This window comes from Humulus lupulus, chromosome X (assembly GCF_963169125.1).
Source record: "Humulus lupulus chromosome X, drHumLupu1.1, whole genome shotgun sequence".
In the NCBI taxonomy this organism is placed as follows: domain Eukaryota; kingdom Viridiplantae; phylum Streptophyta; class Magnoliopsida; order Rosales; family Cannabaceae; genus Humulus; species Humulus lupulus.
In genome coordinates, this window is record NC_084802.1 from 23,594,714 (window position 1) to 23,666,802 (window position 72,089).

Sequence of the window (72,089 nt, forward strand, 5' to 3'; positions counted from 1 at the left end):
TTTAGCTTCAATACCTAGGAACACTTAGTGGATAGATTCTGGTGCTACTACTCACATAAGTGTTTCGATGCAAGGTTGTCTAAGCTACCGAAAGCCAAGTGATGGTGAAAGACACATCTTCGTGGGTAATGGAAAATCAGTGGAAGTGGAAGCAATTGGGCATTTTAGGTTGTTGTTGTTAGCAAGTGGTTGTACCGTCTTTTAGATGGAATTTAGTTTATGTTTCTTTGTTGGAAAATTTTGGATATTCTTGTTCTTTTGGAAACAATCAGTTTAGTTTGTCTTTAAATTCAAATGTTGTTGGAATTGGTTACTTGAATGCTTATGACAACCTTTATTTTCTGAAAACAATCGCATCCTATAATGAAACCTTGCATGTGGAATCACGTGGTACTAAACGCAAATTAAATAAGGAAAATTCAGCATCATTATGGCATACGCGCTTAGGTCATATCTCAAAAGGTAGAGTTGAGCGCCTTGTGTCTGATGGCATTTTCGAATCTCTTGACTTCAGAGACTTTGATGTTTGTGTCGATTGTATCAAGGGAAAACAGACCAAAACTAAGAGATTAGGTTCCAACAGATCTTTAAATGTCTTAGAATTGATTCATATAAATATTTGTGGGCCATTCCCTACAGCATCATGGAATGGTCAACAATATTTCATATCATTCATAGACGATTACTCATGTTAAGGGTACCTATATCTCATTTATGAAAAGTCCCAGACTATGGATGTGTTCAAAGCTTATAAAGCTGAAGTTGAGAATCAACTAAACAAAAGGATTAAAAATGCCAAATCTGATCACGGTGGTGAGTACTACAGTAGATATGATGGCTCAGGCGAACAACGTCCAGGACCATTTGCTAAATTCCTAGAGGAATGCGGTATTCTCCCACAGTACACCATGCCAGGATCACCTAGCATGAATGGTGTTGCTGAAAGACGCAATAGGACTCTTAAAAGTATGGTAAGAAGTATGATTGCTCATTTTACCTTAACTGAGTTCCTCTAGGGAGAAGCATTAAAGAAAGCAGCTTACATTCTGAATAGAGTACCAACTAAAGCAGTTGCAAAAACACCTTATGAGCTTTGGACAGGTGGAAAGCCTAGTCTAAAACACTTTTACATTTGGGGATGTCCAGCTGAGGCAAGGCCTTATAAGCCACATGAAAAGAAATTGGACTCCAAAACAGTGAGCAGCTACTTTATTGGTTATCCTGAGCGATCTAGGGGTTATAAATCTTATGATCCCACAATTAAAAATATTTTTTAGACGGGAACTGCAACATTTTTTGAGGATGTTGAGTTTGGGGAGAGAAATAAGGTTAGAGACATTGCTTTTGAGGAGGAATTGGGTTCAAACTCAGTTCCTACTATCATTTTTGACAATGTTCAGGCTTCTACACCTATCTTTGTTCAAGAAATGAATCCAGAACCTCAACAAGACAATGTTGAACAACCCCCAATTCAAGATGAGGTCATTTTTCCAGAAGAACAAACTCAACAACCTCAAGAACCAATGCCATTAAGAAGGTCCATAAGAGAAATAAGAAATGTTATTTCGAATGATTATGTTGTATTTCTTCAAGAACATGAGGATGACAATGGAATGATGGAAGATGATCCAATCAATTTTCATCAAGCCATTAGAACTTCTAACTCTCAAAAGTGGATTGATGCCATGAAAGAATAGTATAAGTCTATGAAAGACAATAAAGTTTGGGAACTTGTTCCATTACCAGACGATGCAAAACCAATTGGTTGTAAATGGATATTTAAAACCAAGAGGGATGCAAATGGTAATGTGGAGAGGTATAAAGCGCATCTTGTAGCTAAAGGCTATACTAAAAAAGAAGGCATTGATTATACAGAGACTTTCTCTCCAGTTTCATCAAAAGACTCTTTAGAATAATAATGGCACTTGTTGCTCACCTTGATCTTGAGCTACATCAGATGGATGTTAAAACTGCATTTCTCAATGAAGACATTGATGAGACTATTTATATGGTGCAACCAAAAAAATTTGTGTCAGGAGACCCAAGGAATATGGTTTGCAAATTGAAAAAAATCCATCTATGGACTCAAGCAAGCTTCTCGTCAATGGTATCACAAATTTCACCAAGTAATTATCTCATTCGGTTTTGAGATGAATGTTGTTGATGATTGTGTATATCACAAGTTCAGTGGGAGTAAGTATATATTCCTGGCTCTATATGTCGATGACATATTACTTGCCACTAATGATATAGGCTTATTGCACGAAACCAAGAGATTTCTATCTAAGCATTTTGAGATGAAAGATCTTGGGGATGCCTCTTTTGTATTAGGAATTCAGATACATCGAGATCATTCTCGAGGTATTCTTGGATTATCACAAAAGAGCTATATCGATAAAGTACTCAAAATATTTGGCATGCAAGATTGTAGACCAGGTGATACCCCCGTTGCTAAAGGAGACAAATTCAGTCTTAGTCAGTGCCCTAAAAGTAACCTTGAAATTTAAAAGATTCCCTATGCATCAGCTGTTGGGAGTCTGATGTATGCTCAAGTTTGTACGCATCTGGATATTGCATACATTGTTGGAATGTTAGGCAGATATTTAAGCAACCCTGGTGTCGACCATTGGATAGTAGCCAAGAGGGTTACGAGGTATCTTCAAACAACAAAAGGTTGCATGCTCACATATAAGAAATCAGATCGTTTGGAGGTCGTAGGGTATTCTGATTCTGATTTCGCTAGGTGCCAAGATAGCAGAAAGTCTACATCAGGCTATATTTACATGTTAGCTAGAGGAGTTATTTCTTGGAAAAGTTCCAGACACGTGTAGCTTCTTCCACTATGGCAGCAGAATTTGTAACATGCTATGAGGCATCGAATCATATGGAATATGGCTATGAAACTTTGTCACTGGGTTGCTCATTTTGGAGAATGTAGAAAGACCACTCAAGTTATTTTTGTGATAATAAGTTAGCAGTATTGTATTTCAACAACAATAGGAGCTCATCCAAGTCAAAGCATATTGACATAAAGTTCCTAGTTGTGAAAGAAAGAGTGCAGAGTGGAAAAATATCCATAGAGCACATTGGAACACACTCCATGATAGCGGATCCGCTCACAAAAGGATTACCACCCAAGGTCTTTCATGAGCGCGTTGCTCATATGGGTGTGGTATTGTTTGAGGATATCGTGATTTAGTGGGAGTTTGTATTTTATTTGCTTTATGTTTATTTTAGACATTTTTGTATTTGGTTATTTTCTGATCAGAAATGAAGTTTTTCAGTTCATTCACTCAGTTTTTGTTATTCTGACCTCACTAAAGTTTAAGGAGGACCAGTTGGAAAAAGACATGTTTGGTTCACATTGCATGTAATTTCCATGTTACGCTTCCATGATCAATCTATGTAATTTGACTGTATTTGTATATGTGTCCATTGATGGGTTTAGTCATGATTAATATGACAAAGATTGATTTGATCCTATATGGATATGGTTGATGGACGAGATTGTTAAAAAAATACCTTTATATGATAGCAAATTTTGAGCTCATAAGGTTGTACATTTGTAAGGAAACATATGTTGTCCAAGTGGGAGATTGTTGGATTAAAATCATATTTTATGGGTACATATGTATAATGTATAATGCTATTATAAAGTGTGGTATAAAATTAAGTGACCAATTATGTTATAAATATCATAGGGTATTAAAGTGTCATGGATTTAATGTGTAGAAACAAGAAAGTGAATTTTTAATTTTATAATGGGAAAAATTGGAAATCACTAATTATAAATTAGGGTTGTGGTCCCCTATATATATGTATCATTCTATTCTGTCTGTCATCCCATTAACAGGAAAGAAAAGAGAGACTCTTAACTCATAGAGATACATATTATATAGGAAGATCTAAACACTCTGTGCAATCTCCAACAATGGCCTCAGGTTAGTGCTTTCGCTCTCATGTTTAACTTCTTCTTTAATTTAGCAAAAGATCTATAGAGTCATGATTTAGGATTTCTCATATGTGCATTTAAAGTGACATGATTTTGGATTATGTGTTGGAGATTATTGTTTGTTCATGTTATTTGAGTGTATTAGAAATTCTAACAGCCACACTAGAGATAAAATGTGATTAGTAAGATTATCAAATGTATAAACAAATCACTTGACCTATGCACAAAAAGACTCACTTTTTATTTGAGTCGCAAGAACTTTGTACCAATCTTCAACTAAAGTTTTCAACAATTATCTTCTAGCTTGAACTCCCTTCAGTTGATGATGATAAGTCTTCTCCCGAATACTCTACTTTCTTTCTCCCAAGTAAAATCTTTACACCCTCTTACCCCGAAGATGAATAACTTCTTCCTCCTAAAGAAGCCTTGAACCAAATAGTGCACAAGACATACAAATAGCTTAAAGCAAAACTAGCCTAAGGTGCTAAACCCATACTCACATAACAAAAATCCCCACGAACTTTTTACACTTTTGAGACACAAAGACGAAAATTAAAGATTCAAAATTATTTTCTCAAAAGTGGTAACCATGAAAAGACATTGGTCCTTTGTTTTATAGCTGATGAAATCTCTTCACAGCTGCAAAGTCATTCTGCAATCAAGGAAAAAATACATTACATTTCTAGAATGATTTGGCCAGCTCGAATTGCCAGGTTGCTATAGCAACATCAGAAGTTGACTCAATAATCAATTCTTAACCTAGTATAGAAAGCCGACCAGGTTCATCATCAACGTGATACCATGATCAAATCTACATTGAATGATGATAACCGGTGCACAGAAGATATCAAATTAGCAAGGTCATGATAAAATATTGCAATCAAATCATGTAATAATAGGAAAGTAATTTTTATAATAAAGAATAAAATTCATTATTTATAAAAGCTTGATAAGATAAAATCTTGTGTAATTGCAATATATAGTTGTCGAATTAAAGCCGAGAAAATCATAAAAAAATCTCTTTTTTATCACTAAAATATTCCAAGTGACATATTTAAGGAAGGGAAAATACTATTTTGGCCCCTGTATTTTTTTCGAATATATGACCGGTCCCTGTGTTTTGTTAAATGATAATTTAGACCATATGTTTTACAAAATGGCTCAAAATTGTAGTAACCGAGGTTACCTTTCTCTTAGACTTATTTATTTGTGTGATTATATGTTGTCTTTATTTTATAGAATAGATTTAACTTGACTTGTGGTGATAGAATAAGGTTTAGTTTTTTAAAATATTTAGTGGTTATAATTATTATAGCATAGTATATATTTATGGTATTAGTAGCCTTGTTTGTGGGAAAATTGGTGATTGAGTAAGAATAAATTAATTATGGTACTATTAAGAATTGTTATGGATCGAGTTGTAATGACCCACGAATCTAGACTTTTGGACCATTAACGAAACTATACATAAACTTACATTTTTGCGGAAATACCATAATTTTATTGAGTAACTTGTAAAAATAAGAGTTACTTACAAAATAAAATACTAAGAAGGATATGGGATCCCATTGTCTTTAAAAACAAAACATGATTTAAAATAAAAGACATTACATAAGAAATGCGGAAAATACATGTAAAAAGACATAAAACAGAAACTACATCCTCGAATCGAATAACGCTCGGCTCCTTGACTCCATTCACCATCGATACACATCCTCTAAGCGTCCACGAATCTTACCGCCTCTTAAAGCTATTTTCCTGCACATAAAACAAAAAGGAATGAGCCTAATGCCCAGTAAGGAAAATCTAACACATAGTCATAAACATAATTTCATAACAAACATAAAGACTTAACATAATACTTATAACATACACTTATTATAATGGCCATTATTACTTGGGGTCCCATAGACTAAACAAGCATATGCCCATGGGATTAGTGGGGTCCTACTAGCTAAGTAGGTCATATGCCCATAACCCATTTGGGGTCTTGTTAGTCATATGGGTCATATGCCCAAGCCTACAAACATACATGCATACATATCATAACACATTTAATAACATAAAACATAAGATAACATAAGCATATAACATATTGATTCTAGCCTATTTTCCTTACCAAAGTTACCGGGATATGTGGACTGAGTTGGGACTTTTTGGAACACTCCTAATAACCATTAGAACAAGAGTGAGTCTAAAGAAGGAAATGAAAGGGATGGAAAGACTAAACCATTGAAAGTCACACTTACCAAAACTTATGTGCTCAAGAATTTAGATTTCCTAACCAAAATAAGAATGAGGTTAGGAAACTGAATAGAAGGCTATGAGAAAGAAAATAACATAAAACAATGAGCTAGAGTTTTGCTTTACCTCAAAGACTTGAAAGACCAATCTACACCACAACCGAAATACTATAGAACCTCACTTCCCAAAGTGTTTGATAAGCTTATGATGTTTAAGCTTATGATTTTTCCCAAACCAGGTGTTTACACTCTCATACTCACTTAACACTAGCAGCTTCTGAACTTAGAGCAAAAGGTGAATAATGGCTGGGTACTAGATCCTATTTATAGAGTTTGGGAATGAAAGTATCTTGATTTTACTTGAATAAAAATAATGGCTTTTTAGGTGAAAATAATTTGAATAATCGTTCAGCAGAGGCTGAAGACTCGTTCAAAAGATGCTGGACTTATGAAGGAGTTTGAATGGCTGAAAGGAAAAGAATTCAAAAATGTTTGAAAACATGCTGGAGGAGGCGATATATCGCCCCCTGTAGGCGATATATCGCCTGGGCCAGTATGCCCGAGGCGACCATGCATCGTCTCGTGTTTTCCGTATCTACGTGCTGCGATATATCGCCCCCTATAGCTGCGATATATCGGCACACGCTGATTAATTAAACACGAAATTACACATTTTTAGCAAGTTTGAATGGAGTAAACAGCCTTGACTAAGCCCTCAACGTATTCAAAGCTGCTGACTGACCCTAATGCATTCAAACTTTACTCTTTATTAAATTTAATCCTCCAAAATACTTAATCTTTAATCACCCATTCATAACATGTGCTTAAAATCCTATTGGTTGATATCTAAACCTTATAGTATAATAAATATTATTCTTAATATCAGCTATATAATCAAACCTTAGGCTAAAATTAATATTCTTAAACTATAGGTTAAACTTAGAAAGTCTATAAGTACTACTATGAGTGTCCAAATAATTCCCGGTCTGAACCAAAAATCCACAGTAACAAAGATAATACTATACATACTATAATACTACTAAATAATTAGCTAAGTAAAGTTCTTGGACTCTACACGAGTCTACATAAAGCCCTAAAACCCAATAAAATTTTGGGCTTAGTAAATTCAAAATCAGGTTAGAGAATTAGAGTTTGTTATTTTATGGTTAGTTGGGATATTTGTGGATTAGGTTGTTATTAACTTTAGGGTCCTGTAACTTTGGACCAGTTTTTGACCCATTTATATTATGATTTTGAAAAAATAGTATTTCAAAAAAGTTGTAGATAATTGAATTAGTTTTCTAAAAATATAAAGATTGTTTAAATCGAACTTCTACAACTTCAGTTATGTTGATTTTACTACAAGTGAGTCCAGAGTTACGAGATTTAGGTAGTTAGAGGTTGAGATATTTTTCCTAGGTAGTTTGATGTTAGATTATTCCTCAATTATTTAATAAAAATTGTTTACCCAAAAACGGCTTCTGATGATGTGGCAAGGATTTCTCACATGTAGTAGAGTCAAGATAAGGATGTGTTGTTCGATTATCAACCAGCTACTCGTTGCTTCGTCAAACCTCACGATTAGATGCGACCAAGCTGGTCGTATGCTTCGGTTTATTTTCTTAAAAGATTGTAATCTTATAATAACTACGCAGATTATTTCCTCTTTATTTCCTTGATACATAGATATTAAGGAGAGTTAAGGCTCATTGGCCCATGCAACCCCCCTTGAGCCTATAAATATGCATGAGAAAGCTCAAGGAGAGGACTTTTTGGACTTTGGAACCTTTTTCTGGATACTGAAAGAAAGAGCATACAGTGCGATTATCTTCCAAATAGTTATATTTCCCCTAAGGCTTGTGAAACTCAAGAACCCTAGTTCTTTGATCACGGCATTGGGATTCAATATTAATAAAATTACTAAGTGGATGTAGGTCATTACCATTTGTTGGGGCAGAACCACTATAAACCATTTGTGTCATTTCTTTGCCATTGGATTCCGTTCTTAATTATCATTTCACTTCTTGTCGTATTTCTGACTCCGCGTCGTTGGCCAAATCAAGGGTCAAAATTCTGGTGCTTTCATTGAGAGTTGAACTCAAGAAGCTGTAAGAAAATCTAATGGCAAAGACATCTAAGAAAGCTGGACCGGCCGCTGCCGCTGCATCATCTCAACCTCCTCCTCCAAATGTGGCGGAGAATGAACCACATTTAGAGTTTGAAGAGGAGGAGTTGGATGCGGAAACACTGAGGGCAACATTGGGGGTGTTGCAGGATGAGTTAGCCAATCTGAGGGCCAATCATGAGAACGCAGTAGAGACAATGGCGCTGCAGCAGAGAGAAATTGAATATTAGCGCTAGGAGCTGAGTGAGCAGCAGGCGAACATGGACCGTCGGTAGAGGATGCCATGGCCGCTCTCGAAGCAGCCATTCAATTGGCTCGAGGATAGGCTACGCCTGCCTCTCAGTCGGATCAGCCACGGAGCGCGCCACCACAGTGGGCTCCCAATCCAAGTCCTCCGCTCCAGCCAGTAAGCCCCCAAAGGCCGGAGCATCCACCTATGGCTCAGGATGATGTCCCAATTCAGGATCCTGAGTAGCAACCTCCATCTCAATCTGGTCAAGGTAATCCCCAACGCTAGAGGCAGAATAGGGTCGGGCAACCACCCCGCAGCCCTAGACGCCCAGGGGATGAAGAGCCAAATCCGTCAAGCAGGGGGCAGCGTCCTTCTGCTAAAGAAGGAACAACGAGTCAGGCTCTGCGGTCAGGGGGGCCCCACGGCATAATAATGCACGGGGACCCAATAACCAGTGCAGGCCTCCCCCTGATGCTCAGGAAATACCAGCCCGAGGAGGAAATAGCATGAACAGTCGATCACGCCGAAGTCGGCCACAGTTTAGGGATGGCCATGACTATAATGAACTCGATTTTGGCAGAGGAAATGCTAGTCGGAGGAATGAGGAAAGAGGTGGAGATAGAAGCCCCTCACCTAGAGAAAGTAGGGCAGCAATCCATAACGCTGGGGGGGAACCCAGGCAGCATAACGTCTTTGATCGGCTAGGAGTTAGCGAGCAGAGATGCAAGGATGATGATTTAAGGGACATACTCAACGACCATCGTGAGAGGCATGATGAGTACGCTCCTCCAGCACCGGTCACCCCAGCGATCCCAGAAGCGGTTCAGGCTCAGATTGATGCTCTGAACTAGGTAGTACAACAGCTGGTCAGGGGTCGAACTTCCCACATAGAGTACGAATAGAGGAGGGGCACCCCATTTGTGCAAAGGATTGTTGTGGCAGAAACCCCCAGTAAATTAAAAATGCCCACACTGCCAAACTTTGATGGGTATGGAGACCTAGTATCTCATGTAAACAAATTTGAGATACAAATGGATATACATAAAGTGTCAGAAGATGCCCACTGCAGGATCTTCCCTGCTACACTTTCTGACACTACCCAGGAGTGGTTCTTTAAGTTCCCTCCTGAAAGTATAGTATCTTGGGAAATGTTCGTGAAGGAATTTTACGGACAATTCTATGCGGGTCACGTACACCCCACAGAGGCCAACCAACTGGTCGAGATACGCCAGAAGGAGGGAGAGCCCTTGAAGGAGTATCTCCAGTGCTTTATACGAGCAGCGGCTAGAGTCAAGACAGTGGGTGAAAAAGGCAATTTGATGGCCCTAACTGATGGCGTTAAGCACCATTCCCCCCTCTGGAGTAGCCTAAGAAAGAATGGGGTAAAAAGTACCCAGGAGTTTTTGGATCGAGCTGATCGATATATCAAGCTCGAGGACGTGATTGCCAATGAGGGGAAATCTCCAATGAAGGACAAGGGGCCAAAGGAAGAACCTGCCAAGGCCGCCAACGGGTCAGAGAAAGTCAATGGCAACGACAAGGGCAAAGGGAACGGAAATGGCAGGAATGGTGGAAAGCGGACGGGCAATGAGCCCTCAGCTTCTAAGAATAAACGCCCCAAAGGCAATTGATATGAGCCGAGATTCACTAACTACACGGCCCTTGTCAAAAGTTGAGCGAAAGTCTACTAGGCGACCAGCTCAAACGTGCCATATAAGCGACCCGCGTCTATAAGGAAGGATATCTCTAAGAGAGATACCACAAAATTATGTCGTTTTCATAACGACTACGGACACGACACTAATGAGTGTAACCAATTGAAGGAGGAAATTGAGTTCCTGATCAGGTAGGGATATCTAAGGAGATATGTGCGAGCCACAAGAGGGTCTCAACGAGAGGCTCAAGGTGGCAACGAGCAGGCGCCTACACGCCAACGCTCACCACCTTTACATCCAGCTCCTGTGGCAGGCACGTTATTCGCCATCTGTGGTGGCTCACACCTTACAGGGGATAGTGGGAAGGCAAGGGAACGATACGCTCGAACCCTATGCCACGACCAGAACATCAAGATGATGAGTGTGGAGGATCGAGCACCAAAGAAGGCTCGAACAGAGGAGGAATTAATAACCTTTTCTGAAGACGATGCCCAGCATGTACGATTCCCACACTCTGATCCGCTGGTCATGGACGTGCAAATTTCCAACATGATGGTGAAGAAAGTGTTAGTTGACACAGGAAGCTCGGTCAACATCCTATACAAGTCCTCATTAGAAAGAATGAAGTTGTCCGTCAAAGACTTGGAGCCATGCAACCAAACCATCTATGGTTTTTCTGGCGAAGGGCTCGCCCCAACTGGGTCGATTAGGCTTCCAGTTACAGCAGGTACTGCACCTGCTAACAGGACATTACTCAATACTTTCATAGTAGTTGACTGTCCTTCGGCATATAATGTTGTAATTGGTAGGCCAATTTTGGTCGACCCGAGCTGTAACCTCGATATGGCACCTGGCCATGAAATTCCCAATTGACGCAGGGATAGGATACGTATTGGGAAATCAGGGGGAAGCAAGGGAATGGTACAATGCCTCGATAACTAAGGCAAAGAAAGGTATATCGAGGGAAGTTTCCGGAAAAGATTTGCAAATGGCGGCTGATGTACAAGCCCACTCAGGTGATGATGTCACCAAATAGGGCATTGCCCAAAGTGAGGACAGAGATTTAGATCCTCGCTTTGGGGATTTTGATGAAGAGATTGGACCTATCGAGGACCTTGGGGAGGTCCAACTCGATGAAGAAAATCGGACCAGGGTTGTGAAAGTCGGTAAAAACTTAGAGACAACGACAAAACAAGAACTGGTGGAATTTTTTAAGGAAAACCAGGAAGTATTTGCCTGGTCGCACAAAGACATGGTCGAAATAGACCCTACAGTCATTACCATGTCCTGAACATAGACAAAAGTTTTCCACCAATGCAACAGAAAAGGAGGCTCCTCGACAAAGATATATCAAAGGCTCTAAAGGAGGAAGTCGAGAAGCTGAAGGAGAATGGATTCCTTAGGGTAGCATTTTATCCATCATGGGTCTCTAATCCCGTACTAGTTCCCAAGTCGAATGGAAAATGGCGAACATACGTGGATTTCACAGGCCTTAATAAATCCTGCCCAAAAGATTGTTTCCCACTCCCTAGGATTGACCAGCTGGTCGATGCCACTGCAAGGCACGAGATTCTCTCATTTATGGATGCATACTCTAGGTATAATCAAATCAGTATGCATCCACCTGATGAGGATCACACTAGCTTTCGGACTGACACAGGGCTTTACTGTTACAAAGTAATGCCCTTCGGTTTGAAAAACACTGGTGCGACTTACCAGCGACTGGTAAACCACATTTTTAAAGAGTTGATCAGCACAAACATGGAGGTATATGTCGATGACGTGCTGGTTAAGTCGAAGAAGGCAGGATATAGAGGATTTGCAAGAATGCTTCAACGTCTTGAACAAACATCAGATGAAGTTGAATCCCCTCAAGTGCTCCTTCGGAGTAGGATCAGGAAAGTTCTTGGGATTCATAGTAAACTCACGAGGAATCGAGGCCAATCCTGAGAAGATCAAGGCCCTGGTCGATATGAAATCGCGCAGTGAAGATCAAGGATGTTCAAAGCTTGACCGACAGAATTGCTGCTCTCAGTAGATTTATTTCCAAATCGACAGACAAATGCGTCCCATTTTTTAATCTACTCAGAGGCAACAAGAAATTTGAATGGACAGAGGAGTGCGAGCAAGCTTTTCAAGCATTGAAGGATCACATGTTGCAACCACCGATCCTATCATAACCGATTGATAAAGAAACTTTGTTCATCTACCTAGCAATCACAGAATATCTTTCCAGTGTTGTTTTAGTAAGGGAAGAAGAGGGTGTGCAGAAGGCTGTTTATTATGTAATCAAGAGGCTAATTGGAGTGGAGCTGCGATATTCACCTATTGAAAAATTAGCCTATTGCTTAATCTTAGCCTCCAGAAAGTTACGGCCATACTTCCAAGCTCACCCAATCACAGTTTTGACCGATCAACCTCTACTGCAAGTTCTGCAGAAGCCGAAAGCCATAGACAGATAATTGAAATGAGCGGTCGAACTTGGGCAATTCGATATCTCTTACTTACCATGAGTAGCAATAAAAGGGCAAGCCCTGGCTGAATTCATTGCAGAGTTCACTGGGCTTCCAGATAGCGAGCAGCCAGAAGCACCTGAAGAACTTGAGTCTCGAAACCAAACTCCTGCATGGAAGTTGTTCACGGACGGCTCCTTCAATGAACATCACGCAGGAGCAGGTGTGATTTTGATAATGCCTGAAGGGCATCGATTTCACTGTGCAATCAGATTTGACTTCACTGCTTCAAACAACGAGGTCGAGTATGAAGCAATGCTCGCTGGATTATGATTGGCTAGAGACATGAACATAAAGGCACTTGACATTTACAGTGACTCGCAGCTGGTAATAAATCAGATCATGGGAGAGTACCAGGCCCGAGGTTTAAAGATGGTCGCTTACTTGAACAAAATGAAGGATCTATTAGCGCAGTTTGATAAGTACACCCTTCAGCAAGTCCCTCGCAACCAGAATTCAAACGTTGATGCTTTGGCCAAATTAGCAAGTGCGAAGGATGTTGATACTCTGAACATAGTGCCAGTTGAATGGCTGTCTGTGCCAAGCATCCAAGCAGAAGAGACTACTTTGGTGATCCAGGTGGCGGATACATGGATGGCACCTTACATAGAGTATCTGACGCAAGGCGTGTTACCGACGGACAGAAGCAAAGCCAGGACCCTTCAGCGCCAGGCTGCTAAGTATATCCTGGTCAATGGAATCTTGTACTGAAGGGGATACTCAATGCCACTCCACAGATGTATTTCGAAAGAGAAGGGCAAAGAATTGATGAAAGAGGTACACGAAGGCTTTTGTGGGGGCCACGCTAGGGGGCAAAGCTTATCAAAAAAGATCCTAAGGCAAGGATACTTCTGGCCAACAATAAATGAAGACTTGATGGAATTTATGCAGAGGTGCAACAAGTGCCAGAGGTTCTCCAAAATTCCATGAGCAGCCCCTAATGAGCTGAAACAGATGCAAATTCTGTGGTCGTTCGTAGTTTGGGGTATAGATTCGGATCTCTGCCCACAGGAAAGGGCAGCGTCAAGTATGTTGTGGTTGCCGTCGATTACTTCACTAAATCGGCCGAAGTCGAGCCACTCGCAACCATAACGAACAAGAAGGTGCTGGATTTTGTGGTAAAAAACATTGTATGTCGCTATGGATTGCCAAGGAAGATTTTCTCAGACAACGGCACATAGTTTGATAGTGATATGTTCACAGATTTTTGTGAACGACATGGAATTATCAAGAGCTTTTCTTCAGTCGCTCATCCTCAAGCAAATGGACAAGTTGAAGCAGTCAAAAAAACGCTAAAGGATACTCTAAAGAAAATACTTGAAGAAGCTAAAGGGGCATGGCCAGAGCAAATGCCTGAGGTACTTTGGTCGTACAGAACTTCTCATCGAACAACAACTGGCCATACTCCATTTTCCTTGGCTTATGGATATGAGGCTATGTTGCTTGTTGAGTTAGATCCGCCGTCACATCGAAGAAAAACATACGATCAAGGCTCTAATAGCCAGCTATTGATGGAGTCCCTGGATTTGATTGATGAAAATCGTGAGCAAGCCCAACTTCGAGTAGCAGCTTACCAGCAAAAATTTGCCCAGTATTTCAATTCTAAAGTGCGTGAAAGGAAATTCAATGTCAGAGATCTAGTACTTCGAAGAGTTTTCCTTAACACCCGCGACCAGGCTGTTGGAGTACTCGGGCCTAATTGGGAAGGACCATACCAGATTGAAGAAGTCCTCCATCCAGGCACCTATAAACTTGCTCGGTTAAATGGAGATCTCATTCCTCGCTATTGGAATGGAGAACATCTGCGCAAGTACTATCAATAAATAATTCTTCTTAAAGAATTGGCTTATATTAATTTTACTTTTTACAAGTTATGAAAAAGGGTTGGTCATTTTACGTGACTGGTCGCTTATAAGTGTAAGATCTTGTTGATCACTCGTACATTCATGTTTTGTCCATTTATTACGAGAAATATAAGGGACTGTGCGCAGCCAGTCATTCTTGCCAATTATTGTGTTTATTGCACGTATTTGCTCATTACATGTAATGTTTTGCTATATTATCGTTTTAAAATTCTTTACTCCGACCAGTAATGTTTGAACAGGTTTTGGTCAAGGCAAGTGACCAAGGACCTAAAGCTCCTCAATCACTTGGGAGGCATATAAGGCATCTAGTAAGCAAAGCATATCGAAAGGTATGTAAACACATGAGCAAAATAAGTGAAAGCATGCTACGATACTTAGAGTATTTTTCAAAAATTTTGTATTTTTTTAAATCAAACCAAAGTACTATGCTAAGTTCAGTCATGCGAACAAATGTTATAATAAAAGGCAAATATTATAATATAAAAAAGAATCCCTTTACACCGCAAGCAGTAACTGCTCGGATGTAATTGTTTGTTAAAAGGAAAAAGTAGTTGCCCGCGCAGCAATAAAAATCATATTGTCTTTACATCATGACCCATAGGTCGTGTATTTAAAAGATAAAAGAATAAAAGAAAAATAACAAACTATGAGGCAGGAGGATCTTGAGGGGTGTCCTGGTCGACAACAGCTGCAGTTTCATTGTCCACCCCTTCAACGCCAGTGGCCAAGGGGATTTCGGGCGAGGCAGGTATCTTTGCTCTCTCTTCTTCCGCCAAGCGAGCAACACATCGAGCTGTCTCAGCATGCCTCATGCGCTCGGGAAGATAGCTAAAGTTGGCCTCCTAGTTGTGTTTCCAGAAGTCATAGAAACACTTAACCGTGGCATTCTTGTATCTCTTCAGATTATTGGCATTGGCTTTTTCAAGTTCCTCGATCTGGCCCTCCAGCGTTGCAGCCTCTTGTCTGCTCATAATCAGGTCCTCCTCGAGCTTTTTAGTCTCACGATAGTTGATGCGGTTAGACTCCTTATACTGGTCCCTTGACTCGATGGCCTTGTCCAGAGCAGTCTGCTTCTCCCTTAACTCCTCAACCAGCTTGTTTTTCTCCTCGAGCAATGCTGCATTTGTCTTCTGAGCCACCTCAAGCTGCTCGGCATGTTTTTCTTCGGCATCCTTGAGGTCCTCAGCGTGTCGTTGCTCGGACGCCTTGGACTGCTCAGTGATAACTCCCGAGCAGAGCCGACCAACAGTAACAGTCAACATTGCCTGCAATTAGCACGAAAATTAAAATTGATTGTAATATATAAAAGGATTGAGTCTCCACAGGAAAAGACAACTTACACTTGCGAGCTCGTTTAGTGCGCGGGTTAAGATCTGGTCGACGTCCATCGACTCTGTCCCAGCCATCGCTTCTTAGCAATGCTCGTGCCTTAGGATCTTTACCATCCTGTCCTTAGGTGATCTTAGGGTGCGGCTCGATATGTCACCCCCTGTGGAAGCAGGAGCAGCATGCTGAGTCTGGTCAACTGGAGCCAGTGGGGAAGGGGTCAACCCGACTAGAGCAGGCGGAGTTTACTGCTCGAGGGGAGAAAGAGGTGGTGTTGCATTTGTTGAAGGTCTGTCTGTCGAAGGGTCTGCAGTACGGGTTTTCTTGGCCGAAGGCACTTTGCTGCTTTCCTCATGATGCCGCCTGCTCGCTTTCTTCTTGCTCGCAAGAGCTTCAGGAGCTTCGGGTGCACTATACATATCAAACATGTTTTTGGATTCCATGTCTGCAAGGAAGCAAGTACACGAACAGTGAGATAGTACAACTAACTGAGTGTGCTATGTCAGAAAAAGAAACAAAGAAAATTGTAAGTAAAATACCCGAGCTATCATTACTGGACGCTACATTATATACTCTACTAGTGTTACACTCACTCTCTGGCATGAAGAAGTCTGAATCTAAATTTGGAGTGTACTTAAAGTTGTCGTCCCCGTCAAACAAGTGACAGGGAATTTGCAAACTATCTAAGAGCGAGAGATCAGTACCGTTCTCATCCAAAGATTCGTTGAGAGGCTCGAGGGGTTCGGTGGCTTTCTTTTTTCCCTTTCCCAGTGGGGCGGGGGGAGCAACAGCTTGCGGGGTGCTGGAGGGTTCCCTGATTGTCACTCCAGTCATCCTCCTCCTTTGAGGTTGTGACACATCTGGGTGTTGCTCGGGAATTTCCTCACCGGTGGCACTCCCCGCTGTTGACTCTCTCACATCCTGGTGAGGTGCCAAAAGCCCGACCAGCCACAGGTTAGCTTCTGTGACCAGCTGTTTGACGCTCTTCTCTACGTCAGTCATGCTAGCCAAGAGTACTGATCAGATTTCCATGTCTGGAGTGGGAGCTGAACGCAGCCATGGACCTGAAATACACTAAATCTCTAAGGGGAATGCAGGGAGAATTAAAGGAAAATAAGCGACTAGGAGAGTGAAGATATTACCTCCTTGAGTGAAGGCCAGGTTGTTGGCGACCATGTCAGTGGTCAGAAAGTACTCTAGATGGTACTTCCCCACATTGGATATAAAGGTGGTATCACTCAGGAAAGTGCGAGACATTTCCTGGTGACACAAATGGAAGAACCCCGTGTTTTCTTGATTGGGGTTGGATTTTAGGTCGAACAAATAGCTGACCTCGTGTGGTGTGGGGACAGGCCATTTTTTATGGCTATAAAGGATATAGAGTGCAGAGAGCATCCTATACCCGTTTGGGGTTATTTGGAAAGAAGCAACCCCAAAGTAGTTGGCCACTTCTTGGAAGAAAGGATGGAGAGGCCTCGATGTGATACCTCAACCAAGCGCTGAAGGCACCTCCAGGTAGATTTTCCTGTTGGTCTCTGGTAGGTTGGATTAGGGTCACCCCAGGGAGCCCATACTTCTTAATGTAATTTTCAATCATCCTAACCGTTACTCGACTAGGAGGGGCAACGTACCATTCAACATCTGGTTGAATGGAATTTCAGAGTTGGGCTTGAGTTTGGATTTCAAGGTCGGGGGTGTTTTCTTCCCGACCACTGGTCGAAGGAATTTCAGCCCGAGGAGCGGGCTGATTTGAAGGGGAAGCGGATGGTTTCTTCTTCTGGGCTTTGGACTTTACTCGACCCATATTTTGAAGTGGGGACGATGAAATGTTTGGGGTGGCTCGAGAAAAAGGGATTTCTGGTATCAACAGCGACGGTTGCTCCTCATCCTCAAGCAATTGGGCCAGCAAGTCGTCGTCGATAGGCCTTTCACCTCCCCACGGATCTTGCATGAAAAGCTATGAACAGAAAAAGGGGAGATGAGAACTTAAAGCCTAAAAACTTGTGTTGAGAGTTGGAATAACATTGGTTGCGTATAAAAGTTAGGCTTTTATATGGCCAGCAACATTCTAGCAAAAACACTAAGTTTTATACGAGCAGTTTGAGAAACAGATTAAAAAGTGGAAGTAAAAAGTTTTTCAGAGAAAACTTTTTCGACTCTGAGAGGGTGAGAAAAACCCAATTTTTCAACTAGCTTAAAAATTGAATTTTTACTTCAATTTTACACCCTAAATCTATAATCTCGACTACCAAACTGACTCCTAACTCCTATGAAACGTTATTTCACTACCCTATCGAACATCGATCAATATGCCCATTTACCCCAAGACAGTTTTAGTCAAGAACATTCAAGAGCTCAGATACGAAACAGATATAAAATGGTTTTGCATGGCAACTCAAACGACTGAAAGGTCCAGAAAACTTACTTGGATGAAAGGAAAAGTATCAACACGAACGTTTTGAACGTTTGAGCAAAAGTTCCTTAGATCAGCGATGAAAGCTTCTGGGTTTTCTGGGCTTTGAAGGTTGGAGTTCTTTAAAGTTCTTGAAGAAGAGAAGGCGAATGAAAAGTAAAAAGTTAAAAATGTGATCTTGGGGTGTTATTTATAGTGATTGTGGCACCATAAAAGAGGTAATCATGGAATTACTTTTTTCAAAGCATTGGGAAGTGCAATAGCCGTCAAACAATTTTTTGGGAAACCGAAAAGGCTTGATTGGACATGATTGGTTACCTTTTTCAAGAAGGCAAGGGCGGCTCTGACAGATTTGGTGGGGTACGCGAAGAGTCGGTTTCTTAAGTTTACTTTATGCTAGTCGTAGTAAAATAAACTTGGGGGGAAAATGTTTATCCAAAAACGGCTACTGATGACGTGGCAAGGATTTCTCACACGTGGTTGACATGTGGCAGAGTCAAGATAAGGAGGTGTTATTCGATTATCGACCAGCTACCTGTTGCTTCGTCAAACCTCACGATTAGATGCGACCAGGCTGGTCGTATGCTTCGGTTTATTTCCTTAAAAGATTGTAATCTTATAATAACTAAGTGAATTATTTCCTCTTTATTGCCTTGATACATGGATATTAAGGAGAGTTAAGTCTCATTGGCCCATGTAACCCCCTTTGAGCCTATAAATATGCATGAGAAAGCTCAAGGAGAGGAATTTTTGGAATTTGGAACCTTTTTTCTGAATACTGAAAGAAAGAGCATACAGTGCGATTATCTTCCAAATAGTTATATTTCCCCTAAGGCTTGTGAAACTCAAGAACCCTATTTCTTTGATCACGGCATTGGGATTCAATATTAATAAAAGTACTAAGTGGACGTAGGTCATTACCATTCATTGGGGCCGAACCACTATAAATCATTTGTGTCATTTCTTTGCCATTGGATTCCGTTCTTAATTATCATTTCACTTCTTGTCGTATTTCTGACTCCGCGTCGTTGGCCAAATCGAGGGTCAAAAAAAATATTAATAAGATAATTTAGAAATATTTTCTATAGAAGTTAGGATTCTATTTTATTTAAATTTCAATTTCAATTTCAATTTGGATTATAGTTAGAATGAAATTAAGATTTTTGAGAGCCTATAAATAGAGCTTATTCCTTCTAATTTTTTTATTCATTCACTCTTGCTCTTCTTGAGACCCTCAAGCACACACTCTCTCTCTCTCCCTATTGTTGTCGTGCACCACCATCAAAACACAAACCCTAAGTCCAAAATCATCATCACCATCATCTCTTCATATCTTTGAAACCCTAGTACCCAAAGAGGCCACACGACCAAGGTTATCTTTCTTATTGTCAAAACCCTACAATCAAGCATTTAAGGATCTAGAGTCTTGAAAGGTTGAGATATAGTTAAGTTTTGATTGTGTTTGAGTTTTAGATCTATTAGTTTATGTTTTAATAATGGTATTATGTTTATGAAATAGGATTTTAAGCAGGATTAGCATATAAAGGACTCAAGTATAGTTTCTGTGCACCACACTCAAGGTAAGGAAAATTAGGTAGTTTAGTTTATGACCTAGTTTATGTTTTGTATGACCTAACATTTCAAGTACAATAAAGGGGTAAGTGTGCCTGGACCTAAGGTGTCCAATGATGTATGACGGACTTATGTCCGGTAGGCTCGGATGCCAAAATTTTATGACGGACCTAAGTTGATGTCCGGTGTATGACGGACTTATGTCCGGGGCTTAATTGCCACCCCTGTATAAGCACTTATCTTTTTCTTATACCTGTCTTATCATTATAACCTATGACTATGACCTATGACTTAGGATATATTTTGATCTTGTACGATTAGTATAAATTAATGTTGTTATGAACTCTTGTATGAATTGATGGTGTGATTGTTATGACTATGTGATTATATGATTTGTTATTTATGATGTGTTTATGAATAATGTTATGATTGTAGGGTATAATTTATGATCTAAGTATATGTGTGATTTTTAGTATGACGCTGATATAGGATAGATTATGACCTTGGTTTCTGTTATGAATATAGTATTGCATGTGAAATTATTCGTTGTGAGTTTATGATTGATTTCTGTAAGAATTGTTAAGTATTTTCCTTATTGGGGCTTAGAAGCACATTCCTTTCTTTTATTTTTGCAGAATAAGTTAACCTTAGATGAACGGTGGCGAGCGGATTCCCAATAGCAAGACTAGTGTGAATATGCGGGGGTTGTATAGTCGTGTGTTATTTTCTTAGGAAATTATGAACTTTATGATTTAATTGTTCCTAATTTTAATTTTATTTTATTGTAAAGACTATTATTTATTTTTCCTAGACCCGGGTTATATTTATTTTAAATTATCAATAAAGAAGACAACACTTTTTATGATTTATTACATTAATTTTTCAACATCTTCATTTTCTACAATTATAGCTAGAATTTAGGGTGTTACAAAAATAGTACGTTATACCTAATTTTGGTCAAAATATTTTCAATTATAAGATCAATTCTTGGGTCGTTAGTGATGCAATGGATTCAAAGAATGAGAGAAAGTAGTCAAGGAGCTGAGAATAAAATATTATATTTGAACTTTTGTTTACCAAAATTGGGTATAATGTACTATTTTGATCCATTTTGTAAAACACAGGGTTCAAATTTTCATTTAACAAAACACAAGGGTCGATCGCGTATTCGAGAAAAACATAAAGGCCAAACTGGTATTTTCCCTTTAAGGAAAGTGAGATATTAGCTTAATTAAATAATAAAATTCTTAATTAAATAAATATATTTCTTTCTGTAAAATCTACAAATAAGAGACATAAAAATAAATAATATGATCACAAAAATGTTAAAAAATAAAACTCAAAATAATGAAAATTGCAAAATTGTGTGTTTGAAGTTGCAGGAGCAACTTCACATCTTGACCAAGCACCACGAAATTCAGAAATATGTCTTTCTAAAAGAATACTAGTTTAGGGTTTTACAATCTCATCCTTTCGCATTTTTTAAAAGAAAAAAAGTACCTAAATGCAAGCATTGTGACCTTTCGTGTACTGCACACGATTTGAGGATCAATAATTGAGAGTATAAAATACTCCCCCACAACAAAGATATCTCAAGATATAAAAGATAAGCATTAATGCAATATGGTTAAGAGAGTCCACTAGCTTATCCTTGAGGCACAAGACTACCTTGATCTTAACCATAAAAGGAAACAAGAATATTTTCGTAATTATAGTTTTTAATCTCAAATTCAAATATGTTGATTCAAAATTCACCTGCAAAACAGTGATAAAGTATCACATTAACATAAAAAATGTGGTTTAAGAAAACTCTCCATTTTATAGAGAAAAAACAAGATTGTGCATATTGCTAATGCACAATCAGGTTAACCTTCAGATGAGGCAATTGAGGAACTTGTCAGAACCTTTTGAGAACTCGAGAACTTTTTTATAAAAGGATGCCAGCTTCAGGATCTTACAATCTCTCCATTTGGCATTTTTTTAAACAAAATAATTGGGTTTATATGAGCTGAAGCCCCCAATTTTTCTTAAATGTAATACTTAAGTTCTCAATCTATATTTTATATCACTTAAATCCTCAAACTTATTAAATGTGTATCATATAAGTTATTTCTGTTGGAAAATAATGTTTAGAAAATAATTTATGACCCAGCAGAGAGTGATTTTTGACTCACTTATTTTGTGATTAACCGGGTCATGAATCGTTTTCCATTATGCATTCTGTAAATCACTTTCCAACATAAAAAATCTATGTGATACACATTTATTAAGTTTGGAGACTTAAGTGATACAAAATAAAATTTGGACGGACTAAATAATAATTTTCAAAAAGATTGAGGATCTCTACTACATAAACCCAAAATAAATTAATACTCAAATTCTCAAAAAAATTTGCATTACAAAAAGGTTAGACCAAAACATTAAGAGATAAACTTAAAGTACTCCGTGCAACATATATCTCTTAAAGACTCAACATTAATTAACAATGCTAAGTAACCAATGTTTGTGAAACTCCCCCTAAGTATCAGATTGAGTTTTCACAACAAACACAATACTTCTCCCCTTTTTTTGTCTAAATAGATGTCAAGGTTTGCCTTTCTTGGATCCAGAAAAAGGGTGAGAGGAAGGCTAGTGATATGCTCAAGAATCTATTACTGAGTGGTCTCAATAGAATCTGGTCTCTCTTAAATTTGTTCTACAATTGCCTAGACAAAGGTCATACTTGTCGGAACAATTGCTAGTTCTGTGGAAGCAACTTTGTTTCATAATCACCTCTTGTTTTCATCATTTTACTTGCAAAAACAAAAATGAGAGGAACAAGGATAAGGATGTGGCTCTATTGGGGTGAAGAGTGTCATCCCTGCTTCTGCCCTGTTTAACATTCAGGGACAAAAAATTGTTCCCATCTCCGCCCCATTAAGAGTAGATTCTCACGATGCCCTGTCCACACAGGAAAAATGTGCTTTGCTAAGCAAAGCACGAGAAAATATGAATGGGCTGAGAAATAAAATTGACGGAAAAGTGGATTGGAGAGTCGAGATGTGGGAAATCAGTTTTGGGTAACTACTTTCACAAGTTAAAGATTGTCTTTTTGTAGAAAAATGAGACTTCCAATTAAAGTACTATATCCGAAAAGGAAACAAATCAAAGAGTTTGTATATTGACTGAAAAAAATAAAAACTTATTTTTCACAAAGATTTCCCCACGTTGTCAGTTTTTTATATATATAAACAAAAAAATAAAATTTAATTACAAAAATATCCTTATATATGTCAAACTTAATTTGTTGGCCTGATCAAAGGGAGAAAGAATATCAATATCATCAAATGAAATATTACACATAAATTAGCATGAATCTTTAACGCAATGAGCCTTTATTTGAAAAATTATTCCCTAAATTAATAAGCTCATAAAAAAAAAGTTGTCTCAGCACTTGTACATGTTGTTTGAGCACTTACACTATGTTTGGTAAGCAGGAAAGAAGGGTGGATGGAGACGGTAGGAGGAAGAGTAGTGGAATGAAAGATTTAAACATTTTGTTTGGCAAGAGGGAGAGAGTAAGGGAGATGAGAGATGGAGGGATAAAAAAAGACAAAATATTATGTAAATGACTTATATGTGCTTTTAAAAAATAATAAATATTTATATTAAAAATATAAAATAGTAATTTTAATAATTAAGTTCATTTCCATTCTTCTAATTTTACCCTTAATACCAAACAACATAAAAGAGTGTAACTATCATCTTCATCTATCATAATCTCCATCATTCATAAACTCTCCATCCATCCTACTCTCATTCATTACTACCAAACATAGCCTTAATCATTCTCAAGCATCAGTGTGTGAGTTTGAAAAGACATTGATCTAGTTGGCAAGTGTGTTAGAGCATCTACAATGGGCAACGTTGCCATTGCTAGACAACGTTGCTAATTTCCTTTTAAAAAAATCTCCTCCACCTCATCCACCTATCACATCACTTACAAACAATTCTCCAAGCAACTCCTATTGAAGTTGCTCTTAAGCCTTTTTTTTTTTTCCTTTTAACATGTGAAATAAAATTTGTTAGGGAAATTTGATAAATCATGCTTATATTAGCTTAATAATTAAAATTTGAACCAAAGTTAACCACCATATGATATCAATGCTCATCTTTCATTTAATACCAAAAATACCCCTCTCATAACACCTTTCCTCTCTATTCTCCCTCTTCCTCTCTACCTCTCTTCACCATACCTCTCTTCACCATACATTCTCTCTCACTCTCTCTTCACCATACGTTTTACACACAAGATTTTTATACTAAAATCTTGCAAGAAAGATACACATTCGGACATTGTGGATTGTTTGAGGAGAAACACCAAGCTTTGTGTTATTTTTGCTCATAGTGAAGAGATTAAATGGGTAAGTGATTTTCTTTGATTCTTGTTGTTGTTGGTTGCTTTTATGATTCATAATGCTGTTTAGATTTTGGATCTGTAGTTTGTTGGTATTTTTGGCTGTTTTTTTGGGTGAAAATCGTGTTATGTGAAAATCTGCATTTTCTTGGGTTCCCTGAGTTTTTTTCTAAATGCCCGATAGTGTCCGATATAGGCCCGATACAGGCACGATAGTTGTTGAGTTTCAAGGTTAGGGATGAAGGTCCGATGGCAACCCGATGGTTGCCCGATAGTTTGGTTACTCGATTGTTATAAAGGTACAATGGCTACCCGATGGTTGCCCGATTATTATTTTAAATCTATACCCCCTTTTGAGTACGATAATGGATCGATAGTAGTCCGATATGTGCCCGATTGTTATTATTAAGTTACTGCGTGCCTAATAGTATGATGGTACGCGATGTTACCCGATACTTGCCCGATATTAGTGTTTTAAGTGATCAAAAACATAAATAAAACATTGCCCGATACCGCCCGATATGGGCCGATACTAGTACGATGCCAAAACATTTGAACTAAATTTCCACATTTTGTTGCCATTTACTGATTTTTTTTTCTTTGTACATGATAGGGTCAACTTTGTTCGCGTACTTAATGTATAATGGTGTTTGGGAGCGTGAAGGTAGAGATTGGGTTTTTAATGGAGCCGAAAATTTAACGTTCGAGTTGGAGAAGGACATAACTTACTCACAACTTGTTGAACTTTTGTACTCAGAGCTGGAGGTTGACAAAGTGCAGTATGACCTGAAATTAGAAGTGAATTATAAGTACATGAAAGGGTTAATGTATCGGCCTGAACTTATAAGGAATGACAAGGGTGTAAGCTTATATTTGTCAATGCTTTTGAAGAAGCCAGATGAATTTGTTCCCCTTTTTGTGACTTTGGTGGAGAAGAATATCATTGTTGATCGTAATCCTCCACCAAGTACTGTTAAGGATACTCGTAGTGAGGTTGGGACTTATGTTCCAGAAACAAATCCGGAGGTGCTGGTAGCCACTGCTGTACCTGAATCAAACCCTTTCATACCGACAGTTGATCATGTAGCACAGATGCCATTTCATGATGATTTTCCTGATTTTCCTGACCCTGAAAATGATTTTGAGGGCAATGACGATTTTCTTGATTATCCTGAACCTAATGCTGATTTTGATTGCAATGAAGATGTAAGAGACAACAAAGAAACAGAGGTCCGTTCTCAAGCTTTGAGCCTGAGTCCACTGTCGTACCAAATACCGAGGCAAACAACATGTAGAAGTAGACCCCGTAGAGAAGATCGCCAAACACCTGGTACTAGTAGTAGTCATCCAGACGGAACAAATGATGCTAGAGAATTTAGTGATCCACTCTCTTCTTCGACATATTATAGTAAATTCAAAGCTCAGATGTTTACAAGAGAAGACATTGAGGATAATAGTCACTATATATCTATGGGTGGCACATCGGGCGGGGAGATTCATTTAGGAAAGTTTTTCAGAGACAAGGAACATTTAAAGAAGGTTGCTGGCTTGTTTGCAATGAAGAAGGGATTCGAATTTATAGTTAAAAAGTCTGGTACTGATGTTTGGTACATTACATGCAAGGATCTTGATTGTGGGTGGAGGTGAAGAGGGAAGAAGAAGCAACTTTCTAACATGTTCGAGGTGACAGCATTTGAAAATGTACACACATGTTCCCTCGATGTTCGAAAAAAAGATAACCGTCAAGCATCACCTTTGGTAGTTGCCGAACTGATCAAGGATAAATTCTCAGTTAACGATTCAGATTATTTAGCCTCCAAAATAAGAGAAGATATGAAGAATTCTTTCGGGATCGAAATGAGTTATGAGAAGGCTTGGAGATGCAGAGAGAAAGCACTCCACATAGTTAGGGGTACGCCTGAAGCTTCATATTCGAAGTTACCTGGGTACTTGCACATGCTGCAGTTGAACAATCCCGATTCCATTACTGATTTCAAGGTAGACGAAGGTCGCTTCAAGTATTGCTTTTTTTCTCTAGGTGCTTGTAGGCGGGGATTCAAGTTTTGTCGACCTGTTATATGTATTGATGGGTCCTTCTTGAAAACTAGGTATGGTGGCCAAATGTTGTGTGCCGTGGCATTGGATTCAGACAGCCACATATTTCCGATTGCTTTCGCAATAGTTGACAGTGAGAACCACGACTCTTGGACCTATTTCATGAAGAAGTTGAAACAAGCGATTGGTGATGTTGAGAACTTAGCATTCGTATCGGATAGGCATCAAAGCATTGTTCATGCTTTGGAACTTGTCTTCCCTGATGCACCCCATGGCGTATGCTACCACCACATTATTATGAACGTGGCTAGCAAGTTCAAGACTGATTGCTTCACGGATCATATTTACAGTTGTGCATACTCGTATAAGAAGACATATTTTGAAAGAGAATTTGAGAAGATAAAAGCAATGGATGTTCGAGTTGCACTATATCTTGAGGGCATTGGATTTGAAAGATGGGTTCGTGCGTACTTTCCAGGGGACCGTTACAATGTAATGACAAGTAATTGGGCTGAAAGTTTCAACAGCAAAACTAAGGACGCAAGAGCCTTCCCGATCACTGCTTTTGTTGAATTCATCAGGTTTACTATTCAAACATGGTTTGATACTCGAAGGAAAACACTGAAAAGTGTAGCATGACTCTATCACCAGTTATGGAGGGGGACTTGTCATGTCAATTTGAGAAATCTCGGTTCTTAAGCGTCGACAGAGCTGGACCTTATACATTTAATGTCCACCCCGGAGGAACAGTTCAGAGCGGTGGTATAGTTGATTTGGAGGCACAAACATGCAGTTGCGGCCTATTCCAAATCATGAAGATTCCTTGTCCACATGCATGTGTTGCTGCTCAAGAATGAAATATTAGCATGTACGCATTGTGCTCTCAATATTACACAAGAGAGAGATGGAAGAGCACATATGGGGGGACAATTATGCCAGTTGGTGATGAGGATGATTGGGAATTTCCTGAAGACATTAAGAACATCCAAGTTGGAGTACCGATTGAGAAGAAACCTGTAGGCCGACCGAAGAAGCAAAAGGTCGGACGAATTAGGAAAAATCGATATCCTTCTAATGGAGACAAGGTTGTGATACAACGATGTTGTAGCAAGTGTGGTGGTAAAGGGCACAACAAAGCGTCTTGCAAGTACCGAGGTTAAATTGTTTTGTTTGTATTCTAGTTGACCTATTATGTTTTATTTCTGCTTGAACTAGTAATATTTGTTATGTGCTGGATTTTGCAGGTTATTTTCTGTTTTTTTCTCCATTATGAAAGTCTTAAATATGTAATAATCCAGTGTTGCTTCGATAGTGCACGATGCCGGTACGACAATGCACGATATTGTTTGTTGTATGATTATTTAAATGTATCTTACAATATGGTACGACGTTGCTCGATGTAGTACGATAGTTAATGTACGACATTAGGGTACGATAATGTACGATATTGGTCCGATAATGGTACGATGGTATTGTTTCAGTACAGTTTCGTAAAATTTGTGAGGCATGTGAGGGTACGATAGAGTACGATAGTGATCGACGATAGTACGATGCAAAGATTAAGCACATTAAAATGTAGTAATTACAAAAAGAGCAATCAAAAAAATTATACAATTCAAAAAAATTAAGACCGTTCAACATAAGTTTTGGTAGAATAAGTCTACACACCACCTTTGCCTAAAAAGTTTCATATTATTGTCAGTTACATTATCAAATGGTAGTTGTAGAAGCTTATGTTCAATATGCTCAATTACGTAACATCCGCAATCGCCACTGCATTAGAAAATAAACAATAATTTAATAAATTTTGTAATTAAGAAATAATAATTAATATGTGATATTTAATAAAGTTCACCTGGATTTTGTTTGCGATACGAATTCACGTGGAGTGAGTTTCCAATCGAAGGGTCTGACCTGGCTCTCTGATGCTGTCAACTGAGGCGCGAGTATAACGTCATGGTTCTCAAATAAACTGGACTGTCGCAAGACCGACGGGAAAATGGTACACCAGTCAACCATCAAGCTGATCAAATCGTTTTCGGAAATTGATCCAATACTGGAGTCAAAGATGTTGAGCATCCACCCATTCAGGTCTGCCTCTACAGCTACCCAATGCAATTGGTCTTTCAAGAAGAGGGCAAAATAAATGAACTCCTTGTTCTGCCAACTCGGTAAGAACTGGACTGCATCACCCCTAACCAGGTCCAATATACTGTCATCCCAACTAAATCTAGAGTAGTCAGAACCTGGAAAAGCGTCCCACCGAGCCTTCAATGATTCGGGAAAAATTGTAGGCATAACAACACATTTTTTAGGGTACATGTTAGGATAAAATTCTAGACGCCTCCTCATGAGATGGAATGCTGCATCTAAATGCTACATTAAAGGAAAATTAAGTCAGTAACCATATTATCATACCAAAATAAATAAACAAAAACTATCAGACATGAATATAGTAACTATCGTACCCTAATCGTACCATAATCGTACCCCAATCGTACATGAATATAGTAACAAAATAACAACAATAAAACCTTCTATCGTACCCATATCGTGCTAATGTCGTACCATCATCGTACCTTTATGGAAAAAACTAGTATTATACAACATCGTACCCACTAGCGTCCCACTGTCGTACCATCATCGTACATTATCGTACTACCATCGTACCTATATCGTCCCACTACAAATTCTAAAATCACGATGGTAATAGTAACTACTTAACAAATTATATCGTACCCCTATCGTGCTAATGTCGTACCACAATCGTACCATTGACATATAAACAGTTTATAATTTGACACTTATAATTATCGTACTACCATCGTACACCAATCGTACCTATATCGTACCACTACATATAGAAACATTTAAATAAATTTTCAACATTATTTAATTATGAAGTTATAGAAAACTTACAGAGTCAGAAAGCCATGTCCTCGGAGTATGCAGTTTCAGGAACCAAGCAGCATCGTGTGTCCCTGAGAAGCATTCCCTCGGATATTTATTCCCAATGGTGCCAAGCAACCACTTATGAAAGGTCATAAGTAATTTACCATCAACAACCCTCAATGGATCCACATTCACTGATGTCTTCGATTTCTTATTCCTTTTCCTCATTGCAGTGTACTCATCGAACCACCTAGGCCTCTTTCTTTCTCTCCTCTTCTCCGGTGCTGGTGGAGCTATCTTTAAGAATTGTACTTCAGAATCTTCAGTATCTCTGATTACAGTAATTTGCATATCCTCTGGTGTGCGAAAAATGTGATCATCTACATCATCAGGTCTGTAATCGTTAGGGAGAATGTCTTCATCTACAGGAGACTGAGGGCCTTCTTCAGTGGACCGAGGACCTTCTTCAGTGGACTGAGGGTGTGGATCTGGAGCTGGCCTACTAAGATCTTCCATCATTGTCATCAGCTTCTGCAATTGACCCAAGATCTCGGACTGACCTTTAATAAGGGCACTTTGTTGCCCTTCAACCTTTTCCAACCTGGCCAAAATCATAGAGTAGCCTGGTTGCTCAGCTTGGGAGGAGGTGCTGGCATGAGGTGTTGATGGGGGAACCTCAGGTGCCTCAGGTTGAGCTGGTGGAACCTCCTTAAAAATATTTGCTGCTTCTGCTTGCTCAGCTAACTTTTCAGCAAGCTTTTCAGCTTGGCTCTGTAAGGCTTCCTGTGTAGGCTGTCCATCGGGACCCACCTCTAGTTCCTCTAACCCCATGTCCACATACAATGGGGCTTCATTGTCTGTAAGGGTCCTCACATACTATTCTTCAACAGGTCGGGCACACAGGTAGGGGTATACTGTCAACTGCCACAAAAAACAATGCATATTTAGATTGGAAAGCAAAACAATATAAAAAATAAGTAATTGTCGTACCCCAATCGTACCATATCGTACCCATATCATGCAATTATCGTACCCATATCGTACCCATAACATAACAATATCGTACCCGTAAGTGAGAATTACTTGCTAACTATCGTACCATCATCGTACAACATCGTACCAATATCGTACCTCTACAACTACATTAATAAAGAATGCATATCGTACCCCCATCGGACCATCATCGTACCAAATCGTACCCCTTAGCCAATTTTCAAACAGTTGACAAAAAACCACAAAATAACCCCATAATCGTACTCAAATCGTACCCTATCGTATTCCTATCATGCAGTACCCATAAAATTGCATATCTAGAAAAAAAATATAGAACATTCAAAAGTAAAGTAAAAGCTCACCTTTTTGGCAAACAACTTAATAAGTTGCTCTTTGTGTATCTCTACTTTCTCCTTGCTCTGCCAGTTGATCATTCTTGGAATGCCTTGGCCCAATCTCACAGCATAATCCTGACCCAACTCAATGATGGACTCAAAAGCCCAATACTGCAATGTTGCAGCATACCCATAAATAGAGTACTTGGCCTCCTTCTGAGTCTTTCCTTTCTCAATCTTCTTCTGTAAATGCTTCTTCATTTCAACAAAGTCTTTTTGACAAGTTTGTAACAACTTCTGGTATGATATCTTCCCCCACGGGTACTGGAACAAGAAGTCAACGTCGTCTACCATCTTCAGCATGTCAGTCCAAACCATCAACTTCTCCTCACGACCTTTCAAAACACCCTCAACTAATAAGCACAAACCCATCTTGTACACATCATCAACTATTTGACAACTCTCAAAAGTTCTGCGCAGTTTCCCTATGCTCACTGGGGAATGACCATTGAAGTACTCAAGAATCAACCGATACGAAGTGGTCTTCGCTTTAATCTCAGCTTCAGACGGTCCGGCCTCAAAATTTAAACCAGTAACTAAAGCGAACTCCAATTGGCTAAATCTACATCTTTTTTTCCCAATATAAAACTGGACTTCGTCAGTCTTCTCCCCTCTGAATTTGTGCAACAACAGCTGATGGACTAAGGCACCAGAAAAATTTAATGGTTCCGCCATGAAGAACTGTTTGAAAGGGGATTCCTTCACCCTATCCAATAAACCACACTGTATAAATTTTGCTTTAATCTTTGGAAAGTACCAACTGCCGCGCCAAGTGATACGTCTCGTAAAATGTTCCTCTACTGGAACTATCAGTTGTGGAGGTCTTAAGTTCTGCATAAAACAAATAAATACCCAATTAAATAGAATAACAAAAAAAAACATCAAATTTTATATTCTGCAATATATTATCAAGCAACTATCGGACACTATCGCACCATATCGGACACCAATGAAAAACTGGAACTATAACATTATCGTGCACAATCGTACCTCACATCGTACACCATCGGATTATAACAACACAACCATTTGTTCCCACCATCGGGCACACATCGTACCTAACATCGTACCCTATCGTACCTCCATCTTCAACCTCAAGTTATCAGAAAACACAAAACTATCGTACCAACGTCGAACCACTATCGTACACTCATCTTCAACCTGAAGTTATGAGAAACACAAATACTATCGTACCCCTATCGACCCACTATCGTACCCTATCGTACCTCTAAAAAATCCAGAATTTTTTTTCAAAATTTTACGGTTTATCAGATTTCACACAGTCAGATTTCACACAGTCAAATTCAACAATACATACTATAACATTTTCCAATGGAAAAGAAAATGAAAAAAACACATACCCTAGACATTTTTGCGTAATAGGGTGTCGGTTTTTCTTCTCCGGTGAGGCTTGGTTTTTCTTCGTCTCCGGTGGGGGTTAGGGGCTTGGTTTTTCTTCGTCTCCGGTGGGGGTTGGGGCTTGGTTTTTCTTCGTCTCCGGTGGGGGTTTTTCCGACAGTCGGGTGAGGGAGAGAGAAGCGTCGGGTGAGGGTGGGTGAGGGAGAGAGAGGCGTCGGGTGAGAGTAGTTATGTTGCTCGATGGTTTTGTGGGAGTGAAGAATTTTGGGAGGGAACGGGAAATGGGCAGGGGAAAAGCCGAAAGGTACGGTTTTTATTTAAGTTTTTTTTATCAATATCGTGTACCATCGTGTACCATCGTACTATCGGGCAAGCATCGAGCCCTTATCGGGTACCATCGTGTGCAATCGTACTAATATGTCCGCATTAACTTTATAACAACTATCAGGCATATATCGGACTACTATCGATCATTTATCGTACTTCAAAAGGGTGTGTAGATTGAAAATAATTATCGGGCAACCATCGGGTAGCCATCGAACCTTAATGACCATCGGGTAAACAAACATATCGGGCAAGCATCGGGTGGCCATCGGACCTCATCCCTAACCTTGAAACTCAACAACTATCGTTCCTGAATCGAGTCTCTATCGGACACTATCAGGCATTTAGAAAAAACTCAAGGAACCCAAAAAAACGCAGATTTTCACAGACCACGATTTTCACCCAAAAAACAGCAAAAAATACCAACAAACTACAGATCCAACATCTAAACAGCATTCTAAATCATAAAAATAACCAACAACAACAAGAATCAAAGAAAATCACTTACCCATGTGTATCTTTCTTGCAAGATTTTAGAGAGGAAAGGTATGGGATTTTGTTATGAGAGGGGTATTTTTGGTATTAAATGAAAGATGAGCATTTGTATCATATGGTGGTTAACTTTGGTTCAAATTTTAATTATTAAGCTAATGTAAGCATGATTTATCAAATTTCCCATTTGTTATCCAACCATGAAGCTTTCATACTATTCTTGAAGATATGTTACCTAACTCTGAAACTTTCACACTATTCTTGATGGTAGCCCTTTTCACATGTGGCATGCGCTCTACATAATTTTTAGTTACCTAGTATCAACTTACACAAGGGCAACTTTCACACATCAAGGCAGGTAGCCCTTTTCAAATTTTAGGGGCCTGACAACAACCAAGTAACTCACACACATATACTGTACATTAGCCAAATAAGCTCTTTTTTAAAACATTTATTCAATCTCCATTTAAAAGGACAACATATTTTCAGCAATTAAGAGGATATGGCAAAAACAAAAATGAAAACTAATTTTAACAAAGAGATTTTTACAAAAAATACTTAATTTAGCTAAAAATAATTATTTGATTGGTAGTGGATTCAAAAATAATTTTACCATTTTCATAACTTAAAAAATGGAAACTCTCAATGAAAATTTGATTGGTATACTTGTTTTAGAAAATAGAAAAAATCATTTTTGAAAACTGAGCCAAAATCCTTCAGTAAAAGAGAAAATTATAATTTGTTTGTTTTTCTTCTATTCCAAGAATTTTAAATTTAAAAAACGCTCAACTATTCAAGATTTCAAAAAATTATAGTACATTTTTAAATTCAATATTTTCAAATCATTTGATTTGAAAATAATTTTCTAAAATTATATTTTTGAATTAACTATCAATCAGCCCCACATTTTTATGGTCAATTTTTTTTCTTTCAATTTTATAGTTTTAAGGAAATTTTTACATTTTACGGTTTTGTCTTCAGGTTTTTTTGTTGATATTTAGTTGTCCCGATACATATGTTGTTTTTTTTTTTTTGATTGATGCAGTGAGTTGTTTTCAATTTATTTTTTAGTTATTTTTCCTAAGACGATACTTTTGTAATTATAAAACTTTGAAAATCGTATTTTTTTTAAAACTTAAGTACGTATTTAAAAAAAAATTAGAAACAGTAAAAAAAATGTATTTAAGAAAAAACCCCTTTAACAAACCCTAAGACTTTCAAATCTAACCATGTCTAAAGTCTTTGTGAAAATGTCAGTAATGTATTTTCCAGTCTCAGCATACTCTAAGATTAAATGCTTCAAGACACCATAGGATATGACATATTACTTGGTGTAATTTACTAATGGGTTCCACATAATTTATTTAAATTAAAATATATAGGATCCAATATTTATTTGCACTAGAATACTATAAGACACCATGGGATATGACATATTACTTGGTGTAATTTATTAATGGGTTCCACATAATTTATTTAAATTAAAATATATAAGATCCAATATTTATTTGCAAAGGGTGTTGCTAAGCATTTCACTGTATTTATTCATAAATTGTATATATATAATGTATTAGTGTATAATCTATAAGATTAATTGAATCGATTTGAATTAAATTATTTATAATGTGATTCACCAACAATCTCACTAATTGAATTAGCTCGGTCAAGTCAATAACATATTTCTTTAATGTAGATTCTTGCTAAGCTTGTTGAGAGGTTAATTCAGTTTCATATTTTAGATTCCACTACAGTTGACAGTGGAGATGGTTTTGTGTTATAGTTGAGAAATTCATGCGTAATTTACAAGTATTGTCAGCATTTTATCATAACATGCCAAATGAAGGTTAAAAGATTAGTAACAAGTAACTATAAATACAATTATGACAAAAGACATTATGACCACCAAATCAGTATGAATTACAAGAGATCTATACACTTGGGCATTAGAAGCTACTTGATGAATCTTTGCTTGTAAAGAAAGAAGGCTCTTATAATGCCTTCTATTCTGATAAAGAAGAACTCAATTGGATAAATCTTTGAGCCTCCTCAGTGCGACCAAAACGTGTAAGAAGTCCAATCATTAAAGAATAATGCTCTTCAAGAGCCTTGATTTCATATTTACGAGTCATTAAGTTGAAAATCCGGCAAGCATCATCAACAAATCCAGCATCTTCACAGATAGAAAGAACCACTTGGAAAGTGAAATGGTTTGGAGTGAAACCTTTGGCTCTCATCAAATCAAACAGACCAACAGCTTCCTTGTACAAACCATTATATCTATAGGCCTCTATAACTGCAGTCCAAGTCATTGAACCCTTAACCCGGATTGTGTCGAAGACCAAATCTGCATAACTAATTACTCCACAAATCCCATACATTTTCACAATTTCTGCACAAACAAAATGAACTGACTCGAAATTTTTCTTCAGAACTTGGGCATGAATCTCCTTCCCAAGCTTCAAGTTTTTCAGTTCACCACAAATACTTAGCATCCTTCCTATTGCTACAGAATCCGGTCTGTGTTTGGATAGCAGCATTGATCTAATCACTCCAAGTGCCTTATCTAGACGATGGTTTTCGACATATGAATCGATCATGGCTGTCCATAAGATCACATTTCTCTTCTCCATACCATCAAACAATCTTGCAGAATAGTCCAAGACACCACACCGCGAATACATCATCATTAAGGAAGACACTATAGATATATTAGGCATGAAACAATTTTTGACGGCATAAGCATGAATCTCTTTACCTCGGTTCAAAGCTCTCAACTCTGTGCAAACCGGAACTATAGTGGAAACTGTTACAACATCAGGCTTGCTTCCTTCCTGCTGCATCCAAACAACTGATCTCAATGCCTGCTCGAGTCTCCCATTCGCAACATAACCCGACATCAAAGCAGTCCAACAAATAGCATTCCTCTCCTTTGAGAGGTAGAAAATCCGTCTTCCATTTTCCATGTCCCCACACTTGCAGTACATATCAATCAAGGCAGACTGAATGAATATTTGCTTTGAATAACTCTTTGTCTTCAGAACATAAGCATGAGCTTCCCTGCCGAGTTTCAAGGCCGAAATATCACCTATTGCAGGAAGAATAATGGTCAATATGACCGAGTTTGGCCTTAAACCTTCCTCCACCATCCATCTCAAACACTCCAACGCTTGCCATTGCAGCCTATTGTGCGTAAAACCAGAAATCATGGCTCCCCAGACAACAATGTCTCTTTCAACAATTTCTTCGAACACTTTGATTGCAAGCTTAATCTTGCCACATTTAAAGTACATATCAATCAAACTCGTCCGCAGCATTTCACTACCAATAAAACCATTCTTAATCAAAAGGCTGTGAGTTTTCAAACCTTGCAAAAGCGCCGTCGAACCCGCAAAGCTCTTGATGGCATTAGAGAAAGTATAAACATTCAACTCAACCCCCAACTCCCGCATGTCAAAATAAGTACGCAGAGCATCCCGATATCTCCTCCCACCCGAGACCACAGCGCCTCTGAGTAATGCATTCCAAGGGTAAACGCTCCTGCTAGGACTTTCATCGAAAAGTTTGTGGGCATCTTCGGCCGAACCACAAGCCGTATACATATTAATCAACTTAGTACGCAAGAACTCGTTTTTCTCGAGCCCATTGATCCGAATAAACGTATGGATCTGTTTACCGTGGTCCAGAGACTTTGTACGGACGCAAGCGGTGATAAGGGCAGCGAAGGTGGTGGGGTTGACGGGAATGCCTTCGTGGTTGAGGTAGTCCAAGATGGTGATAGCCTGGGGGAGCTTGTTTTGCCTTGCGAAATTCTGAATGTCTTTGTAAACGAAAAGTGGGTTCTTGTTGTGAAGTGGTAAGGACTCCGGAAATGCGTCCTTCTCGGTGAAAATCGGCGGCGTTTTGGGTTTCCTCCGGCGCTTCGGCGGCGGTGGTTGCTGCCTCGGGGCTCTCCGAAACGACGACGTTTTAGGAGGGTTTGGCGGGAAAGGTTGAAAGTGAAGGGATATGGTTGAAGAGGTTATAGATTTCATGGTGTGGATAGAGCATGAAAGCTTAATTGGGCAGCAAAAACTGAGTGCAGAATGGTGGTGGCTCAGTCAGTCTCAATCTCAGTAGCTGTGTGAGGTTGTGACTTCTTAGGAAGAAGATTGCTGATTTTTTATTTTTTTTATTATTATTATTACGAAATAAAATATATTTTTATGAATAATAATGTGTAATTGTAAGTAGATTAGTATAATTTGAATTAATTTCTTAACGATCCTATTTGTGTTTTTTTTTTCTTTCAAAAACAATTCTCATGTTATTCATATGTTTTATATTTTACAAATATTATAAACTAGAAAATATAATCGTATTTCGCACAGTCTTTTGTAATAATTAAAAAAAAATAATTTAAGATTGTATAGTTGAGATTTTTTTTTATCCTACTCATACAACATGTTTCTTACATTAACACATAATTACGTCTTGACCATAGATTTTTAATAATGATATTCATTATATAGCAAATGTTTATTATAAATTTTCGAAAAATTATGAATAATAAGAGTTATTTTGACTGATTACCCATTTGGATCATTTATATTTAAAAATTTACTTTAAGACCTTGTATTTTGTCAAAATGTTAAAAATAGTAATAGAAATATCGATTATTTGAACACTATATATTAATCGATTACCTATTTTGACACTTTATTTTTAAAAATTACCTTTGGACCATATATTTATTCACAAATTTAAAAATTCTTTATAAAAAGCAAATTATATAAATATATTTTCTGTAAGGATTCATATCATTTTGAATTTTGTATTTTAGTCTATTACCTGTTTGGGCCCTTTTAAAAATTAACTTGCGAATCTCGTGTTTTGTCAAAAAGTTATAAAAATGAATAAATAGATATAATATTTGAACCACATATATTTTTGTCGATAGTCCGTTTAGACCCTTTATTATTAAAAACTAACTTTATGATTACATGTTTTATCAAAAGTTAAAAATAAAAATAGATAGGTTATTAGTATTATTATTATCTATAGATATTTTTAATTCACATATATTATAATTATTATTAAAATAAAAAATAAAAAATAAATAGAGATTTTTCCTTGATTAATTAATAGCCATAAATTACAAATGTAGAATAAAAAATGAGAAAAAATGGCGTTTATTATTATAATTTATAAATGTTGTAAACATATATTTTTAATAAAACTATTTATGTTTAAATAAAAAGCATAAATACTTGTACGCCCTAAATATCCACGGGTTATTAGCGAGCTGCGAAATGGCATAATTATATCAGCCACGTGGAAGACACCTACCCGGAGCTTCTGTTACAAGGTCCTACCCCTTTAGCTCGAGGTAACCGAAGGTTTAGTGAGATTACTAAGGCGTCAGATCAACAGTGGGCACCACGGGCTGAGACCACCTCAAGCTCGGGGTACGAGCTCGAGTTGGCACCTCTGACCTTTTATAAAGTCAACCACGCAATGTAAACGTGCATATATCAGACATCACGTGTATACTCCATTCCTGAATTCTCGGACACGCAGCCTAAACGTGCGTGTTCAAGCACCCACGACTGGGTTGGGCCATGCGGCCCATTATCCCCCTTACCTATTGATTAGACCACACTTCATTGTCAGGTTTTAGGAATTAATCATGAATGTCACAGAAGTGACATGATGGGTAAGAAGGTCACGGGATGACCTTCCTTGCCAACTCCCAGGTGCCCTCTCCCTATAAATATGGAGATGCTGGGAGTTGCAAAGGGTTGGCTTCTATTTTGTAAAGAAATACCCTGTAAGGAATATCAGAGAGATGTCAATAATATTGGCTGGTGGACTAGAAGGATTTTAACCTTTAAACCACCTAAAAAATGATTCGTGTTATCATTTTACTTTGAGATCATTCATCTATTACGATTCATTATTTAGCACTAATCCCTCTCCTTATTCTTATAATTATCTATTGTTGAAGAACTGCGTCAACAGCTTGGTGCTTTCATTAAGAGCTGTTAGATTGGTGCTATCCCAAATACCCAACCATGGTAATCACTCGCTCAAGACATGGTAACAAGGCGGACCAACGTGATGGGCAGGAGGCCCATCATGCCGCCATGTCCGATGATCAGAACCCCGAGGTTCAGCAGCGGCCGGGCAAGCAGCCAATAGGCCAAGATGACACTGGAAGTTCGGCTCCCCGGCCGCCCAATCCGAACCAAGATTTCTACACGGCGATAGAAATGGAAAATGCTCAGTTGAGGAGTCAGCTAGCGAAAGCTAACCAGCAGATTCAAGAGGTTTTGGCCCGACTACCCCCTCTTACAACCGACGCCAACATCGGAAAGAGACAAGGCGAGACTCATAAGTCCCGCAGGGGTAATCGGTCAAGGCCCAGTCGGTCGGTCAGACCCCCAACATCAAATTCTACTCCCACGTCGCACCACTGGGAGACCACTTTTGAGGAACTTCCTAGGGTCGAGCAGTAGTACAGCCGATCGGTCCGGACCTCAACTCCCAGCTCACTTTCGCCCTCGAGTGCACCCAGGAGGCCTCGAGGAGGCTCGCGAAGGAGATCCGGGGAGGGCTCGCAACGACAGCCCGCCCCGGCCAGCCGTCCTGCACCCCGCTCGGACCGCCAAGCACAGGACGCGGAGGGTGGTAGAGCGGAGCGGCCGCGACCTAACTTGATCCGTCCTGACGGGACTAAGATCGCATCCCTGGTCAGACATCCTCCTTCACCAATAAGTTACCCGTCTCCTCCCCGTCCAGTCCGAGACATCCCGGCTCATGGGAGCAGTACGAGAGATTCTCCTTCCGCCGGACCTTCCCATCGTAGTCGGGCGCCCAGAGAAGTCCCGGATCCTCATCCCCAGCGGCGGGCCCCGAGCTTCTCAAATGGAAGCTACTGGACCGGGAGCCGTCGAAGTGACATCTCCGGCGGAGACCTTTGCCAACGCTTGAGCTCGGCGCAAAGTCCTTAGGCCGCCCCAAGGGGCGACCTCCGAGATCGCCTAAACTCTCAAAGAGGAGACCCAGTTGGAAACAGCAACCGCGCTCACCAAAGGTAAGACCTGTCCGAAGTACGTGACAGCGGGAACGTCCCATATAACCTATCTCAAGATAGGAGGGACAATAACCCGCCAAAAACGTACAATGGATCCGGAGCTGTTGAACAGCCCCGGAACAACCAAGGAAGTCAGGACAAAACCCTTGAGAGTCTGGCTCAGATGGAGGAGCTGATGAGGAAGCTCCTATCAAAAAAACAAAAAGATGAGTATGATTCAAGGACGAACTTGAGCTCTTCGCCCCCAGCATAGCAGCAACGGCGTATCCACATGGTTTCCGTATGCCTCACTTGTCCAAATTCAACGGAGATGGAGACCCATCTGTTGGACCCAAAACGGGATATGTTTTAATATTTAAACTCGCAAGTGCACGAATCGTTTCGGAATATAATGTTCATGTAAGTACGAGGTCGAACCCATGGGAGTTGACTAACATCAAAAGAAACTATTTCAAACAAAGCAATAATATTCTAACCTAGTTCCAAATATTTGATGAGATTTTGTTTTAGAAAAATAAAAGACAAGTAATAAAAAGATTTATAGAAAAATGGTTTTCAAATGAGATATGTAAAATAAGATTATTAAGATGTTAGAATCCACAAAATGCAAGTTCAATGGTATTTATAAGTATATTGATTCCCAAATTTAGATATAGTTGAAATAAATCACACTATATTTTTTTTCAAGATACATTTTCTATTCAAGCACAAGTTACTTTAAAAAATGTAGGATTTTTCTTCACTTATAAAATATATAATTTCTAAGCATTAGTTGTGTTACAACCTAATGAAACTACAAGAAATCAAAGAGATTATGTTTAGGCAAAATATGATACTTATACTCTAAGAATTAGATGTGAACAATTTAATGAAAAACATTTAATCAAAGAATATCATATTTTTGCATAATGAAGAACTAAGTGTAATATGCTTTAACAATCAATAATAGATGAAAAATGCATATCTTTGATAAAAAAAAATCCATAAACAATGTTGTACAAATGGGAAATCAACATACAACAAAAAAATACTATCTAGTTACATTTTGCTTCATCATCATCTTAATAACATTTGAAAAATATTAGAAGCTCATAACTAGATAAAAATTACAAAATAACATACTTGACATGCTCTTCAAAAGATGAAAATGGTAAAGAAAAGAGAGAAAAATATGTGTAGAAGATGATGAAAAGATGAAGAAGAAGAGCTCCCCAAATGGTCTTACAAGACTCTATTTATAGGCAAAATGTGGAGATTAAATTAATCAAATTAAAATAAATAAATTGATTAATTTAATTATGTTGGGAAGTGGTAGGATAAATAGAGTAAGTGTAAGAGTATTGGAAAGATGAAATGTTTGGTTGGGTAAAAGATTAGTGAAAAGCTAGGGTAAAAATAAATTAGGAATGTTTATTTAGATAAGAAAAATAGGGAAGAGTGAATTGGTATTTGAGTGAAAAAATATTGGGAATAAAAATGTGAGTTTTGGCCTTTTTGGTGGCTATGTGATGAGATGTTTTGGGCTGGGCAAGAGGAGGCAATCAGACTATCCACACTTATGCTCTAACTGGGCAAGAATTAAACAACAATGCATATCTTCGATTGGGCCTGGAGGGATGAAATGGGCCACGGCTGCTGAATGGAATGGGAGGCAGCTTGGTGATGATATATGCTGAAGTGGTGATGATATATGCTGAAGGAGCTGGGAGGATGCAAACGGCATTGATGAAGGCAATGGCAAGTGCACGACTGGGCTTGATGAGGAGCTGAAAGAGGCAGGCGTGGGCCTTGGACTGCTGGTGGGCCTTGGAGCTTGGGCCTTTAGCTTTTCAGAAATACCATTTTTTCCTTTCTTTTCCTTGTAAATGTCACATTTTCCTTACTTCTTCAAGCACAAAAATACAACATATTACCTAACAAAATTATCATAAACTAAATCATAATAAAATATTTTCAATTATAAAATAAATTAATTTAATTATTTGAAAATATTAATTATAACTTAATTTATATTTAACATTTAAATTCAATAATACAACATTTTTTTACCCCAAACTAAACAACAATTATTTAAATAATTAGCTACAATATTTTACAACAAAACAACTATAAAAACACACAAAAATCTATAAAATTAACATAAACCTAATAAATTCAAAATTACTTAAAAACTTAATATATCAATTAAAAACTCAAGAATTAAGCAACAATTAGCACATAAAAAGTGGTAAAATAACTCTATTTTGTAGAGTTATCACACCCCCAAACTTAATATTTTGCTAGTCCTCGAGCAAAAGAAAAATTAAAAACACACACTTTTTTTTTATTTGGTGATATCAAAAATGTCCTCAAAGATTGCATATTGAAAATAATTTATAAAAAATATGAATCAAAATTAACCTTATGTAATTAATTCCATAGTCAATCTTGCTTTGAAAATATATTTTAAATTAGAAGTCCAAGACTATTTATCAAGTTAGTATGTGAATTTTGGAAAAATTGTTGTAATAAAGTATTTATTTCACATATTATGATGAATGATTTTTTTCAAAATTTCATTTTTTAAGAAAAATTGACCCAAGAATTAAACACAAAACTTAAAAAAAAAAATTCATATATTTTTTAAACTAAAATCAAAATCAATCAATGGTATTATCAAAGGAAAAACGAATATCACCAAAAGGGTTTTTTTTTCCATTATTATTATTATTATTTTGATGGATAATAAAGTATAAAAGCACAAAACTATATAAATATAAATTACTAGAAAGATAATATTGAACATATATAAATATATTTTTTTTTTAATTTTTTTTATAATTAATATATAAAATAGATATTCTACCATCTAGTTTTTTTGTTTTTTTTAAAAGAAATTCTACCATTTTCAAACACATGAAAGAAATAACCATATAAACCCACTACCCCCAAACTTAATTTATGCATTGTCCTCAATGTATCAAAATACATATATAAATTGAAGCGTGAAAAAGTTTAGAGTTTAGAATGGTCGTACCTCATCATGGAGCATTGTCAAGAGTGTAACAAAAAGGAAACAAAAATCAAAACAAGAAGTTAACCTAAAACATAAATAAAACACACAACAAAAGTGAAATATAAAATGAAACATAAAAATATGGGTTGCCTCCCACAAAGCGCTTTAGTTTATAGTCTTTAGCTCGACTAAATTTTTTCTTTTAACCTACACCCAATCGATGGTGTAAAATTTCATTAATAGAGTGAGTTATAACTTTGATGCAAATGCCATAAATAATAACTAATAACATCACACCTATAAGAAAATTAGAAATATGCAATTTTAATGGAATATCAATAAAATAAGAAAATTGCATGTCTATATTAGGCTCATTTTCATTTTGAGTAAATATAAAAATTTGTTTATTTGTGGGCTCTTGAAATATAATTATATCTTTTTCATTTTCCTTATGAGCCTCGAAAATTATCTCATCCAACTCTTTGGTTTTATTAGGGGGTTGGATGCATATTACAAGTTTTTCAACAACTTCATTCTCCTTTTCATTTTCAATTTGACTATTTGGATTGGGAATGGTTGGTTGGGATGAACTTGTTTTTCCGACTCTATAATAGTTGCAAGGTGTCCTACTATTGTCTCAATTTTTGAGATTGACTGAGATTGGGCTAGTAAGATTTGGTAGGTTGATTGCATGAACTGTTGTAGGGTATCCTCTAAAGATAGGCTCGTTTCTTGTTGAATGGGATATGATAGGTCGAATTGGGCATGACTCCATGAAAAATTTGGATTATAGGTGGGGGCAAATGGGATATCTAAGGATTCACCATAATCATGCATGTCATTAGTTTCTCCATAATTTAAATTTGATTGCACATAATAGTTGTACTCAGAATTCCAACTATAATTAAAATGATTCATATGAAAAAAACTAAATGACAAACTAATTTTTTTTTTTAAGATGACAATTAAGGTAAAAAGAAAAATTAAATTAAATTAAGAGAACAATGTTAAGATATTAAACAATTACATGATAATATGATTAAAAAAAACAAAGAAAAATAAGATAAAATTAAGTAAGTTTATCAAAAATTAAACAAAGTAGGGAGGCATAGCATGCCATCAACCATAACAAAATTAAGGTAAAAATTAGGAGGCACAAGTGCCATCAACTAAATGATCAACAAAAAAATAAAAAATAAAAATAAAAGCAAGGAGGCACTAATGCCATCAACCAACACTAATAATGATAATGATAATAATAATAAAACTTAGGAGGCACTAGTGCCATCAACTAAGATAATAAAAAATAAATAAATAAAAGCTAGGAGGCACTAATGCCATCAACTAGATGAGATAAATTGTTCAAGTATGTAGGAGGCACAAATGCACTCAACTAATAAGTAAGTAGGAGGCACTAAATGCCATCAACTACCAAGAAATGTATATAATATAATATATAACAATATTGATAAATGTATGTATAACTTTTTTTTTTCTTTTTCAATTTTTACTTTTTTTTTCGATTTTTTTTTTATAGATATATATATTTCTTTATTTTTTTTTGTTTTTAAGATAATAGTGCAAATAAAAATAAAATAACTAGTAGAAGAATGTTACTTACCTTGTAGAAAGATCGTTTCTTTCTTGCAACTCCCCGGCAACGGCGCCAAAAACTTGTTGGACCCAAAACGGGAAATGTTTTAATATTTAAACTCGCAAGTGCACGAATCATTTCGGAATATAATGTTCATGTAAGTACGAGGTCGAACCCATGTGAGTTGACTAACATCAAAAGAAACTATTTCAAACAAAGCAATAATATTCTAACCTAGTTCCAAATATTTGATGAGATTTTGTTTTAGAAAAATAAAAGACAAGTAATAAAAAGATTTATAGAAAAATGGTTTTCAAATGAGATATGTAAAATAAGATTATTAAGATGTTAGAATCCACAAAATGCAAGTTCAATGGTATTTATAAGTATATTGATTCCCAAATTTAGATATAGTTGAAATAAATCACACTATATTTTTTTTCAAGATACATTTTCTATTCAAGCACAAGTTACTTTAAAAAATGTAGGATTTTTCTTCACTTATAAAATATATAATTTCTAAGCATTAGTTGTGTTACAACCTAATGAAACTACAAGAAATCAAAGAGATTATGTTTAGGCAAAATATGATACTTATGCTCTAAGAATTAGATGTGAACAATTTAATGAAAAACATTTAATCAAAGAATATCATATTTTTGCATAATGAAGAACTAAGTGTAATATGCTTTAACAATCAATAATAGATGAAAAATGCATATCTTTGATAAAAAAAAATCCATAAACAATGTTGTACAAATGGGAAATTAACATACAACAAAAAAATACTATCTAGTTACATTTTGCTTCATCATCATCTTAATAACCTTTGAAAAATATTAGAAGCTCATAACTAGATAAAAATTACAAAATAGCATACTTGACATGCTCTTCAAAAGATGAAAATGGTAAAGAAAAGAGAGAAAAATATGTGTAGAAGATGAAAGATGAAGAAGAGCTCCTCAAATGGTCTTACAAGACTCTATTTATAGGCAAAATGTGGAGATTAAATTAATCAAATTAAAATAAATAAATTGATTAATTTAATTGTGTTGGGAAGTGGTAGGATAAATAGAGTAAGTATAAAAGTATTGGAAAGATGAAATGTTTGGTTGGGTAAAATATTAGTGAAAAGCTAGGGTAAAAAATAAATTAGGAATGTTTATTTAGGTAAGAAAAATAGGAAAGAGTGAATTTATATTTGAGTGAAAAATATTGGGAAAGAAAAATATGATTTTTGGCATTTTGGTCTTTTTGTGGCTGTTTGGCAAGGTTGACTTGGGCCTTGGCATTTGGGCTGCTTTGGATTGTTGGTGCAACACGCTGGCTAAGGCTTGGGGTATATGCTTGCTGAAGGCTTCATTGATGTTGAGGCAGGGAGTTGAACGTGGCTGGTGGAGTGCTGAATGTGGGCTTATATGCTGAGGAAACTAGACAGGTGGCGGCATTGTTGAAGGAGCTGAATGGAGGTGCACGGCTGCTGGAGGTTGATGTTAGGAAGGAGAAGGTGGGCCTAGGAGATGGGCCTGGCGTGAAGGAGCTGCCTTTGGTGGAATGGTGCTCAACGTGGTGGCTGTAGCTGGAGGCAATTGGGCTTCACGTGATGGGCCTTGGGCCTTGTGGCTGAAAGTTTTCAAAAATGCTAACTTTCCTATATTTTCTCCCAAAAATACCACTTTTCTCTCATTTTTCATTGTTTTTCAAGAGCATAAATTCCCTACAAAATAAATATAAAATAAATCATAATACAATATTTTCAATTATAAAATAAATCAATTTACTTATTTGAAAATATTAATTATAACTTAATTATATTTTACATTTAAGTTCAATAATACAACATTTTTTTACCACTAACTTAACAATAATAATTCAAATAATTAACTACAACATTTTACAACAAAATAATTATAAAAACACACAAAATTATATACAATCATGATAGGACTACTACATTCAAAATTACTTAAAAACTTAATAAATCAATTAAAAACTCAAAAACTAAGTAACAATTAACACATAAAAAGTGGTAAAATAACTCTATTTTGTAGAGTTATCACACCCCCAAACTTAATATTTTGCTAGTCCTCGAGCAAAATAAAAATTAAAAACACACTTTTTATTTTTATTTTGGTGATATCAAAAATGTCCTCAAAGATTGCACATTGAAAATAATTTATAAAAAATATGAATCAAAATTAATCTTATGTAATTAATACCATAGTCAATCTTGCTTTGAAAATATATTTTAAATTAGAAGTCCAAAACTATTTATCAAGTTATTATGTGAATTTTGGAAAAATTGTTGTAATAAAGTATTTATTTCACATATTATGATGAATGATTTTTTTCAAAATTTCATTTTTTAAGCAAAATTGACCCAAGAATTAAACACAAAGCTTAAAAAAAAATTCATATATTTTTAAACTAAAATCAAACTCAATCAAGGGTATTATCAAAGGAAAAACGAATATCACCAAAAGGGTTTTTTTTTCTTTTTTTTTTTTGATAAAAAATAAAGTATAAAAGCACAAAACTATATAAATATAAATTACTAAAAAGATAATATTAAACATATATAAATATTTTTTTTTTTGTTTTTTTAAAATTGTTTTTTATAATTAATATATAAAATAGATACTCTACCATCCAATTTTTTTTGTTTTTTGTTTTTTTTTTAAATTCTACCATTTTCAAATTAATCAAAAAAATTCTACCATTTTCAAATACATGAAAGAAGTAACCATATAAACCCACTTCCCCCAAACTTAATTTATGCATTGTCCTCAATGTATCAAAATACAAATATAAATTGAAGCGTGAAAGGCAGAAAAAAAAAATATATCCACGGGTTATTAGCGAGCTGAGAAAGGGCATAATTATATCAGCCACGTGGAAGACACCTACCCGGAGCTTCTGTTACAAGGTCCTACCCCTTTAGCTCGAGGTAACCGAAGGTTTAGTGAGATTACTAAGGTGTCAGATCAACAATGGGCACCACGGGCTGAGACCACCTCAAGCTCGGGGTACGAGCTCGAGTTGGCACCTCTGACCTTTTATAAAGTCAACCACGCAATGTAAACGTGCATATATCAGACATCACGTGTGTACTCCATTCCTGAATTCTCGGACACGCAGCCTAAACGTGCGTGTTCAAGCACCCACGACTAGGTTGGGCCATGCTGCCCATTATCCCCATTACCTATTAATTAGACCACACTTCATTGTCAGGTTTTAGGAATTAATCATGAATGTCACAGAAGTGATATGATGGGTAAGAAGGTCACGGGATGACCTTCCTTGCCAACTCCCAGGTGCCCTCTCCCTATAAATATGGAGACCCTGGGAGTTGCAAAGGGTTGGCTTCTATTTTGTAAAGAAATACACTGTAAGGAATATCATAGAGATATAAATAATATTGGCTGGTAAACTAAAATGATTTTTACCTTTGAACCACCTAAAAAATTATTCGTGTTATCATTTTACTTTGAGATCATTCATCTATCATGGTTCATTATTTAGCACTAATCCCTCTCCTTATTTTTATAATTATCTGTTGCCGAAGAACCGCGTCAACAATACTAATTTAAACTAATGTGTAACTAAATTACTTTTTTTTTTTAAAAGTAAACGTGTTAATGTGGATTGTGTAATGTTTTTTTTTTAAAAGACAAAAAAGAAAGAAATTACGTTTTTCTTTTTTTAAAAAGAAAAAAAAAAGACTTTAGGTGTACTGAGATAAAGACTCATGTTATTATATTATATATAATATGAGATATTTATATATAATATTATTAATTTAAATAAATAATTTGTAAATATCTTATTTAAATTTAAACTAATATGCAACTATAATTCATAAAATGAATAAAAAAATTAATTTAAAGGAGATAATAGAAAAAATTGTATTGAAGAGTTTTTAGAGTGCCACATCATCTCCTAAATATCTCATTTATATATATAGATATGTACGCCCTGAAAATCGACACAAACCTTTTTAGGCAGCTCGGGTACGGCTGGCTAGCAAAAGGCTATAATCGATGTTCCACGTGTTCACTTTTCATCTGGGGGAATTTAGCATGATTCCCTAGACAAATAGCTCGAGCTGATGAGTTCAAAGCAACATACTGCCTAGAACCATTTGTGGAGTATAGCCTCAAAAGGCACTAGCTCGCGGTATGCCAGAGGACTGACGTACCCCAAGATCTTTATAAAGTTGACCACGCAATATAAACGTGTGCAAACAGACATCACATGTCTGTTTACTCCCGAATTCCCAGATACGCAATATAAACGTGCATGATCAGACATCACACGCCTGATTTAGGTCATGCGATCCATGATCCATTTTACCTAATGATTAGACCACACTTCAATATAAAATGTAAATGTTAATCATTAGTGTCACAGAGATGATGTGAGGGATCACGGGATGACCCCAACACCTACCCAGGGATCATTCTCCTATAAATACCAAGACCTCGGATGGAAAAAGGGTTGGTTTTTTCTCTGTGTAATGCAAATATTCTGAGACATACAGTAATAATATTGACTCGTGGACTAGGGGGATTTTAACATCTGAACCATGTAAAAAGGAACGAGTGTTCTTAATATATCATTCTAAGGAGCTTGAAGAGTGGTTATTCTCCTTACGGTTTACCTTTAAGCACTAGTTTATTCTATCTAATTTTCGTAATACACTGTTTGTGAAAAACCGCGTCAACAGTTTGGTGCTTTCATTGAGAGCTGCGAATTAGTGCCATTGAAAAAGATTCAGGAAAAAGTTCATCATGGTGGTCACTCATTCAAGGCACGGTAACGAAACAGATCAACATGGTGGGCAGGAGGCTCACCATACCACTGTTTCTGACGAACAAGGCCCGGAGATCCAACAACGATCGAGAAAACAACCGATGGGCCACGACGACATCGAAAGTTTAGCACCTCTACCGCCGAATCCAAACCTGGATTACTTGATTGCGATAGAGATGGAGAACATGTAGTTGAGGATCCATCTAGCCAAGGAAAATAAGCAAATCTAGGAAGTCTTGGCTCAGCTACCCCCTCTTGCAACCGACGTTAACGTCAGAAAGAAGCGAGGCAGGACTCGTAAGTCTCACTGGGATAGTCGACCCAGGCCAAGTCAATCGGTTAGAACCTCAACTCCAAGTTCTACTCCCGTGTCACCCAATCACCAAGAAACCCCGTTTGGTGGCTTTCCTAGGGATCACCAACGAGTCAGTCGGTCGGTCAGAACCTCGACTCTGAGTTCAACGCCACCATCAAATTCCCATGGCAACCCACGCAAACGGTCAAGGACAAACTTGCAAAGACGGCGTGTCTCGACCGACTTCCCTATACCGCGATTAGATCGCCATGCACAGGGAACCAGAAATGGTGGAGCAGAGCAACCGCGGGCTAGTTTGATCCGACCTAATGGAACAAGAATTGCTTCACCAATCAGACACCCTCCGTCGCCAATTAGGCATCCGTCCCCACCTTTTTCTGCTCGAGACGTCCCTGTCTATGGAAACAGCAGGAGAAGTCCTCCTCCCGCTGCCCCTGCTCATGTCCCGCGAGCATGCGGGAATGCTCCAGATCCTCATCCTCGACCGCAAGCTCTGAGCTTCTCTAATGGAAGTTATTGGACGGAGGATCGTCGAAGTGGTAGGACCAACGCAGATCTGAGGAATCAACTGAGTTCAGCTCAAAACCCTCGGGTTGACCCACATACCAATCTGCGAGATCGCCTAAACTCACAAAGGACCAATCCGCCTTGCGATGGAGTCAACGACACTCACCACGAGGGAAGTCCTTCTGAAGTACGCAACAACGGGAATGCCCCACCAAACCAAGCTCGAACTTGGAGGGACAATAACCCGTCAAATGCGTATGGCCAAATGGGAGCTGTTGAACAACCCCAGGGACCTACCAGAGGTTGGTCAACAGAATGTTCGCTGATCAAATTGGAAAAAACATGGAAGTGTATGTTGATGATATGCTAGTCAAGTCAGGACTGCCGATAACCATGTCTCTGATCTGAAGGAATGTTTTGGAATTCTAAGGAAGTATAATATGAGGCTAAACCCCCAAAAATGTACTTTCGGAGTGGCGTCGGGAAAATTCATGGGATTCATAGTCAACACTAGGGGGATAGAGGCGAACTTGGACAAAATCAGATCACTGCTAGAGATTCCTTCGCCCAGGATGCATAAAGATGTCCAGAGTCTGGTAGGAAGGGTGGCGGCCCTCAATTGGTTTATTTCTAAATCCACCGATAAGTGTTTGCCATTCTACAACCTGCTTCGGGGGAACAAAAAGTTCGAGTGGACTGAGGAGTGCGAGCAGGCTTTCATCGACCTGAAGACACATTTGGCCGAGCCACCGGTGTTATCTAAACCAATGGCAAGAGAGCCCCTTTTTCTCTATTTAGTCGTGACCGAAAATGCGGCCATCGCCGTGTTGGTCCGGGAGGAAGACCGAACTCAAAAGCCAGTATATTATATAAGTAAAAGACTTCTCGGAGAAGAATCTCGGTATCCTCTAATGGAAAAGATGGCGTTCTACCTTATTACGGCTTCCAGGAAGCTTAGGCCATATTTCCAATCCTATTCGATCCACGTCATGACCGATCAACCTTTAAGGCAGGTGCTGCAGAAACCTGAGACATCGGGACGTTTGTTGAAATGGGCGGTCAAACTCAGCTAGTTTGAGATACTGTATATACCTTGAACTACGATAAATAGCCAAGCCTTGGCTAATTTCATGGCTGAATGCACTGGATTCCAGGAAGAGACCTTGAGAGAACCAGTGCGGGAATTATGGAGAATCTTCGTAGACAAATCATGTAATGAGAATGGGTCCGAAGCTATGATCATCCTAATATCCCCAGAAAGGCATCGTTTCCACTCCGCACTGCGGTTCGGGTTCGTGGCATCCAACAATGAAGCCGAATACGAAGTCCTATTGGCCAGGCTTAGAGTGGCGAAGGAGTTGAAGGCCAGGGCCGTCCACTGCTGCAGCGATTCCCAACTCTTGGTAAACCAAGTGTCTGGGGAATATCAAGCACGAGGTACCCAAATGGAGGCTTACCTGGCCAAGTTCAAGAAGGAGCTATCAGGGTTTGAGTATAGCCTAGTCGAGCAGATCCTTTGCAAGCAGAATGCCAACGCCGACACTCTGGCTAGACTCGCTACCTCCAAAGAAGCCGAGACTCTAAGCATAGTACCAGTGGAATTCTTAGAAAGTATGAGCGTGGTAGAAAGTGCGATGGAGGTCTAGATGATCTATATCAGACTGACCTGGATGACTCCCATAATAGAGTATCTTACGACAGGAAAATTGCCTAGTGAGAGGAAAGACGCGAGGAGTGTACTATATCAAGCTCCAAGGTACACAATCATAGACGGGACGCTATACCGACGTGGCCACTCCTTACCTCTACTACGGTGTGTTCTGCCAGAGGAAGCCGAAACTATTTTGCAGGAGGTGCATGAAGGCTTCTGTGGGGATCATGCTGGGGGGCAAAACCTGGCCTTGAAAATATTACGACAGGGGTATTTTTGGCCCACGTTATCAAAGGACTCCATCTCCTTTGTCCAAAAGTGTGATAAGTGCCAGCGGTTTGCCACCATTGCCCGAGCTCCTCCAGTCGAGCTAAAAATGATATCATCCCCCTGCCCATTCGCGATATGGGGAATCGATTTAATTGGAGCCTTGCCCACGGGGAAGGGAGGAGTTCGCTATGCAGTAGTGGCCATCGATTATTTTACAAAATGGGCGGAGGCGGAGCCCCTAGCTACAATCACCACAAAAAGAGTCCTCGACTTCATGGTCAAGAATATTGTTTGCCGATTCAGATTGCCAAGAAAGATTGTATTAGACAATGGGACGCAGTTCAATAGCGATCTCTTCACCGAATTTTGTGAAAGACATGACGTAATCAAAAGCTTATCCTCGGTGGCCTACCCGCTGGCCAACGGGCAGGTCGAGGTTGTGAATCAAACCCTCAAAGGAAACCTTAAGAAGAGGTTGGACAAGGCCAAGGGAGTATGGCCCGAGTAGCTCCCGCAGGTGCTGTGGGCTTACCGGACCTCCCACCGAACTTCCACGGGGCATACCCCTTTCTCCTTAACTTTCAGAAGTGAGGTCGTCCTCCCTGTTGAAACAAAGGTAGTCACACATAGGCTCTAGACCTTTAGCCCGGAGCGGAACGACTAACTACTCAGCGCGTCCCTCGACCTAATTGATGAAAAACGAGAAGATTCACAACTACGGCTCGCGCATTATCAACAAAAAATCACTCGTTATTTTAATTCAAAGGTCAAAAAGCGTGTCTTTGGTTTAGGAGACCTGGTACTCCGAAGGGTATTTTTAGCAGGCAAAGACCCCAAAGTTGGTGCCTTAGGCCCGAGTTGGGAAGGGCCCTATCAAATAGTGGAAATCATGCAGGAAGGTACTTTTAAATTGGCCCGACTTAGTGGAGAAACGGTACCACGGACCTGGAATGCTATGCATTTGAAAAGGTATTATTAGTGATCAAACATTTTAGAAATATATAAAAAAAAAATGTTTATGGTATATTTGTATTTTTGTACGGTTTCATCTGCATGTTAGTTCAAAGTAACCCAGAAATTCCACTTCCTGATTACTTAGGGGGCAGACAACCCGAGGACCAGGTTCCGAAACTTAGAAGTTGGTTAAATTGATTAACCAGTGTTTTTCTAAAAAAATGCGAGGTGTCAATCAAACTAACGCGAACTAAGTTTTTAATTAAATATCCTGCACACTACCAGGTTCTGAAACTTAGAAGTTGGTTAAATTGATTAACCAGTATTTTTCTAAAAAACGCGAGGTGTCAATAAAACTAACGCAAACTAAGTTTTAATTAAATATCCTAGACATGACCAGGTTCCGAAACTTAGAAGTTGGTTAAATTGATTAACCAGTGTTTTTCTAAAAAAAACACGATGTGTCAATAAAACTAACACGAACTAAGTTTTTAATTAAATATCATAGACACGACCAGGTTCGGAAACTTAGAAGTTGGTTAAATTGATTAACCAGTGTTTTTTCTAAAAAACGCGAGGTGTCAATAAAACTAATGCGAACTAAGTTTTAATTAAATATTCTGGACACGACCAGGTTCCGAATCTTAGAAGTTGGTTAAATTGATTAACCAGTATTTTTCTAAAAAACGCGAGGTGTCAATAAAACTAATGCGAACTAAGTTTTTAATTAAATATCCTGGACACGACCAAGTTCCAAAACTTAGAAGTTGGTTAAATTGATTAACTAGTGTTTTTCTAAAAAACGCGAGGTGTCAATAAAACTAACGCGAACTAAGTTTTTAATTAAATATCCTGGACACAACCAGGTTCCAAAACTTAGAAGTTGGTTAAATTTATTAACAATGTTTTTTTCTAAAGAAAAAAAGCGAAGTATCGATAAAACTAACGCGAACTAAGTTTTAATTAAATATCCTGGACACGACCAGGTTCCGAAACTTAGAAGTTGGTTAAATTGATTAACCAGTATTTTTCTAAAAAACGCGAGGTGTCAATAAAACTAACGCGAACTAAGTTTTTAATTAAATATCCTGGACACAACCAGGTTCCAAAACTTAGAAGTTGGTTAAATTGATTAACAATGTTTTTTTTCTAAAGAAAAAAAGCGAAGTATCGATAAAACTAAAGCAAACTGGGTTTTTATTTAAAAAAAAACCCCGGATACAACCGGATCCAGGGCCTGATACTTAATAGGTAAGATATAAATAGTCTTTTTTGGTTACGACCAGGAATATTGATCTCAACCTAAGGACCATTTCCTAAGGCTCTAAACGTGCACATCATAAGGCATGAGAAAGAGATCAAGGAATAAATAAAACTTAGATAACTGAAAATAATATATATAAATTGTCTCGAGGAGAATAACCTTGTGCTTAACGTTCACAAAAGAAAAATATACAACACAAAAAGGGCAAATAAAATCTAAGACCCTCCAGGCCGCTCTGAGGACGTCACCTCCTCGATCTCCTGCTCGCCAGCAACAGAGGCCTCCTCGGTCTCAGACTGCAGCTCTTGTTGTAGCCGACCCTTGAAATTCTCGAGGTAGTGCCCCCACACTTCGGAGGCCATGAAGGAAAAGTTGTCGTCCTGATTGAAGGCCCAGTAGTGGTACCACATGCTCTCCATGGAGGATGTCGATGCCTTCTTCTCCTTCTGAATAGCCGCCTTGACCTCCAGCTGTTTGGCCTTGGCCCCCTCGAGCTCGGACTGAAGGGTTGCCGATGCAGCCTTTGCTGCTTGCTCGCCTCCTTGAGCCGTGGTTAAGGCAGCCTTTGCCGCCTATTCACCCGCTTGGGCCGCTGCCAAAGCAACCTTGGCACTTTGTTCGCTCTGTTGAGAGGCGGCGAGAGCAGCTTGGGCCGCAGTCAGGGCGGCCTAAGCAGTCTGGAGCTCGGCCTTGAGTTCATCATTCCTGGCCCTGTCCCGAGATATGCTGTGATGTTGAGCCAAGACCACCTGCAAAAAGAAAAGAAACAGTTAGGCACATACCAGGGAAAAATAATAAAAGTCAAGTCAGGAAGAATGCTTATTGTGAGGTTCATCCCCAGGGCAGATTCCATGACGTTCTCTAGGCTCCTCTCCTCGATCACCCTCAAGTCATTGGACTTGGCCTTATAGAAATGCTCTACCACGTAGTTCATTGTCTCGTAGACAGTCCCCCGAAAAGTGTTTAGAATTTGCTCCAGATCCTGGGCGTTGACGGGGATGCGAACAGTGGCGGCAGGGACTACTGGAGCTAGGGGACCAATCGGTGCTACCTGGTCCCGAGCAGGAGCCGGGGGAAAGCAATGAGGAGGTGTAGCCGGACCCCTCTTCTCTGGAACTGCGGTAGGCAGAGCTCCCGAGCCCGAGCCTTTCCCCTTAGCCAAGATTTGGAAGCAATCACAGCCGAGGGGGCGTTTTCTTTGAAGTGGGCCGAAGTTTCTTGACAAGGGGACCCTCACTGGATCTCCCTTCCTGGAACATCGAGCGAATGTCAGGTTCCCCTCGTTGTGCCATCTCCTCACCTGAAAAAGAATGGGAAATGTGCTAAGTATGCATATACGTTCATCAGTTTACCAATAAAATATGTACAAAGTAACAAAAATCCTACCCTCCGAACTAGAGGAGGAGTCTATTTCCACGACCTCCGGCCTCGGAACTGCTATAGGGGAAGGAGAGTCTATGTCAACCACTTCTTGGATTAGGGGAGGTTCCGGGTCAGGCACTACCTCAGGATTGGACTCCTCCACGTATTGTCTAAGTCCTGGAGCAACTATACCCTCGAGAAGGGAGGGCCACGACCTAAGGTTAGTCCCATACTCCTCAAAGAAGGCCGACCTAAAAGACAAGGTGTTGTCTACTACTACGGTACCCTTGGGACAGCCCATGTCATGACGTATTACTAATTGATCTATGCACTGGAGCAAGGTTATATTACGGTCAGGGTCATTTTCGTGACGATGTACGAGCTGGTTTTGTGTTAAACCTAACTAGCCTAAGGTCTGCAACAACCCTGTCTAGGTACCGAAAAGGGTATGGGTTACCTTAGCCGGAGGGACCAAATGTTGCCCTCGATTGAGCTCGTTCCACATCAGGTTCCCAAGCGATCTCAGGAGCTCACCTCTTTCGCACAAGTGGCACCTCGAGCTCATCTTCCTGCTCGTCGCCACCATTGACCGCAGCGTCTCCCTTAGGGATGGGCGCTAGCTCGCGAGCTACTGTGTAAGTAGCCCGCGTCCTCCTCAAGGCCAGAGTCTGGCCTGCGGAGATTCACTTACACGCCAACATCGTGTCATCAGACACGAGCTGGCGGTAGTCCTTCTCCCTGGGCGGAAGCCCCACCAGGGTATCATATTGACCACCAAGGGTTTTTGATTTGGCCATTGCAAAAATGGTTGCACGATGATGCTCCAATCAGTATACACGCGAAAAATCTAAGAATAAAAAATAATAATAATTTCGCGAGCTGAGAATATAAAGGAAACTTACGAGGACGATTGAAGTAATGCTATTCGCAATTGCGAAACTCATTCGACATAAAGAACTGATCTTTGAAGTCATTAGGATGGCTGGGCAGTTCGATGATTGCAGGTGAATTCAGGAAGCGAGCCAGATAGTAGAACCCGTCGCCTCATCCCCGTTGATCCGGGCTGGCCTTGAGGTAGAAGAAATAAAGGATATCCGCAGGGGTGAGGACCTCCCACATCTGCTTCAGGAAGAGATACCTCAGCCCGTCCAGTAGACGATAGGAGTTCGGGGGAAGTTGAAATGGTGTCAACCTCACATAATTGAGGAAGTCCGTGAAGTACTGGTCGAGGGGGAGAAAGGCCCCGGCCTTTACGTGTTCATCACTCATGGCCGCGAAATCGTCCTGGAGTGGTGCACAGCTCCGCTCACCCTCGTAGGGAGGTCGGGCGATGAGAGCCCCCGTCCCAGCCTCGATGTTATGGGACAGCAGGATCTTGTTGACCCTTCCTTAGGTCGTTATCTTGGAGACAATCCTTTCGACCTCGAAAAAGGCGTCAGGAGCGACTGCGACCTCCTTCTCCACAATGGGGCCAAACTCAGGCAGGGGGAATTAGGGATGACCTCCTTTCCCTTGCGAGATTGCTGGGATGACGAGCTAGCTACGTTCTTCTTGGATGCACCTTTCTTGGGTGCCATCATCTCGCCTATCGAATAAGAACGACAGAGTTTTTAGTGGACGACGTAAAAAAAAATTTGAACAGGAGAAATAACAAAGGCCAGGGGTCCTAACACGCGAGCTGAAGTAATCTCAGCCCGCAGTATGATGCCACACGCTGCCGTGGACACACGCCTAGGTTTACAATAGACCCCTGATATTCAGGGATCCGTGTGTCAGCAAAATCAGGCCATTACTTGCCTTGGGGAAAGGGTTTTAAAGAAAAACCGACTAAGAAACGTGACCCCTAAGCTACCCAAATTTATACCCTTAAAAACCTCTTGTCTTCCATATCCTGAATGGGTATTTCCTAAACTTACCCAGAAATTACCTAGTTATGAACATCACAATCCTAGATATGTTTTAGGATCTACTCAATACGCCTAAAATTGAAACCTATGCACCAAAGTTATTTAGGAATAGCCTACTGTTGGTGACTATAAAGTGCAGATTCACATGACAAAGAAAAAGGAAGAAAATTGAAACACACAAAAAATAGGAAACTTACAGTATGTTCTTCAAACGAAAGATGCAAGCAAAGTAGAAGAAGGGCTCCTGGGGAAATCCTTGATGACTAGGTTTCTGAGGGTTTTTTGTGACGAGATTATGGGGATTTCTGGGATTTTTCGAAGCTCAAAAGAGAGAAAATGAAGAAATATTTCGAATGAAAGGTGATGAGTACTGAAAATTGCCAGCCCTATTTATACGTAAAAGGCATAAGGAAACGAGGACCGTCCGATCAAGCTAATGCGAGATACGAGGATCATGATTCGAAAGATGAAACGGCGGCAAAAAGGTGGCCAGGCCATTTAATACAATCCTCGAAACCCAAATAGACGCCAATCACGGCGTTCCACGTGTTCAGTACTCAAATGATGGGCAGGGCCTGGATAAACGCAATGGAAGTTTAAAAGTCTCTGTCGTGAAAGTCAGAAGTGACATCATAAAACACGAGCAGGGACTTGGGGGGCAAATGTACGTACCTTTTTAGGCAGCTAGTGTACGGCTGGCTAGCAAAAGGCTATAATCGATGTTCCACGTGTTCACTTTTCATCCGGGGGAATTTAGCACGGTTCCTTAGACAAATAGCTTGAGCTGATGAGTTCAAAGTAACATACTGCCTGGAACCATTTGTGGAGTATAGCATCAAAAGGCACGAGCTGACGTTACGCTAGCTCGTGGTACGCCAGAGGACTGACGTACCCCAGGATCTTTATAAAGTTGACCATGCAATATAAACGTGCATAAACAGACATCACGTGTTTGTTTACTCTTGAATTCCCGGATACGCAATATAAAGGTGCATGATCAGACATCACACGCCTGATTTAGACCATGCGATCCATGATTCATTTTACCTAATGATTAGACCACACTTCAATATAAAATGTAAATGTTAATCATTAGTGTCACAGAGATGATGTAAGGGATCAAGAGATCACGGGATGACCCCAACACCTACCCAGGGATCATTCTCCTATAAATACCAAGACCTTGGATGGAAAAGGGGTTGGTTTTTTTATCTATGTAATGCAAATATTCCGAGACATACAGTAATAATATTGACTCGTGGACTAAGGGGATTTTAACCTCCGAACTACGTAAAAAAGAACGAGTGTTCTTACTATATCATTCTAAGTAGCTTGAAGAGTGATTATTCTCCTTACGGTTTACCCTTAAGCACTAGTTTATTCTAGCTAATTTTCGTAATACACTGTTAGCAAAAAACCACGTCAACAAGATATATAGAAATTCATATTGATGTTAATAAATAAATATATAATAATAATAATATAATTATTATAAAATTGTTATTAACAAATATCTTATTTAAAATTAAAAAAGAAGTAAAATAAAAGAATATAAAAAAATGAGAAAAAATATATAATACTTTGGAGAAATTTTAAAGTGTCACATCGTATAAACTAAATATTATTATACTTATACAGTTATAAAACATAGAAAGAAAAATAGATATTATGGTTAAATAATATAGATAATATATAATGAGAAAAATCAAAATATATAATATTACATAGATGTTATTTTTGTTGTAGTTTAGTTAAATAATATAAATATTTATACATATAATTATTAATATATTTTTATAAATAAATATCTTATTCAATAATTAATGTCTTACAGTTTAGTTAAATTGTTAAATAATGTAGATATTAATTAAAGATTTATATTTTGATTATACGGTTTTTTAAAAAATTAGATTAATGGAAATAGATAATTACTTAATTATAAAACTCAATAAGAAAATAGATATTATAGTTAAATAAGTTATACGATTATTAATTCAATATATGAATTAATTAAATGTCAATATATATGATAATTTATTATTATAAAATTAGTTATGACTAAATATTTTAATTAAATATAAATAAAAGTATTTTCAATTTGAAATATCAAAATAAATAAATATAGAATAAATTTTTTTGAAGATAAATGCTATGATTAATTTATTATTATAATTATTATAAAATTAGTTTTTAATAAATTTTATAATTATGATTAATTTATTATTATAATTATAAATAAATCAAGATATTTTAAATTTTATTTTTGAAATATCAAAATAATTAATAGATAATAGTGAATATAAAATCGTTAATATGATTAATTGAAATAGATATTTACTTAGTTATAAAATACAAATTCAATCAATGAAAACACAAAACAATACTTAGAATTATATTATTACCTACCTCCAACGCTGATTAATACGATCTTTATGAGTAGAAGAGTTACAAATCCCAATGATATTACAATTCTTACTATTAGATTTATGTACAACAATAAAAATGACAAAATATACTAAGATGATGATGAAATTGATGGAAAAGGCACTAAAAGCACTTGACTTTTCTCTTATCTCTACGTGTATGTGTGTATATATATATATTTATTTTTTCATAGTTAGTAAACTTTTATACAGAATCTTTTCAAGGAGAAAAAAATACAACCAGAAGAAGAAGTAAATAAAAAAAAAAGGCTTTGAGTTGATGTTATATGATCATATCTTAAAGTGTTGCATTACTAAAATTAAATCAAATCATTCACGGAGATTTAACTTAAGAAGATTCCTCAAAAGCCTTAAGGAGGTTGAGTAGAATTTGTTATTTAGACAGAATAAAATATAACGTTGAGAATTTCTTTTATGATCCTCTGCATCGTAGATAAATAGAGTTATTCAGACATTTCTGACATCAAAAATTTATTATGAAGCTTTATAAAAGGGTGGAGAGAAGAGAAAGAGAAGGACTTTAAATAATATTAGTTAAATTTGAATATAGATTTCTAAAATTTGAATATTTTGGTTTGTAGCAGTTATAATTTTTTTTAATTATATTATATACTAATAATTATAAATTTGAAAAAGAATAATTTAAAATTTTGAAAAATTTAGAAACTAAAAAAAGTACTTTGGAATTTGCATAATAAGGAATTTGTTTGATTTATTGAATAAGTAAAATACATAAAGAAAATATATTAATATATCCATCTTTTATTATATATGTCAAACTTTTATATCCTCTATATCATCTAGTTTTAACACAACACAAGTAGAGATTTTAAAGCCACCTATGCTATTTCTTTATATGTGTTACCATTCTTTCCATCCTCTTAAAGTTTGTCACAACAACATCAATTGTCATTGTAATCCCACGTTTATAGCACCTACTGACTTGCAACTTTCGTTAAATATCACATGAGTGAGGATTGTTGTACAAGTAGTGTCTGTAAATAATTATAAGGGCACTCACATTAGTAATTAGTATTTTAGTTGCCAAAATTTTACACCAATTAATAAACATTCAAAGAATCTCCTCTTCTAATAACAACCATCAAACCACAATGACCTCACTAATAAGAACTACATGTTATTATTTGACATTATATATATAAATTACTAAACACTAAAACATCTATTCAACACCACTAAAATCAAACAAAAAACAATTTCGTTAAAAATTCATGACAAACACTTACCATATCCGCTCACATTGTTTATTTCAAGTTGTTTTACAAGACTTGCAATGACATTCTCTACTTGTATTCAATACTCTTTGCCACTGTAATACAAAACACAAAACAATCGAAGACACAATATAATACAAAACACAAAACAATTATGAACACAATTCATTAATTCATGAAAGGAAAAAAATTACATTTTTGTTCACCAACTATTTGTATTTGTATTTGTATTTTTATTATTTTGTGTAAGTCATAAAGAAAACAATGAAGAACACAATACTAAAAATTGAAACCGTTTAGAGAGAAAAAGAGAAAGAAATTAAGAGAAATTAGGGCAAAGACAACTACAAAATTGATAGAGAAGATTTAGAATATAAATATATAACATTATTTTATAAAAAACGAAAAGATGATTAGTTTAAAAAAATAATAAAATTAGTTATATATTTAATATTAATATATGTCATTATTATTAATAGGTTTTAAATATATAGCTATTAATTTATGTTCGGTGAGATATTTATTTTTGTGAGAATTTACTTTAATAAAATGGTGAAAATTTTAAAAGTTCTAGATGGATATTATTATTGAACAACAAATTTTAAAATTTGTTAGACCTAAAAATTAATAGCAATTTGAAAGAAGAAAAACAAAAATTAAAACTAAGAATGAGTATTTAAAATTAAAATTGGTGGTGTTAAAGTATTGTTTTAGTTTGGAGATATCTTTTATAATATATTTTTATTGAAAGATGGATAACATATACTTGAGAAATTCAATTATTATAAAAGAAATTTCAATTTTATAATAGCCGATAGGTCTGATTAAGTAAGTATATATACGATATATAGATTTTGTTTTGAAATAATATTTATGATAAATTATCTAAGTATAATTAGAAAATTAGTCATTAGAAATATCTTATTTAGATTTAAATCAGTAGTATGTAGAATTAAAAAATGGGAAAATTAAGGAGAAAATAGCTTAAATGTCTAAGTATAATTAGAAAATTAGTCATTAGAAATATCTTATTTAAATTTAAATTAATATTATGTAGAATAAAAAAATGGAAAAAAAAGGAGAAAATAGCTTAAATCAATATTATATAGAATAAAAAAATGTGAAAAAAGGTAGAGTGATTTGGTGAGATTTTAGAGTGTCACATAATCCTTTTGAATTTGTAGAGTTCCAGAATGTTTACTTAGTTAGTTAGCTAGTAGTTGTTGTATTATTTTAAATTTCGTGGATTTTGGTTCAAACCGGGACTTAGTTGAACACTCATAGCAACACTTATAGATTTTATAAGTTTAACATATAGTTTAAGAATATTAATTATAACATAAGGTTTGATTGATATAGTTGATTATAAAGATGTTATTTATTATACTATAATGTTTAGATAGAATTATTAAGATCATGACACTTGTCGTGTGCATGTTAATTTAATGATTTAATTGTAGTTTAAATAAAAGAAAGTTCAAGAAAGCTCTAGAATCTTCCAAGAGCATTAGGAGTATGACATTTGTCATAATCTTGTTTATTTGTGGATTAGATTGTTATTTAGATAATTAAATAGATTTTCCGTAACTTTAAAGTACTGTAACTTTTGATCTATTTTTGACTCAGTTATGTTATGAATTTCGAAAAATAGTGTTTCTAGAAAGTTGTAAATAATTGAATTAGCTTTCTAACGGTATAAAGATGGTCTAAATCGGAGTTCTATAGCTCTAGTTATGTTGATTTTACTATATGTGAGTTTAGAGTTACGAGATTTAGAAAGTTAGAAGTTAGAATTCTATTTTATTTAAATTTAAATTTGGATTATAATTAGAATGAAATTAAATATTTTGTTTAAAATAGAAGAAAGATCTAGAAACTCTAGAACCTTCCGGAACCACTAAGAGTATGACACTTGTCATAATCATGTTTATTTAAGGATGTAAATATTTTTTTAATAGGATAATTTCACTCATCAAACTCTATAAATAGGACCTAGTACCCAGCCCTTTCACTTACTCTTCAGTTGTGATCATACTCCAAGGTGCTAGTGAGAACATAAAAGTGATACACTTGGGTTGGGAAAGAAAAAGCTTTATCAAACACTTGGGAAGTAAGGATTATAGTACTTCAGTATTGGAGTTAGGTCAATCCTTAAGATCAACAAAGGTACACTTATTCTTAAGTTTAATTCTTTTGATTCCTTAGTTTCTTTAGTTTTCATTCAGGTTCTAACTTTTGTTATGGTTTTGTGGTTAGGTTTTTAAGTTCTTTTAACTTAAGGTGTCTTTTCGGTAAGTTTTCTCTTGGTGGTTTAGTTCTATTCTTTTCATCTCTTTCCTTTAGAAATACTCACTATTCTATTGCTGGTTTTAGGAGTGTTCTACGTCCCGCATTTGTTCTCATATCCCGGTTTCCGTAAGGAAAACAGGCTAGATCTTGTATGTTTGTATGGTATGTTATGTTTTTATGTTACGTTTAATATGTTATGATAAGTTTATGTTTTAATATGTTATGTTATGATTTACCCTACCTCAAATATTAGACAGGGGATGTAGATGGGTTATCATACACTACATGCGATCTAACCTACCTCAAATATTAGACAGGGGACATAGATGGTTTATCACATGTCATAATGGCCATTATTAGTATAGTCTTATATAGTATATGTTATAATATGTTTATAGTATATGTTATGATATGTTTTTAGCATATGTTATGATATGATTTTATGTGTATGTTTATGTTGTTAGTAGTTTTTCCTTGCTGGGCATTGGGCTCACTCCTTTTCTTTTAGTATGATGCAGGAAAATAGATGCAGAGGCGGAAGGATTCTTGGAAGCTTGGTGTGTGTATAGAGGTGAATGGAGTGGATGGGCTGCGTGTCGATTCGAGGACAACGTTTTTTTTAGTCTCTTTAAAATTATGTTTTTATGTACTTTTCCGCATGTAGCTTTGTAAACAATTTTATTTAAAGTTATGTTTTATTTTAAAACAATGAGCTCATTTATGTATTACAAATATTGTTTCTTTAAAGTTTTCAATAAAGTTATGAATTTTTTTATGTATGTTCTTTTCAACGTTGTGCTTATGTCTAGTAGGTTTAATAACCTAAGTTTCACAGAGAGTTGGGTCGTTACAGAATCTCTCCTTTATATAAATTTAAATTAATATTATGTAGAATAAAAAATTGGTAAAAAAAGGATAAAATAGGTTAAATCAATATTATGTAGAATAAAAAAATGTGAAAAAATGATAAAATAGATAAAGTGATTTTGTGAGATTTTAGAGGGTCACATCATCTCCTTTAAACTCTCATTTATATATATGTTATTGGTGAAATATACATTTTAGTTATAATATTTGTGAATTATTTATTCAAAAAAATAATAATAATTCTCACCAATTGGTTAAACAAGAACAACAGTCCTATAGGTCACACTTAACTCTAGTAGCAGCTACAAATCAGAGAAACGGCATAGAACTAGATTACATCAGAAATAGAATCTAACATCTACATAGTAGATGGGAAAAGTTGAGAAATACTAACTTTTAGTAATAGTTAACTAAAGCTACACACTAAATATATTTACTCAATATTATCATGAGCTTTTTCAAATTATCTTTATTTGAGCACGTTATTCTAAATGTTGTTGCAATGTGTATTATCTATGTCATATTATAGTTAAATTAGAAATGCATTCTAATTGTTTGTTGAAAATATCTAAAGAATAATTTTAGGCTCATAACAACTCATACTAGACTCAAATAGTACTAGTTTTGAAATATCTTCTAAGTATGTTAAAATAAGTCATAGAAACTAAAATTGTTACGTAAAACTGAAACTTTTATGATATCATATATATGTGTGACAACTATATTTATAGTATCGTATTCAATCTATGAAAAATTATTCTTTAAAATGTAAACATCAATGCTTAAAATCTAAACCACACTCTTTAAAATGTAAACCACAATACTTTAAAATATAAACCTCAAGACATAAAATCTAAACAACTACCATTTAAAAGTTTAACCTCAATGCTTAAAATATAAACCATAACTTTTAAAAATGTAAACTACAAAACTTAAAATTAAAACCACAAGTCTTTAAAATTTAAACCACAAGCTTTAAAATTTAAATCACGACTCTTTAAAACTTAAACTATAAAGCTTAAAATTTAAATTGCCTCTCTTTAAAATTTAAATAATAAGGCCTAAAATTTAAACAAGGATTCTTTAAAATTTAAACCATAAGGCTTAAAATTTAAACAACGACTTTTTAAAATTTAAGTCACAAGACTTAAAATTTAAACCATAAGGCTTAAAATTTAAACAACGACTTTTTAAAATTTAAGTCACAAGACTTAAAATTTAAACCACGACTCTTTAAAATTTAAACCACAAGGGTTAAAAGTTGAACTAATAGGGTTAAAATCTAAACTACAACCATATAAAATTCATAATTATTTAAAATCTAAACCACGACTCTTTAAAATTTAAATCACTAGCCTTTAAGATTTAAACTACAAGACTTAAAATTTAAACCACAAAATTTAAAATTTAAACCATAAGGCCTAAAATTTAATCCACGACCTTATAAAATTTAAATCATAACTTCTTAAAATTTAAACCACAAGGCTTAAAATTTAAATTATAAAATATAACGTTTAAAATCTAAATCATAACTTTATAGAATTTAAACCACAAGGCTTAAAATTTAAATCATTAGGCTTAGAATATAAATCACATCTCTTTACACTATAAATTTAAACTGTAAAGTATATCATTTAAAATCTAAACCATAACTCCTTAAAATCTAAACCACAAGGCTTAAAATTTAAACCACTAGGCTTAAAATCCAAACCACGTCTCTTTACACTATAAATTTAAACTATAATGCATAACGCTTAAAATCTAAACCATAACTCCTTAAAACAAGGATTAAAATTCAAACCACTAGGATTAAAATATAAACACTAGGATCAAAATTTAAACCACGTCTATTTAAACTATAAATTTATACTATAAAGCATAATGTTACACCCAAATTTCGAATATTATGATTTCGAAATCTAGGCTCGTTAGGTGTAAGCTCGAAATGAACACGGCCATCATTTTATCTATAATTCAGAGATGGTTTCGCTGTAAATAACGACCTAACGTGCTCGAGAAATATGTAACCTCAAAAGTGCTCCGAGCTTATAAGTTGGACTCGCAACTCACAACATCAAGGGTTCAACACTTGTATAAGTTTTTGGATGTATCTCTAGCCCTCAGACAAGATGGTTCGAGCTCGAGAGGGTAATCTTGAACATAATGGCTTCGTCAACGGTAACTTGTTGGGAGCATAAGAGAACCAATGTGATGAGCTCGTAATGGGCAAATGGTCTCAAAGATACATGGATCCAGCATTCGAACACGTTAGCTGTCTGTGAATGTATTTATTGTTATAACTTCCCAATGTTTAAGGGATCTAATGTGATATTGTTATTAAATCCCACATTTTATGGGATATTACCGCGTACGTAGTAAATAATGTATTTATTTACATTATATTATTTGATTCACAGAATATCTTCCCGAAATATGTGGGAATGAATTCTGAAACCTTCTTGTTACACCCAGATTTTGAGCATGGGAAATTATGATCCTGAAACCTAGGCTCGTTAGGTGTAAGCTCAAAATATGCACAGTCCTCATGATCCTCCAGTTAGACAGTTTTGTTGTAAATGACGATCTCATGAGCTCGAACAGGATGTAGCTTTAAAGACGCTTCGAGCTTATGAGGTAAGCTCACAACAACAAAGGGTTCAACACTTGTATACATTTCCTGGTGTATCTCTTGCCCTCAAACAAGATGATCCGAGCTCGAGAAACATAAGCTCGAATATGATGACTCCATCAATGACTTGTTCGGAGCAAAGGCGAAGCAAGAATGACAAGCTCGTGATCGACGAATAATCTCGAAGGCACAATAAGCCCAATATCTAAGCTAGTCGGTTATGTGTGAATGTATTTATTGTTGTAAAATCCCTATGTTTAAGGGATATGATGTAATTAGTTATCAAATCTCACATTCTATGGGATATTATCATGCACGTAGAAAATAATGCATTAAGTGGCATTATATCATTTGATTCACAGAATATCTTCCCGAAATATGTGGGAATGAATTCTGAAACCTTCTATATAAATAGAGAAGGAAACTCCCTTTGTAGAGGAGGGAAATTTTGAGATCTTGATAGAAAACTCTGAGAAACTATTCTTTGAAAAGTTTCAAGAAGACTCCCAAGCACTTATAACACAGACTCGTGGACTAGGAAGATTTAACTGCTGAACCACGTAAAAAGATCTTGTTTTCATCTTCTTATTTCATTTCCTCTAATATATTCTTCTTTAATTGCTCTCCTTTTTAAGTTGACGAAAAATGGCGTCAATAGTTTGGTGCTTTCATTGAGAGTCATTAAACAATGCGTGATTCTGTTTAGTCAGAGAGCCTCTTGGATTAACAATGGCTGCGAACGATCCCAATACACCTGAGGAGGAAATTCTAAATGAAGATGAATACCCACAGCGGCCTAGAAAGCAGCCTATGATGAATTCTGATCCCGATGAGAGGAGTGACTCGTCTAACTTTCGGGGACCACCTGCCCCCAGGGCCGACGAGGATATGTACTACAATCCCGAGAGATATGTTCCAATCATGGAACTCAAAAATTGCCAACTACGTAAAAAGTTGGCAGAAGCTACAAAACGCAATGAAGAGTTAGCCAGGCTAGCTGCTGAGGCACAAGCGGCTCAGGCCCCGCCTCCGCAAGCTACCCAGCCTCCGCCTCCGCGGGACACTCAGGCCCCACCTCGTAGGCCCAGGGGACGTCCTCGAAAGAATGCAGCCACTCGGAGAGCGGAAAAAGCACCGCCACCAACATCCCCTCCTGTTCAGCCAAGACCCCGGAGGGGAAATCAGGCTGAGGCCACTGCCAACCCGATTGCTGCAGCACACACGGGAATGGGGAATAACCGAGCCCCCTCGGTGGCTCGAACCCCAAATCTTGGTGCAGCAGAGAATGTCCCAGAACCTAACCGGGCGAATTCGAGACCTTCTAGGCCTAACCATGGGAGACAGCCACCATCTTCCATAAGACACCCGCCATCATCAATAAGGCATCCCTCACCAATTCAAGATGCTCTGCGACCTGCCCCTCAAAATAGGGATCGACAGGCTGGATGGGGACATGGAAATGGAGAGGCTGCCCGAGATCACAGGGCTCCTCAACATACTAGAAGCCAAATGTCATGGTCACGAGCTACTGGGACAAGGAAACCAGCAGGGGATCCACCTCGTAATCACTGAGCGACGAGCTACGTAAGTGAAAGCTCAGATTACACTAGGTCGATGAGAATTTATGATACAGAGCCAAGGAATGTCGGGAATCAAGGAGATCACCCTGACCTACGGGAACACTTAAACCATAATTGGGGGGTGATAATCCCCCGAATCCAGATCTACGAGATCATCTGAATGGTCGCAAGCAGCCGATGTACAATCCTGCACCAAGACGGGGGACTGGAGTTGTAATCAACGATAACCAGCTCCCTCTAGTTCAGGTCAGGCCTCCTGTAGATCTAGTCCAATAGAGGATTGAGCAGTTGGAGAGAGCATTCAGGCTCTTACAGAACGAACGTAGCCGGGAATAGGATGAAGAGTTCGATGAGGAACTTGAGCCCTTTGCCTCACATATCTCTAACACCCCGTTTCCTCAAGGATTTAGAATTCCTCATGTCCCGCCATTTGATGGAAATTCGGATCCATACAACCACTTAAGCACATTCAACACAATTATGCGAGCCAGCAATGTGGGCTACGAGCTTAGGTGTATGTTGTTCATCGCCTCTCTCACGGTACCAGCAAAAAACTGGTTTGAAAAATACAAGAGACATTTGATTGCCTCCTGGGATCAATTGTCAAGAGATTTTAAAAAACAATTCAAAGCCATGGTCGGCATTAGACCCGAGGCTTCAGCCTTGACTAATGTTCGACAACAGCCAAATGAGTCGCTAAAAGGATACCTCACAAGGTTTAACTTAGAATTCGCTCGAGCTCGAGATGTCGACGATAGTGGCCATTTAATGGTCGTTCGAGCTGAAGTAATGCCTGGGAGTTCTCTTTGGGAAGACTTGCAAAGAAAGCCTGTAAGGTCCTTAAACGAATTCAATCGGAAAGCTCAGATGTTTGTTAATGTGGAGGAGGCAAGGTCAGCATTGAATATGACCTCTCAGCCCATAACTACAACAACGAATGCTAACTCTGCCTCGACCTCAGCGGATCCTACAACTTCAAAACCCCCTGGGGACAACCCTTCCAAGAGAAAGAAAAATGAAGGAAATAACCCTGAGGCAGATGGGGGAATGAAGAAAATAGGGGAAAGATACTTCTCCGTATAAAAGGTGTATACCAAGCTCAATGAGTCTCGGGAGAATATCTACCTAGCCAATGAAAACCAGGTCCCTTTCAGATGACCTGATCCCATGAGGAACCAAAAGGCAAAAAGAGATTCTAGCAAATATTGTAGATTCCACAGAGATATCGGACATACAACCGATGAGTGTAGACAACTAAAGGATGAGATCGAAGGATTGATCTCGAGGGGGTATTTCAGTCAATATTTAAGAAACCGAAACCCCAATCAGGCTTCCACCAGCCAGAGGGCAGCAGCTGCACCACCTACCCAGAACAATAACTCCCGAGCTCGGGAAGATGAACGACCCCCTCCGATTGATGGAGAAGATGTTATAACCATCTATGGGGGACCCCATATCGTAGGATCGGGCAGGAATGCCCAGAAAAGATATGTGAATGAGTTAAAGACTGGTGACAGATCTCCCGATGAACCCGAACCTAGAGCTCTGAAACAACAAAGGGTTCGCTCAACCCATAACTTTCACTGAAGACGACGCGTCTCATGTACAGTTCCCTCACAATGACCCTCTGGTCATCACCCTTCAACTCGCGAACAAGAGGGTACACCGAGTCCTAATTGACAATGGGAACTCGGTAAATATCATCTATAAGGTTACTTTAGAAAAGATGGGACTCGCGCTTCGCGACCTAAAAGCCTGTGCAACTATGTTGTATGGCTTTTCAGGAGAAGGGATTGCCTGCATGGGATCCATCGAACTCCCTGTGACCTTGGGAGACTACCCGGTCTCTATAACTAGGATGATGGAGTTCGTGGTGGTGGACCTTCCATCTGCCTATAACATACTACTTAGGAAACCTGCCTTAGTAGGTTTGGGGGTAGTTTCGTCCGTTAGGCATCTGGCCATCAAGTTCCCGACTTCTAGTGGCATCGGGACTCTAAAAGGGGACCAGCTTGCGGGGAGGGAATGTTATCGCATTTTTGTTAGAGGGAAAAAGTAAACAAGTGCACAGGAACTTGTCATAATTCAGAATGAGGACGGGACGATCTTTGAAATCGATGAAGAAATCAACCTTAGAGTAGAGGAAAGAGCTGACCTTGAGCCATTAGAGGAGCTCGAAGAGGTCAAGCTCGAAGAAGTCGATCCCCCAAAGACCGTGAAGGTGGGGAAAAATCTTTCTGAGAAAGCAAAATAGCAATTAATTTGCTTCTTAAAGAAAAACCAAGATGTTTTCGCATGGTCACATTCGGGCATGGTAAGGATAAGTCCAAATGTAATAAGCCATGCACTTAATATTGACAAGAGCTTCCCCCCGAAGCAGCAGAAATGTAGACTCCTGGATGATGATAGAAAGAAAGCCTTAAAGGAAGAGGTCGATAGATTAAAGGCAAATCGGTTCATACGAGATGCCTTCTATCCTGATTGGATTGCCAACCCGGTGATGGTCCTGAAACCCAACGGAACATGGCGAACTTGCATCGATTACTCCAACCTCAACAAGGCATACCCAAAGGATTGTTTTCCCCTAACTCGAATCAATCAGCTCGTAGATGCCACAGCTGGGCATGGTCTTATGTCATTTATGGATGCTTATTCTGGATATAACCAAATTGCCATGCACGCACCAGACCAAGAGCATACGAGCTTTGTAACTGATAAAGGTTTGTACTGTTACAATGTTATGTCCTTCGGACTTAAAAATGTTGGGGCAGCGTACCAAAGGCTGGTGAACAGAATGTTCTCTGAGCAGATAGGTAATAACATGGAAGTTTATGTTGATGATATGTTGGTCAAATCTAAACATAACGATAACCATGTAGACAACCTCAAAGAATGATTAGCTATGTTATGGAAGTACAACATGAAACTCAACCCCCAAAAATGCTCTTTTGGAGTGTCGTCCGGGAAGTTTCTGGGCTTTATCTTAAACGCGTGAGGAATAGAGGTTAATCCTGACAAAATCTAGGCGTTAATCCTGACAAAATCCACTCAAAATCATAAATATGTTCAGATTTTAACTGGACGGATATCGACATTAAGCAGGTTTGTTTCTAAATCTACATACCGATGTCTTCCATTCTTCAACCTTTTGAGAGGAGGCAAAAAATTCGAGCGGGCGGAGGAATGCGAGCTTGCATTCCAAGATGTAAAGAGACACCTCGCGGAACCTCCAATCTTGTCAAAACCTATCACAGGAGAAGTTTTATACCTGTATCTTGCTACAACCGCGTATGCTATCAGTGTTGTGCTCATCCAAGAAGACAAGAGGGTACAAAAACCAATGTACTATGTCAGCAAGAGGTTACTTGTAATGCCTCGAATTCTCCGATGTGGTTTAATGGCGGGATTAGCAGGCCGGGAGGGCCATACTTGTTTAATTATGCCATTAACTAATAATATGCATGTATGCGTGAATTATATTATAATATGATGTTAAATGCATGCATGTGGGTCCACATTTTAATTACAGGGGTGTGATG

The 72,089-nt window shown here is 37.5% G+C and overlaps 3 protein-coding genes across 3 annotated transcripts; 1 reads left to right on the forward strand and 2 right to left on the reverse strand.

The window, feature by feature from the left end:
- Positions 1-27,867: 27,867 nt before the first annotated feature.
- LOC133804941 (uncharacterized) lies at positions 27,868-29,446 on the reverse strand. The gene is made up of 2 exons (XM_062243049.1): positions 29,267-29,446; positions 27,868-28,723 (listed from the first exon to the last, which is right to left on the reverse strand). The coding sequence occupies exons 1-2, from the start codon at positions 29,390-29,392 to the stop codon at positions 28,199-28,201; spliced, it is 651 nt and encodes a 216-aa protein (XP_062099033.1). The 5' UTR covers positions 29,393-29,446; the 3' UTR covers positions 27,868-28,198.
- Positions 29,447-34,646: 5,200 nt separating this feature from the next.
- Positions 34,647-36,940, reverse strand: LOC133804096 (pentatricopeptide repeat-containing protein At1g71460, chloroplastic). Its single transcript, XM_062242248.1, has one exon. The coding sequence runs from the start codon at positions 36,831-36,833 to the stop codon at positions 34,803-34,805; it is 2,031 nt and encodes a 676-aa protein (XP_062098232.1). The 5' UTR covers positions 36,834-36,940; the 3' UTR covers positions 34,647-34,802.
- Positions 36,941-67,699: 30,759 nt separating this feature from the next.
- LOC133805624 (uncharacterized) lies at positions 67,700-68,542 on the forward strand. The gene has a single exon (XM_062243797.1). The coding sequence runs from the start codon at positions 67,700-67,702 to the stop codon at positions 68,540-68,542; it is 843 nt and encodes a 280-aa protein (XP_062099781.1).
- The last annotated feature ends 3,547 nt before the right edge of the window (positions 68,543-72,089 follow it).

Coding starts and splice junctions, on each gene's coding strand:
- LOC133804941 (XM_062243049.1), bottom strand. CDS start 29,392: ATGACCTTTCATAAGTGGTTGCTTGGCACCATTGGGAATAAATATCCG. Junction 28,724..29,266: donor GGACATGGCTTTCTGACTCT/GTAAGTTTTCTA, acceptor CCTTTAATGTAG/CATTTAGATGCAGCATTCCA.
- LOC133804096 (XM_062242248.1), bottom strand. CDS start 36,833: ATGAAATCTATAACCTCTTCAACCATATCCCTTCACTTTCAACCTTTC.
- LOC133805624 (XM_062243797.1), top strand. CDS start 67,700: ATGGCTGCGAACGATCCCAATACACCTGAGGAGGAAATTCTAAATGAA.